Source organism: Hemitrygon akajei, unplaced genomic scaffold (assembly GCF_048418815.1).
Source record: "Hemitrygon akajei unplaced genomic scaffold, sHemAka1.3 Scf000058, whole genome shotgun sequence".
NCBI classification, from domain to species: Eukaryota; Metazoa; Chordata; class Chondrichthyes; order Myliobatiformes; family Dasyatidae; genus Hemitrygon; species Hemitrygon akajei.
In genome coordinates, this window is record NW_027331944.1 from 2,554,179 (window position 1) to 2,626,267 (window position 72,089).

The window sequence follows — 72,089 nt, forward strand, 5'->3', positions numbered from 1 at the left end:
ATGTTCTGACATGGACAAAGCCGTGGCCGATTGGCAGGAGGCGAAGAGTAGTATTAAAGGCAGCCTTTTCTAGCTGGCTGCCGGTGACGAGTTGTGTTCCACAGGGGTCTGTGCTGAAACCGATACCGTTTACGTTATATGTCAATGACTGGGATGAGGGCATTGATGGCTTTGTTGCAAAGTTGCCGACAATTTGAGGACAGGTGGAGGGACATGAAGCAGAGAAGCTAAGAAATGAGGAGGTTTTTTTGTTAGCCTGAGGGTCGTGGATTTATGTGATTCGTTGCCACATACATCTGCGGTGGCCGAATCATTGAGGGTTTTTAAGGAGAAGATTGACAGGTATTTAATTAGTCAGAGTATCAAGGGATATGGGGGGGAAAACCCGGAAATTGGAACTAGACTGGAGAATAGTTTAGCTCATGGTGGAGTAGTGGAGCAGGTTCGATGGGCAGAATGGCCTACTTCCGCTCCTCTGGCTTGTGTGATCTTGTGTGTGTGATGGTCCTGGTAGGATACTATGCTGCATTCTAGAGACTCTGCACACATCGGCCATTATGTGCCGGTGGTGGAGGAAGGGAACCTGCACGTTGCAATTGCATTCGTTTGTTTTGTAGCAATCTGCCACGCCACACTGTCGGCTAACAATAGATAAGAGAGAAACAGGAAACTGCGGTAATTAATTTCTTCATAGTTCTTCAGCAGTTTAATTGAACTAGAAATACTCTCAAAACAACCCATTTTCTCCTCCATCGATCACTTCCCCGCCTTCCAGGTCATGGGGAATAAAATACAGACAGTTTCACACATCGATGGAAATAATAGCTTGTTTTTCCATCCTGGCTGGAGCTTGTACTGAGTATAATACTCACACCGCACCCAGGACCCTGCCACCCCACTCTCAAGCATTGAATCAGTTCCGTGGGAATGTAATGGATATTGAACTATAGGCCACACAATTCATCCCCCAGCAAGTTTCACATGCACGTTTATGCCAGACATAAACACACGCTCGAGCGCGCGCGCGCGCGCACACACACACACACACACACACACACACACACACACACACACACACACACACACACACACACACACACACACACACACACACCCCGGATGTTGGGATTGAACCCGGTACACGGGAGTTGCACGGCAGACGTCCCACCCACGTGGTCACTGTGACCATTCTTGCAAATATATAATTTCGACCGTGTTGTTAACCCGATGGATTAAATACATTCAGCGACCTGGTTTGCCGCACATGAAAGATGCCAGTTGAAACTCCTCCGGGATCGCTGTAAATTTCGAATCCGCTTCTTAAATAATCCGAAAGTTGTTCGTACAAACGCCCAGCGCCCTGCAGGAGGATCAAACACACTATGCTGGAGGAACTCGGCAGGTCCAGCATCACCGATGGACGATCACCGCTGTGGGGCGACACCCTTCACCAGCACTAGAAAGGATGGGGAAAAGATACCAGAACAAGAATGTGGAGTGAGAGGAAGTCGGGCAGACTGAAAGGCCCGTCATGGTGACGTCAGCGGTGACCGGGTTGTTGTTCAAACCTTGCTCGCGAGCAGTGCCTGAATCTAGTCCGGCCCCCGTGAAGCAGCAGGGTCACCAGCACGGGGCCCTGCAGGCAATTACAGAGAGTGCGGGAGGAAACAGGGGAACGGGCTGAAAATAATCTTCATTCAGAATAAGAATGTTTTACAGGGTAAACCGTGCAATGCCTCCTTCATCTTTCATGATGGGAGTGGGTGGCGGTGAAGACTACCGTCTCTCCACAGAGTCCAAAATTTAACGGGGGCAAAAGTGATATATAATCGCCTTTTTCCTATGAACTGGCAGGCGCTGTGGGCTCTGGGGGTGACATCCTGTCCCTGGATGATTAACCGCATCATTTGCTGGACCGTTCACACTCTGTGCATCAGATACCAATCTTGCTCTCCCCCCAACCACCCCCTCCCCCACCACAGCCGATCTTCTTCACCTTCCTTTGTCCTGATTACCCCTAATTTTGGCAGTCGGATCTTTACAGAGATAGGAAGGGGGTGAATATGTTGGTTGGGGTCTCAGAGAGGGTCTGGAATCTCAGAGACGGAGACAGTACCCATCCAAGCGGGTGCACGGAACGCACTGCCAGCGACGGTGATGGAGTCAGATACACTAGGATATTTTAAGACACTCTTTGGTAGGTTCACGGATCACAGAGAAATAGAGGGCGATGCGGTAGGGAAATTCTCGGCAGTTTCTAGAGTAGGTCACCTGGTCGGCTCAGTATTGTGGGCCGAAAGGCCTGTGGTGCGCTGGAGATTTCTCTGTCTATGTCCTCTGTTTTGTGTTGTTTCCTCAGTTTACAACGCTCTCCAGTTGTTTTATTTCCATAGTGACCGACAAGAATATATTGACTGTTCACAGTTGTGAAACAGAGTTCAGACTGGACAGACACAGACTGATGAAGAGATTTGGGGGTGGAGTTTGAAAATTGTTTGGAACCGGAGCGTTCTGGAGCATTGGAGAGGGCGCCGAGGAAGTTCACCAGGATGCTGCCTCGATCAGAGGACCGTGTGCGTTGAAGAGAGTTCGGTTAATCCTGTGTTATCCTCTCCGGGGTGTTGGAAGCCGCCCGGATATCGCTCACGGGTTCCCAGCCGAGGGTCCATGGGCGCCTCGGTTAATGACAGAGATCTATGCAGTAAAACAGAAACTCAGGAATCGCTGGCAAAGTCACGATTGGGGAAGTTGCTCGCAAAGTGCTGTCAGGCAGACAGTTGCCGGCTTCGGACCCCACCAGTGTGAAGGCACGGGAGACGGTTTTCCGAGCGGGGCTTCTCCTTCTCTTTTCTGCCCTTCGGCCTCAGAGCAGGAGATGATGGGTGGGGAGTGAGAGTTCAGGAGGGGCTAGTGGAATAACCCTGGTGAGTAAAGATGATGCAGTTCTGTTAACGTTGAACACATCGGCCACTGGGTGTCGCTGGTGGAGGAAGGGAACTACAGCAGAGTCGAACTCGACACTGTCTGCGAACAACAGGTAAGAGAGAAAAGGGAAACTGTGTTAATGACTTCCTCATAGTTCCTCAGCAGTTCAATTAAACAATAAACAATACAAACAGAACCCAGTTTCTGATACTTCTCTCCCTCTCCTCCACAGGCCAGTTCATGGTGAACAAAATACAGGCTGATTTAAACAACGAAGTAAATAAGAGTTTATTTTTCCATCGGGACCTGAGGCTGTACTAATTATAGGATTCACTCCACATCCAGGCCTTCTCAACACACTCAAGCGCTGAATCAGATCCAGGAGACTGTAATGATACTAAACCACAGGACACACAACCCATCCCCCACAGTGCCCTCTAACCCGCTCTTCACACACACACATACACACACACACACACAGACATATCTCGGGAGGTACTCGGGAGCTGTCGGGCATCGGCCCCACCCATGGGTGCACTGTGACCGATGTTGCAGAAGCGACAAACTCCAACATGTTGTCGCTTCTGAAGGATTGAATACTGTCAGGGACCCGGGTGGCTGGCAACAATTCGGTGATGCGGGTTCAAACTCCTCAGCATTCCTTGTAAATTATCGAACATATCTCTTTAAATAATCTGAGAGTTGCTTTCACACGCCCAGCAGTTACACACACACATAATTCTCGAGGGATTCAACAAGTCTTGCAGAATACATGGAAGGACAGAGTTGCAGTCCAAAGCCCTTCACCAAGACTGGAAAAGAAATGACAAGAAACCAGCACAGGAATGTTGGGGGAGGGAAAGCGGGTCAAACTGAAACGCCAGTAATCGCGTCTTCAGCAGTAACTAGACTCTTGTTCAAATCCAGCTGACGTGCAGTTTACAAATCTAGTTTCTGCTCCGCGGATCAACAGGGTCCCAATACTGGCTCCAGCAGCCAGAAGAGCGCCAGAGACATTGCAGATGTTCCGGAAAGCGGCTGGGGAAAGGTAATGTCCAGTTTGGGTGTGTTAAAGTACACGTGGAACACTGCCTACCGTCTGGGTGGGAGAACCAGCTGATGGTTTGGGTCCTGGTACCTTCATTCGGGATCTCGGATCCGAAACGCAGACTGCGTCTCTCTCCACCGCTGCTGCCTGAACCTGCGTGTCCTTACAGTAATTTGTCCCCATTCCAGGAAGAAATGACACTCGGACACAAAGCACTGACAGGAGATCAGAGACCAAAGTGTTCTGCTGTGGCGCAGCTACAAAGTCCCGTGTTCAATCTCTTTCTCTCCGTTCTCTCTCCCTATCACTGGACGCTAATAAAGGGTTAATTGTGTTGCCGTGGATCTGATTTCGGCAGCTGCAGTCGGCTCCAGCCTTTGTTGTAAATTAATTTGGTTCTGAGCAAACTGGTATTGTGTAACCAACACTCCCCGAGTTCAATTCAACGAGCCCTTAATTATCTGGAAAACAATGGAAAAGCATCTCGATAAATGTCAGACTATGACATACTTAATCCTGTTTTGTCAGATCAGAGACTTGTTTTGTACCTACAGTGTCCAGGACATCTGATGTCGGATGCACACATGGAGACAACAACGCAAGCGCTGGCGATGTTGGAAGTATCAAAAAGAAAAAGGAAATCCCGGAATACACTCAGGCTGTCGAGCAGCCTCCGTGGATATGGAACGGTTAAGATTTCAAGTCGAAGATGCTCTGTCAGAACTGCTGCACGAGTCCCGTCGGCCCCATTTCCCTCTCACTCCGGTGAAGGTTCAATTAATACTTCATTGTTTCCCCACCTCCCAGTCCTGCATTGCAATGTCGACTTCTGTTTTCCCTTTCACAGATGTTTCCCGACCTGCTCACTGTCTCCATCAGATTCTGTTTCTGCCCCTTAATGTTATGTGAATTATATCCCGTGTAACTGGCTCCAAGATTAATTCCTTCAATATGCACAGCGGCTGTATTTTATTCACAAAGGGGTTGTTTCCTTAACTTCGTGAAATCAGGTTTGAACTGCTCGGGGATCTGTATTCTGAGAAACGCATCTACTTCTCAAAACGTCAGGAGTTTCAGTCGACAATACGTCGTGACGTCAACTGAAGCCGCTACTGTGAAGAACGGCTTTGAGCGATCCTGCTTACAGGCCTGGGCACAGTATGTCCCTCGGGTACCGAAGCAGATAAGCCGACATGGCTCTCCGTAATTTTAACCGAATAGTTCCACCAGCTCTTTAGTTCCCCATGCTCTGGGAAACATGAAATATTCTTCGCCATAGGGTTAAATGAAGATATTAAATTTCCGGCAAATTGACTTCTAAATAAATCACTCCAGACCTTCCATGAAGTTGGTTCTGAGCAAACTGGCATTGTGTAACCAACACTCCCCGAGCTCAATTCAACGAACACTCAATTGTACCGAAAACAATGGAAATGCATCTCGCGAATGTCAACCTTTGACGTGCTTCATCCTGTTTCGTCAGGTCACAGGACATGAAACAGTATTGGGAACTGACTGGACAGGACAAGTTAATTTCAGACTTGAGACAGTATTTTGAAAACCGAACCCTGCAGCTGAATCCTGATGTTGTCTGGCCCATCTACAACAGAAATAGAGATTGTATGCTGTTTCTGTGATCGGTGATATTGAATGTAAATTAATGTAATGAGCAACCTGCGTACCTACAATTAACTTGCAGGTAGATCTCTGCACTGACGCTGTTGCAATGAATATTGACAGTACGTCTATAATTTCCTGTGTCATTTCTGTTCAGACGGGTTATGTTCAGACTAGGTGTTTCTGAAAATCGAGATATTGATGTTAGATGTCTTCTAATGATGTTTTACCTAAATTGCGCCCTTAACGTCACAGGTGTATACAACTTTATCGTTTTTTTATCTGAGAGTGTAATAGTTGATGTTTACATTGACACGAGACACGGGCTCTGCCAATAGAACTGAAAGAGGAATGGAATCACTCCTTTCTACTGCAGTCCAATCACATCAGCTGGGTTCGGTAGACCCAATTTGTATCCTGTCCACCATATTAGCCTGAATGGCAAACGAATTGGAGTTTATAAAAAGGAGTTCCCGGATATAATTCTACGGAATCATGGAGAGGATACGTTTCATTTTGTCCGCCTCTTTTTTTCACTGCCGACTTAATTTAGTTTGCATAAGATTGGTTCGTTCAGTTTGTGCAGTGGCTGAATTTCATTCACAAAGGGATCGATTCCTTAACGTCGTGAAGTCACGTCGGCGCTGCACGAAGTTCTGAACTCTGAGAAAGAGATCTGCTTCTGAAAACTTCAAGAGCTTCATTTCACAGTCAGCGGCGATTCCAAATGAAGCTGCCGGTGTGAAGAGAAGCGAAGGGAAATCCTGCTCACAAGCATGGGCACAGAATGTCCCTCTGTGACAGAGGCAGATAAACCGGCACGGTTCTCCATTATTTTAAATTAAGAGTTAAAATGTTTTGGCAAGCATGGGACGTTATTCGCGGTAGACTTAAATGAACATCTGTGGAAATTTGACATAAATAAATCCCGGAACTTGACTTACAATTAAAAAGCCCTGAAGGACCTCTAGAATATCTGTTACTCTGCTCCACCTTCCCTATCCCTGATAAACAGTTTTTTCTTTAATATGACGAATAAAGTAGATAGAATAGAGCTGCAAAATAAAATTGCTCAGAAGTTGAAGCGGTGGTTGGAAGTCGAATATTGACGGAAACTTTCACTTGCCCTGTACTGTAATCTTTTCAGAAAAGCCGCTGTGTTTCATGGTTACTTTGATCTCAATCTGCCAAGTATAATTTCTACGGTCAACGTTGTTCACCGACTCGGTGGGGTTGGCCTGGCCTGTCTGCACATAGGTTATCCCATTGCGCCATTTATTGGCAGCAGTGGGAACTGACTGGGCAGAACAAGATAATTTCAGGCTTGTAACGACATCTGTAACAGGTGGACCCTGAAGCTGAATCATGAAGTTGTCTGGTCCATCTTCAAAGGAAATCGATACGGTATGCTGTTTCTGTAATCAGTAATACTGAAGGCAATTTGATGTAATGAGCCATCTGCAAACTTACAGTTAACATGCAGGTAGATCTCAGCTCTGTAACTACTGAACTCATTGTTTATCGTACATTTATATTTTCCTGTGTCATTTCTGTGAACACGGGTTATGTTCAGATTAGAATTTTCTGAATACTGAGACCTCCTTTCATTATCCTGAATGGGTTTGTTATCATTTGTCCATGCTCGTCTTTGAAGAATTCTCTTGTTCGTCACAAGTGACTTCAACTTTTTTTCGATGACCGACGGCTCTGCTCCTGCACTGTCCTGCTCTATGTGTGACATTAAATTGTTTTCACCCGAGGGAGAGTCACGAGCAAAGTGACGTAATCATCAGATAAATGTTCGGCCTTTGAGAAACCAGCGGTCCATGCGCCAGTAATCAGCAGAGGATCAGAGGTGGAGAGGGTCAGTAACTTTAAATTTCTGGGTACGACTCTCTCCGAGAACCAGTCCTGGAGCCCCCGTATAAATATCATTGCGAGGAAAGCACGCCAACACTTTCAAACCCGCAGGAGCCTGCCGAGTTTCGGCATCTCATCAAGTACCTCGGCAAACCACTGCAGAGATGTCGAGTGAAGCGTAATGACGGCCTGCAGTAAGATATCGTCTGGGAAGAAGAGGCACGACTGCACACTGTGATAACTGACGCCGGTGGCAATACAGTGACGGCCGTACTTCCATTGGCAAAGTTGAAAGAGCAACAGCACAGAAAGGAGGCGGCACAGTGTCACCACAAGGGGGCAGTGTCGGAATGCGGAGACGAGGTCAGAATGGGAGCAATGGTCACACGGTCCCTGAGCCGCTCAAACCTTGCAGTCTGATCTCGCACCTCGTCTCCTTCTGTCTCCAGTTTACGGATCAATCGAGGCATTACAGGATATGCCGAGGAGACAGGTGCATGGGGTTGAGTGAGAACTGGGATCAGCCATGATAGAACGGCGGAGCAGACTCGATAGGGCTGAGTGGCCTAATTCTGCTCCTATGTCTGATAGTCTTAGACTGCGAGTGTCTTACACAGTGAAGATTGACACAAGATACTTATTACATTCGGCCGCGATTTCTTTGCTCTATTACTAACTCGTCAGCATCATCTTCCAGTGGTACAATATCAACTCTTGCCTCTCTTTTACTCTTTATATATCTGAACAACTTTTGATACCTGATATTTTTGGCTCACTTACCTTAATTTTTCATCATGTCTCTCCTGTGTGTGTGTGTTTTTTTTTGTTGTCTCCTGTTGGTTATGTAAAAGATTTCCAATCCTCTCACTTCCCACTGCTTTCTTTCAATATTACGTGACCCCGCTTTTGCTTTTATCAAAAACAGGAGAGAATCTGTGGATGCTGGAAATCCAAGCAACACATACACAAAATGCTGGAGTAAGCTAGGAGGCCAGGCAGCATATATGGGAAATAGTAAACAGTCGACGTTTCGGGCCGAGACCCTTCATCAGGACTGGGAACAAAGAAGATGAGACGTCAGAGGAAGTGTGGGGGTTGGAGGGATGGAAGACGTGGTAGGTGATGGGTGAAACTGGGAGAGGGGGAGCAGTGAAGGAAAAATCTTCTTTGGATTTTATTTCCTTAACGATTCTCGAAGGATCATTGCCAATGCCTCCACATCACTTCAGCCACCTCTTTCAGATCTCTGGGGTGTATACCATCTGGTCCTGGTGACCTATTTACCTTCAGACCATCTCTCTTTCCCAAAGGACCTTCTCCCGTGTAACATAACTTTACACATTCTGACCACTGACATCTGGGACTTCCATATTCATGCCAGTGTCTTCGAGAGATAAGAGTGATGTACAAGACTTATTCAGTTCATCTGCCATCACCTTGCACCCCCACCCCATTACTACCTGTCCAGCATCATTTTTCAGTGGTCCGATATCCACTTCAGCCTCTCTTTTACAATATATGTACCTGAAGAAAAATTTGGTATCCTCTTTAATATTGCGGGCTAGCTCATCTATGTATTCCATCTTTTCCTTCTTAATTATTTTGGTTGCATTCTGTTTGTTTTTAAAAGCTTCCCATTTATCTAACTTCCAAATAACTTTTGCTCTGTGCCCTCTCCTTGGTTTTTACGTTGTCTTTGGTTTCTCTTATCAGCCACGGTTTTGTCACCTTACCTTTAGAATACTATTTGCTCTTTGTGATGTGTATATACCCTGTGCCTTCCGAATTGCTCCCAGAAATTCCAGTCATTGCTATTCTGTTTTCATCCCTGCCCGTGTTCTTTTCAAATCAATTTTGTCCAATTCTTCTCTCTTGCTCTCAAATTACACATCTGACTTTAATGTCAGGGTAACATTAATGTCACCTTCTCTAATGTCAGGGTGAATTTGATCATATTAAGAGCACTTCGCCCGAAGGGTTCCTTGAACTCGTGACCTAATTAATTAATTAATCATTCACCAAAATCTTGCTTTAAAATACAAACTCATAAATGCCCTCCATTACTTCATAAAGGCACCATAAATTCAAGCCTGATCCAGTTTTAGAGTCAAAATATTACAATTTATATGATAAACTCCAAGTAAATGGCAGGATACTTGGTAGTGTGGAGGAGCAGAGGGATCAGGGGATACATGTCCACAGATCCCTGAAAGTTGCCTCACAGGTAGATAGGGTAGTTGAGAAAGCTTATGGGGTGTTAGCTTTCATAAGTCGAGGGATAGAGTTTAAGAGACGCAATGTAATGATGCAGCTCTATAAAACTCTAGTTAGGCCACAGTTGGAGTACTGTGTCCAGTTCTGGTCGCCTCAGTATAGGAAGGATGTGGAAGCATTGGAAAGGGTACAGAGGAGATTTACCAGGATGCTGCCTGGTTTAGAGAGTATGGATTATGATCAGAGATTAAGGGAGCTAGGGCTTTACTCTTTGGAGAGAAGGAGGATGAGAGGAGACATGGTAGAGATGTACAAGATATTAAGAGGAATAGACAGAGTGGACAGCCAGCGCCTCTTCCCCAGGGCACCACTGCTCAGTACAAGAGGATATGGCTTTATGGTAAGGGGAGGGAAGTTCAAGGGGGATATTAGAGGAAGGTTTTTCACTCAGAGAGTGGTTGGTGCGTGGAATGCACCGCCCGAGTCAGTGGTGGAGGCAGATATACTAGTGAAATTTAAGAGACTACTAGACAGGCATATGGAGGAATTTAAGGTGGGAGGCTATATGGGAGGCAGGGTTTGAGGGTCAGCACAACATTGTGGGCCGAAGGGCCTGTAATGTGCTGTACTATTCTATATGTTTTATAATCAATGCATTATTTCAGATAGGACAATCCATAATAACCATTCAGATATAATATTACAGGATAAACAAGCAGGAACAACTCCCCCAATAGATAAAACCATTCCAAACACACATACGTTCCTCAACCAGTGGAGCACCTCACCACAGGCATTGTTTGTGTCATCAGTCAGACATCCGAAATATTTTCTCTGTCAATCAGCTTCCAAATGTTGCTACTCTGTCATTCGTTGCCACGCCCCGCTGCTGATTCCCTTCTCCTCATCGTACGTTCTTACCCCGACCATCGTCCAGAGCCCCAAACTCTGCCCTGTGCAGACCCGCCTCTGGTTTCTGACCCTGCTCCGTTGAACATCCAACGGATGGTTTCCCATTCTGCTTTCAGTCTTTAGAGGACAGCGGTGCTTTCAACAACACTTTAGAAGCAGGGAAAACGACCCATAATCTGGAAATGAGCCGTGAATAAGGAGGGTAACTCCCAAATTCATTCTTCCTCAGCCCAGAGATTTCAGGGGCGAAGAACATCTCAGACAGAGCTGCAGTCAGCTCAATTTCTTCAGTCTGCAGAGAATTCAGGGAAACCTCTTCATCCACAGGATGGTGACGGTTTGGAACCCATCACCACAGGGAGAGCGAGAGGGGAACAACAGGGGAGGATTTAAAAGGACTGTCCTGGAACAGAATCACTGGCAGGGGCCAGCCGGCCTGAGTTGACCCTCTACTGTGCACTAGGTGTGTTAAAAGTACCGGAGACAGAGATTAAAATAGAACTGATTTACTTGTCTCAGATCCAGAATATTAAACTCCAGTCCCATTAAAGGTGAATATGCAGCAGAAGAAACTCCTCCCATGCCCAGTGACCAGGGTGCAGACCTGGGTGTGGTGAGCAGCAGCAATAATTGCAGAGTTCAGCACCGACAGTCACTCTCGAAATTGCATTCAGCAACGGTGATGGACAAATATCCAGCATGCAGCTCATTGAAACTTTCTCCCCAGTGTGAACCCGGTAGTCTGTCACAAGTATAACAATGTTTAGGTTACGACTAGAGAAAACAGGGATTTGGAGTGCGGGTGTATCCAATGAGAGAAATGTTCCTTCTTCTGAGTCTGGAAGAGAGATTTTCATGGTTTTTTGCTGGGGAGAGATGAGAAGACACGAATGGAGAGAGTGGGCTCTTTTTCTTTTTTTGTTGTTGTCTTTACTAACCCTGTAGTCAAAGTAAGAATCATAAATCTCAATTGTTTAATCACATATTGTGTACTGTTTGTAATTTCAGGGTACTGATTTGTAACAGGGGACACATCACACAGCATCCACCCAAAAGAGATTTCTTAAGTTTGGCCGGGCTGGGGGGAGGGCCAAATTAAGCTATATTAAGCTGCTAGCTGAAGTGAGAGTTACATACGCTTAGATTACTTAGTGAATCACTTCCCACATTCACCGCAGGTGAACGGCCACTCCCCAGTGTGAACTCGCTGATTTGGCTGAGAGAAACTTTTCCCAAAGACTGACCAGTTGATCGGCCTCTACTCGGTGTGAACTCGCTGGTGTCTCTGTAGTTGAGATGACCGAGTGAATCCCTTCCCACAGTCTGAGCAGCTGAATGGCCACTTCCCAGTGTGAACTGACTTGTGTACCAGTTGTTCGTGTGACAGAATGAATCCCTTCCCACAGTCTGAGCACGTGAATGGCCTCTCACCAGTGTGAACTGACTGGTGTATCAGTAGATCAGATGACCGAGCGAATCCCCTCCCACATTCACAGCAGGTGAACGGCCTCTCCCCAGTGTGAACTCGCTGGTGTGCCAGCAGATCACATGACCGAATGAATCCCTTCCCACAGTCTGAGCAAATGAATGGCCATACTCCAGTGTGAACTGACTGATGTGCCAATAGGGAGGATGATCGAGTGAATCCTTTCGCGCACACTGAGCAGGTGAACGGCCACTCCCCAGTGTGAACTGACTGGTGTGCCAATAGGGAGGATGATTGAGTGAATCCCTTCCCACAGTCTGAGCAGGTGTATGGCCTCTCTCCAGTGTGAACTCGCTGATGTTCCTTCAGTTTAGATGACTGAATGAATCCCTTCCCACAGTCGGAGCAGGTGAACGGCCGCTCCCCGGTGTGAACTCGCTGGTGTGCCATTCGGTCAGATATGGCCTAGTGAATCCTTCCCGACAATTTCAGCAGATGACCAGCCTCTGCCCAATGTGAACTAACTGGTGTGCCCACAGCTGGAAAGATCGTCTGAATCCCTTCTCACACACAGAACAAGTGAATAGCCTTGTCCCAGTGTGAACTTGCTGACGTACCTTTAGTTGAGATTAACGAGTGATTCCATTCCCAGTCTGAACAGGTGAATGTTACCTGTGTAAAATAACGGGCGTGCCAGTCGGTCAGATGATAGAGTGAATCCCTTCCCACAGTCTGAGCAGGAAGGATGATTGAGGGAATCCCTTGCTCCACTTCTTAAATATCTGGACAGAGACAGCAAAACTGGTGTGTTTTGTTTGAATTCCCATAGCCAATTTCCTTGTCATTTTTAACCTGTAAAAAGATTTACAAAATCCATCAATGGGTGTAGGACAACATTTCAGATGAGATCACATTAGTTACCAAGGTGTGATCTGGCATCACACTGTTACAGTGAGGTTCAACCCAAGTTGCAGAAAGAAACCATCTTGTAACTGGGCACATGGTTGGTGTCTGGAATGACCATCAAATTCTCTGATACTCTTCCAGTCTCTATAAGAATGGAGCATTTCTGGCATCTCCAATCTGTGAATTGGCTCAGTTTGACTCTCTCCATTGGGGTTATTCCCTGTTCCCACTGAGCTGCATGGGAACCTGGCCCCACAGGAACTGAAACACTCTCACACAAATACCCTTTGTTGACGTGCAGCTGGGATTTTCTTTTATGTACTGTTAACTTAAAGTGCCACAGTTTTAATGCCATGTAAATATTTCCTACCCAGATGTATGGTTGGTCTGCACAGCTGTTAAAATGAATTAGAGTGAATATTAGTATTGTTAAAGATTCTTGTCACAGTCATAGAAAGATTCAGACACATTGGCCCATCTAGTTGGTGCCAAGCTATTTACGCTTTCCACTCCCATACCCCTACCATCCAGGTACCTATACCGACCTCTAACATGTTGCAATCGTGCAACCACAACATGGCCTCTGGTTGTGGTCCCACCCCATCTCAGTGGAAAAACCCAGCTTGCATTTACCCCATCTATGTCCCTCAAAACTGTGGTATACCTCCATCAGATCTCCCCTCACTCTTCTACTTTCCAAGGAATAAAGTCCAGTCCAGTTCAATGTTTCCTTCTAACCCAAGTCCTCCAGACCTGACAACATCCTTGTGAATTTTCTCTGAACTCTTTCAACCTCTTTTACATCTTTCCTGTAGGTTGGTGACCAAAACTGCACACAATACTCCAAATTAGGCTTCACCAATGTCGTGTACAATGTCAACATAACATCCGTCTATTGTTGACAGTACTTGAGTTTATGAAGGCCAATGGGCCAAAATCTTTCTCTCTGTACCTTTTGAACTGTGACACCACTTTCAGTGAAATAGAGACCTGTATTCCCCGATCCTTTCCTCTACAAGACACCTCAGTGCCCAACCAGTCACTGTGTAAGAGCTACCCTGGTAGGTCCTACCAAAGTGCAACACCTCACACTTGTCTGCATTAAATTCCATTTTCCATTTCTCAAGCCATCTTTCCAGCTGGTCCAGTTCGCACTGCAAGCCATGATAGCCTGCTCACAGTCCGCTAAACTCCCAGACTTGGTGTGATCCACGTATTTGCTGATTCAGCTAACCACAGTATCATCCAGATTACTGATATAGATGACAAACAACAACAGATCCCACACTGATCCCTATGGCACACCACTAGTCACAGGCCTCCGGTCAGATAGGCGACCATCTGCAACCACACTCTGGCTTCTCCCAAAGACAGTGTCTCATCCAATTTACTATCTCATCTTGAAGGCTGAGTGACTGAACCTTCTTGACCAACCTCCAATGTGAGACTTTGCCAAGTGTCTTGCTAAAGTCCATGTAGACAACATCAGCAGCCTTGCTTTCATCCACTTCCCTGACAACTTCCTCGAGAGACTCTATAAGATTGGTTAGACATGACCTACCATGCACAAAGCTATGCTATCTATCCTTAATCAGTCCACATCTATCCAAAAACTTGTATATCCAGTTCCTGCACTTACATTCCATTAACGTTCCCACCACTGATGACAAGCTCACCAATGTACAATTTTTTAGTTTAAGTTTAGAGGCTTTCTTGAACAGCAGAACAACATTGGCTGTCCTCCAATCCTCCAGTCCCTCACCTGTCACTAAGGATGATTTAAATATCTGTGCTTGGGCTCTGACAATTTCTGCAATTCCAGAGTCCCAGGGAACAACTTGTCAGGCCCTGGGGATTGATCCACGCCAATTTGCCTTAAGACAGCAAACACCTCCACCTCTGTAATCTGTACAGGGTCCATGAAGTTGATGCTGCTTTGCCTCACTTCTGCAGACTCTGTGTCCATCTCCTGAGGAAATCCGGATGTAAAACTACTATTTAAAACCTCCCCCATCTACTTTGTCTCCCGTATAGATTACCATTCTGATCACTCAGAGTGGGCATGTTTCTGCAGTTGCTGGAAAAAGAGGAATGCAAACACACACAATGCTGGAGGAACTCTGCAGTTCAGGCGGCAACTAAGCAGAGGAGTACACAGTCCAGGCATGCTGAAGGGGCTCGGCTAAAATGCTGTCTATTTATTCCTCTCCACATTTGCTGCCTGATCTGCTGATTACAGGCAATATTTTGTAGAAATTAATTTTGTTGAAATTTGTTTTTTCAATTAACCAGTTTCCAAATGTTTCTCATCTTTTATTCATAGCCAGATCCTGCTGGTCTGATTCCTCTTCCCTCCTCCTGCTCAAAACCTCCAGACGCCATCTTTTTCTGGAGCCCCAAAGCCCCGACTGCTGCTGGCAACTCTTTGGATTCTGACTCTGCTCCATCGAAGATTCATTCGCTAGTCTGCTGTCAGACTTGAGAGATGCATTGCAAAAACGCAGCTGTCTGAGGCCTAGTCCTTTGAAATGAGTGAAAATAGTTTAAGGTGCTTGAAATGGTAGAGGCAGATACAATAGGGTCTGTTAAGAGAATCTTAAGAGAATTCATGGAACTTAGAAAATTAGAGGGCTCTGCGGTAGGGTAATTCTAGGCAGCTTCTAGAGTAGGGTACATGGTCGGCACAACATTGTGGGCCGAAGGGCCTGTAATTTGCTGCAGATTTCTATGATTCTATGAAATTCAAGGGAATTCTGTTCTCCCACAGAGTAGTGACTATTTGCAACAGGGAGTGTGAGAGATAAACGGCGGAGATACACTTTAAAATACTGATATGGAACAGAAACATGGGCTGGGACCAGATGGATTGAGTGGCCTCTCGAGTGTACATTGTGAGCGTAGTAGAGAGTGAGCGTAATATTAAACAGCAGTCTAGTTTAAGGCTAACATCAGCAGAACAGACTCCTCCAAAGCTCAGTGACCAGGGTTCAGTCCTGGGTGCGATGAGCAGCCGCAAGAACTGTAGAATCCGACAATAACAGTCCCTCATGAACCTGCAGCTGCCTTCAGTGACCGTGAAGGTTAAACATTTAACACAGAGCTGATTTGAACTTCCTCCCTGATGTGAATTTGCTGGTGTTGCAACATCTGGGATGACTGAGTAAAACTCTCTGCTCACTCCGGACAGAAATGTGGCCTCTATTTATTGTGAACTCATCGGAGCATCACAAGGTGGGTTAACTGAATGAGTCCCTTTGCTCACACGGTGCAGGTGAACGGCCGCCTCCCAGTGCGGAGCTGTTGGTGTATCGGCGATGACCGATTGAATCCCTTCCAAAATGAGAGCCAGTGAATGACGTCACACTGCTATCAACGCCATGGCATATTTCAGGCTTTTTCACTTATTGATTTCAGCGTGCTGTGTGTGTCGGAATGCCTGTATCTATTCAGTAAATCTAATTTGCATGTTTATCCTGTGATATTATATCCGGACAGGATCATGTATCGCCCTATCTCTAATAACGGGTCGGTAGCAATGCAACTGTTTGACTCCGACTCTAAAACTGGATCAGGCTTGTATTGATTGTCATCGATAGTATCTTTCATGATCGTCTCTTAAAGCAGGACTTTGGTGAATGACGCTTGCCACTTGATGGCGCCTCTGTAAGCAATCAAACGGCATGTTCTGCTTTAGAGCCCCGAGAGAGGCACAACACTTCGTCTTGAGTTTGTGACTCTTTTAATGTGCATTTTTGTTATTTCTGTGTCAACCGCCTGGTCCTGTGTTGACACAAGGAACCACGCAGTTTCTGGCAAGAGGTCTCCAGCTTTGATCCTGACGTTGGACGCTTTCCTCCTTTGCTCACATCGTGGGGATCCCATCCATGGACGATTATGCTCACCTATTGGCTAAATCCTTCTTCTATAGCAGTGTTTCCCAGCCTATTTTAGCCCCAGTGCCGCGAGTCAAGGCGAAATGCCGAGCACCCTCGTTGCTAATCCCCAACGACGTCTGTTAGGTTGGTAAGGTCGGATGAGATCGCCAAGTGTCAGACCCGTTGTGACGATGGATGCTCAAGGCCTGCAGTGCGATGCTTCTTCCTGTGTCCCAGTGCCACATCCTTTTTGGAAGTACCTGCTCTACTAACGGTCGATCAGGTCTGTTGCCACAAGTTAGAGGCAGCTTATTGCCCCACCAAGAATCTCGAATGCCCCCCACCCCCGGCGAGTGCTATTTGCTCCTAAAGCCATCTTAGGACACGTAACTGCCCCCAGAGGGAATCACTGTTCCATTGTGATAATTCCTTCATCTTTCTGGGTTGAGCTTTCATTTCAGTTCAGAACGGCACACGCTCACAGCATGTTGAATCCTGCTTTTGTTGATGCAAATACATCCTTAGAAGAGTTAGAGTGGGACAGAGGAAACGCAACTCCCTCAACACTGAGTGTGTGCAGCTCCCTCAACATCTTGCTCCTCCCTCTCTCCATAGTGCGCTCACCAGATCTGTCACTCCCTTTCTCCCTATCGCCCACCCTCCTCTCAATCCTCAGCACACATTCCTCTCAGCTTCTCTCCTCTCACTCTCCTCCTCTCCGCTCTTATCTTAATAAACCCTCTCCCACTTCCTCACCTCCCTCTCTTACTCTGCTCACCCCAACTTCCTCTCACTCCCACTTCCCTTCTCCACATTATGTCTACACACCACACCCCACCCCGCCTTTACAGACTGACCCTGAACCTCGGCCCATGTTCACTCCATGATAGCACCTTTCAATGTGCGACGGTGACATCGACAGGATAAGTAGCCTTGGTGACATCGGAACATACTGCCGTTTGGAGTTGGATGAAGCAGAGGAGGGAGAGAAAGAGACAGAGAAATAGAGGAAGAGGGAGGAGGAGAGAAGGGGAAGTGGGAGAGGGGGAGGGAGAGATAGACAGAGTGGGGGAGAGAGAGGAGAGAGAAAAGAGGAGAAAAGAGGAAGAGACAGGGATCGAAAAGGGCCACTCCTTTTAAATGGAGACACGTGGAATTTTCTAAAATTCTAAATCTGCCATGTAAGTTCCTTTAGGATCAATGAAGTGTCTATCTATCTGAGTGTAGGCGGGTAGCTGGGTACATTTGAGCTGGAGATACAGGGGGATGGGCACAGAAGCATAGATCAGACACGGCCATGCTGAATAAACATTATATCATAAGACTTCCTCCTCATCTGAATTGATTTCCCTGTAGTCTGAGGATGTACCCCTGGACCTGGGCTCCGCATTATGTGAAACATCCTCTCCATATCGGCTTTACAGTATTCGGGAAACACGCCTCACCCCAACTCCACACCCCGCCCATAATTCTAAACTCCAGCGGGAACAGCACAGAGACATCAAATACCATGAGCTGGTGTCTTGTTCAGCAGCTTCAGGTGCAGCACCTTGTTCAAAACCATCTGAAAATCCAAACAAACAACACCCACCTCCTTTCGTATTTCAACAAAGAATTCCAACAGATCTGTCTGGGAAGATTTCTCCTGAGGCCGACTTTGGCCGTACAGGGGAGGATTTGAAAGTACTGTCGTGGAACAGAATCACTGGCAGGGGCCAGCCGGCCTGAGTTGACTCTACTGTGCACTAGGTGTGTTAAAAATTCACTAAGTACCGGAGACAGAGTTTAAAATAGAACTGATTTACTTGTCTCAGATCCAGAATATTAAACTCCAGTCCCATTAAAGGTGAATATGCAGCAGAAGAAACTCCTCCCATGCCCAGTGACCAGGGTGCAGACCTGGGTGTGGTGAGCAGCAGCAATAATTGCAGAGTTCAGCACCGACAGTCACTCTCGAAATTGCATTCAGCAACGGTGATGGACAAATATCCAGCATGCAGCTCATTGAAACTTTCTCCCCAGTGTGAACCCGGTAGTCTGTCACAAGTATAACAATGTTTAGGTTACGACTAGAGAAAACAGGGATTTGGAGTGCGGGTCTATCCAATGAGAGAAATGTTCCTTCTTCTGAGTCTGGAAGAGAGATTTTCATGGTGTTTTGCTGGGGAGAGATGAGAAGACGCGAATGGAGAGAGTGGGCTCTTTTTCTTTCTTTTTGTTGCCTTTACTAACCCTATAGTCAAAGTAAGAATTATAAATCTCAATTGTTTAATCACATATTGTGTACTGTTTGTAATTTCAGGGTACTGATTTGAAACAGGGGACACATCACACAGCATCCACCCAAAAGAGATTTCTTAAGTTTGGCCGGGCTGGGGGGGCCAAATTAAGCTATATTAAGCTGCTAGCTGAAGCGAGAGTTACATACGCTTAGATTACTTAGTGAATCACTTCCCACATTCACTGCAGGTGAACGGCCACTCCCCAGTGTGAACTCGCTGATGCACATTTTGGTTGATTTGGCTGACAGAAACTTTTCCCAAAGACTGACCAGTTGATCGGCCTCTACTCAGTGTGAACTCGCTGGTGTCTCTGTAGTTGAGATGACCGAGTGAATCCCTTCCCACAGTCTGAGCAGGTGAACGGCCACTCCCCAGTGTGAACTCGCTGATGTAACTTCAGAATAGATGACTGAGTGAATCCCTTCCCACGGTCTGAGCAGGTGAACGGCCACTCCCCAGTGTGAACTCGCTGATGTAACTTCAGAATAGATGACTGAGTGAATCCCTTCCCACAGTCTGAGCAGCTGAACGGCCACTCCCCAGTGTGAACTGACTTGTGTACCAGTAGTTTGTGTGACAGAATGAATCCCTTCCCACAGTCTGAGCATGTGAATGGCCTCTCACCAGTGTGAACTCTCTGATGTCCTTTCAGATTAGATAAGCAAGTGAATCCCTTCCCAGAGTCTGAGCAGGTGAACAGCCTCTCTCCAGTGTGAACTCGCTGATGTACCTTCAGTTGGGATGACAAAGTGAATCCCTTCCCACAGTCTGAGCAGGTGAAAGGCCTCTCTCCAGTGTGAACTCTCTGATGTACCTTCAGTTGGGATGATTGAGAGAATCCCTTCCCACAGTCTGAGCAGGTGAACAGCCACTCCCCAGTGTGAACTGACTTGTGTACCAGTTGTTCGTGTGACAGAATGAATCCCGTCCCACAGTCTGAGCACGTGAATGGCCTCTCACCAGTGTGAACTCTCTGATGTCCTTTCAGATTAGATAAGCAAGTGAATCCCTTCCTACAGTCTGAGCAGGTGAACAGCCTCTCTCCAGTGTGAACTCGCTGGTGTACCTTCAGAATAGATGACTGAGTGAATCCCTTCCCACAGTCTGAGCAGGCGATCGGCCTCTCTCCAGTGTGAACTCGCTGATGTACCTTCAGTTGGGATGACTGAGAGAATCCCTTCCCACAGTCGGAGCAGGTGAATGGCCTCTCCCCAGTGTGAACTCGGTGATGTACCTTCAGTTTTGATAACTGAGTGAATCCTTTCCCACAGTCTGAGCAGATGAACGGCCAAACCCCAGTGTGAACTCGGAGATGTACCTTCAGTTGGGATGACAAACTGAATCCCTTCCCACAGTCTGAGCAGGTGAACGGCCTCTCTCCAGTGTGAACTGACTTGTGTACCAGCAGTTCGGATGACCGAGTGAATCCCTTCCCGCAGTCTGAGCAGATGAACGGCCTCTCCCCACTGTGAAATTGCTGATGTTCCTTCAGTTTAGATGACTGAGTGAATCCCTTCCCACAGTTTGAGCAGGTGAATGGCATCTCCCCAGTGTGAACTCGCTGATGTATCTTCAGTTTATCTGAGCAAGTGAATCCCTTCCCACAGTTTGAGCAGGTGAATGGCCTCTCCCCAGTGTGAACTCACTGATGTATCTTCAGTTTATCTGAGCAAGTGAATCCCTTCCCACAGTCTGAGCAGGTGAAAGGCCTCTCCCCAGTGTGAAATTGCTGATGTATCTTCAGTTTATCTGAGCAAGTGAATCCTTTCCCACAGTCTGAGCAGGTGAATGGCCTCTCTCCAGTGTGAACTGACTTGTGTACCAGCAGTTCGGATGACCGAGTGAATCCCTTCCCGCAGTCTGAGCAGATGAACGGCCTCTCCCCACTGTGAAATTGCTGATGTTCCTTCAGTTTAGATGACTGAGTGAATCCCTTCCCACAGTTTGAGCAGGTGAATGGCCTCTCCCCAGTGTGAACTCGCTGATGTATCTTCAGTTTATCTGAGCAAGTGAATCCCTTCCCACAGTTTGAGCAGGTGAATGGCCTCTCCCCAGTGTGAACTCACTGATGTATCTTCAGTTTATCTGAGCAAGTGAATCCCTTCCCACAGTCTGAGCAGGTGAAAGGCCTCTCCCCAGTGTGAAATTGCTGATGTATCTTCAGTTTATCTGAGCAAGTGAATCCCTTCCCACAGTCTGAGCAGGTGAATGGCCGCTCCCCAGTGTGAACTCGCTGGTGAGCCATTAGATCAGATGACCGAGTGAATCCTTCTCCACAAATTCAGCAAATGACCAGCCTCTGCCCAGTGAACTGACTGGTGTGTCCACAGGTGGGAAGACCAACTGAATCCCTTCTCACACACAGAACAGGTGAATGGCCTTGTCCCAGTGTGAACTTGCTGATGTCCCTTCAGTTGAAATGTCCAACTGAATCCATTCCCACAGTCTGAGCAGATGAATGGGTTCCCCCCCTTGTTTAAAATGACAGGCATGGCAGTCAGTCAGATGATAGAGTGAATCCCTCCCCACAGTCTGAACAGGAAGGATGATCGAGTGAATCCCTTGCTCCACTTCTTAAATATCTGGACAGAGACAGCAAAACTGGCGTGTTGTGTTCGAGATTCCCGTAGACAAATCCCTTGTCATTTTTAACCTGTAAAAAGACTTACAGAATCAATCAATGGGTGTAGGACAACATTTCAGATGAGATCACTTGAGTTGTCACGGTATGATCTGACAACACAGTGAAGTTCAACCCAAGTTGGAGAGAGAAATCATCTTCTAATTGGGCACAGCGCTGGCATCTGGAATGACCCTCAAACTCTCTGATGCTCTTCCTGTGTCTATAAGAATGGGGCATTTCTGCCATATCCAATCTGTGACCTGGCTCAGTTTGACTCTCTCCATTGGTATTATTCCCTGTTCCCACTGAGCTGCATGGTTTCCTGTTCCCACAGTAACTGAAACACTCTCACACAAAAAGCCAGCAATGCATTCCATGCACCCACCATCCTCTGTGTAAAAAAATTACCCCTGACATCCCCTCAGTATCAATTTTCATGCACCTTAAACTCTGCTCTCTTGTGTTAGCCATTTCAGCCCTGGGAAAATAACCTCTGGCTATGCACACGATCAATGCCCCTCATCATCTTATACAACTAAAAAAGCTCTTAACATAAACAAGGACATTTTACACATTATACGTGATTGAGTTCATGTGCACTCGCACACAACCTATGTAGCAGGCCTGTAACGGGTAATGAAGGATTTTCTCACCAGAGCTTTTGTACATTGTCCATATGTGGTTTGCTTGCTAAACTACGCTTTAAAAAGTCAGATTTCCAAATATCACTCCACTTCTTCCCACTTGCAAATTCTCCAGCAACTTTTGCATCGCCACAATACACACAGGTAACAGCAGTTTCTATATTGGACATAAATATTTCCCCTGAACCCACCTGAGGAATTGAGGATGGAACCTATGTAACCTCTGGCTAAAAGAATAATTGGGACTGAATAGGAATTTTGAACTGAAGTGAACTCCGTTTTCAGCATTTAGCTAAGACAGGCTCATAACCAGTTCTCTGTGGCTTGCAGAGAGACACACTGAGAGCCGATGACATTGTACTCTCATTAGCTGATAACATTATACACTGTACTCTTGTTTGAGTAAGTGGAGGAGGACTCACTGATAAGGACAGGAATGAACTTCTGTTTGTAATTAAATCAGGGGCTTGCAAAGGGAATAACTGACAAGGACTGGACTGTACATCCATCTGTAATTAAAACCTTGATTTAGTGAACTCTCAATTCTAAGTAATTAAGTTTTGCACCAACAGACTTGGGTGTACCAGTTCAAACAACATATTGCAATTGTAATGTATGGGCTTACTATGTACAGGTATACGGCTGTAACCTGACTAAGTCAGTCCACTTGTCAGATGGTGGCAGTGCTTACATGCCTTCCCTTTGACAACTGGGTCTCAAACCCCTGCAGGAGAATGCGCAATAAACTGTGGTGATGATAAGAAACTGGACTCCCGAGTTTTAATTATATTCAACTTTTAACATTTGTCACCACGAACACGATCCCAATACAGGGAGTGCCAAGCAGACGGGCTGAGCAAGTGGCTGGACCACTCTGGGGACTGCGGAGAGTGACCGGGTGCCCAGTAGGTATTTTACCTTTTGTCACTCTCCGTTAGTTCATTTGGAGGTACGGTCCCTCGCCCAAGGCTGATTGCTTAGCTTGACGGGATCAGGAAAGAATCTGTCGAGAGGCTCGTATAAGGCAAAATTTTGCTAAGTGGGCAGGAGGCGGTACCAGGTAAATTTTACTAAGTGGGCAGGAGGCTTACATGCCAGGTAATTTCATTAATTGAGCAGGAGGTGCCAGCCGGGTAAAGTTACCTGATCGATAATTGAGCAGGAGGCTTTGTGCCGGGTAAATGACAAAGAGAACATGGGTCAATTGCAGTCGATTGAGAGTCTTCCAGACAAGGAAAAAGATTTTCAAATGTTGAGTGCAGCGCTGAATAAGAAATTGGGGAACAAAATGTGGCCACGGACGGGGGAGGGTGCAGGAGCCTGGGATATTACATCATGAGAACAAGCAGTAAATTGGATATGGAAAAAGAACTGTGGAAAGAAGTGGAAATTGTTGAAAAGGGAATGGAAGGAAAAGCAGATATGAAGTGGAACAGTATATTATTAGCAAGTTGGAGGAATAATGCATGTGACAACAGGATAGAGGTATGTAATGCAAAGGTTGGGAGATGCTAAAAGTGAAGTGTGAATGGGTGGATGGATGCCGAAAATGAGAGCAGGAAGAACAACGTAAGCAAACCAAGGCCGGCCCAGATAGGAGAGAAGGGCAGGAACGTCAGACAGACATACTTTATTGACCCCGAGGGAAATTGGGTTTCGTTACATACTGATAGGGAAACAAGGGATCCCAAACCCATGTCTGTCATACCGACCCTGTTTGAGGACAGTGACCGTGATGAGGAGTGGGCACCCACCGTACCTCTCCTACCTTACCAGGGGCCAAGTTCACCCAGTGATCCCAAACCCCAACGGTGTCCACTCGGGTAAAACAGCGGGACGGGGGGGGTGTCACTTTACCATGTGATCCTGAAAGGGAATACAGAGGTTTATTCCGAGACAGGGAGGGAAGAATCCAATAAAACCCCAGTTAATGGCTCCACAAAGACAATTCCCACCTGAATGCTGCCCAATCCACGAGCAGGAGGAGGGACAGCCCTCAGTGATTCCTGTGTCTGCACCCCGGAAGCCTCAAGAAACGATAATGATCATGAATCAGGCCCCAGATAGAAAAGAAAACCCAGCAGTGTGTCCGCAATACAAAAATGTTTAACGCAACTCCACGAGATTTATTCAGTCTCTGCTGCATGATTCTCTCAGCTGCTGAGGGGAGGAAATGGAAGGCAGATTTGAGATACCAAACCTATCAGGAGTTACAGGCAGGAAAACATAATGAGAATGAACAGACAGACCAGATTATTCAAGCCTTGGAAAGGGCCCTCCAGCAACCTGTAAACATCACTAAAGTAGTTGAATGCAAACCTAACCCTGGGGAATCGGGACCAGACTATTGGGAGTGATTTGTGGCCTGCTATGGCACTTTCGCAGGAGACCAAGCCTTTAATAATGGGAATCTGTCCCCCCAGTTTAATGCCCTACTGTTCTATCGCTTACCAATATAGATAGCCAACAGGATTAAAAATAATATGGATTGGCCTGACAATGACCGAAATGGAATACGTTGAGCTTTGACATATCATTGCGACCCGACTTTCGAATCCCGATCGACCCTGAAGGGAACTAATATTAAAGGAGAATATGTTCAGTGGAAAGAAGGATGCGAGCGGGCTATATCTGGGGATCAGAAATGGGAACAGAAGAACAGAAAGCTGCCACGGGACAGGTGGGGAAAACAACCCGTTTAGAAATGGACAAGCAAGGATGCTTCCTACTGTGATTTCCACCCCTCAGGAAGAGCCCAATGAATTATTGCAAGTTGCTGGAATTCCAATTCCGTTTATGATTGATATGGGGGCAACCACAACCACTCTCGATCAGGAAACAGTATCAGAAAAGGGATTCCAGCTATCAGACGCTACAATCACTGTGTCTGGCTTTGAAGGCATAGGATGTACGTATTCACATAACCAGCCACTGCAAGTGGAATTCCAGGGGAACCAGTGTGAGGTTTCATTCACAGTCACCACCAGTCGGGGGTGTAATCTAGCAGGGAGAGACTTGCTCTGTCTGTTGGAAGTCGAGATCCTCTGCAGAGACAATGGTATCACCCTGCAACTAGCGAACAACCGACAGCTTCCCCAATTTCTGCACCCCCCCCCCCCCCAGTGGTGGGCACTTAATCCGGACTCCACTGAGTCTGAACCCCTTCTGCCAGCGGCCGACTCTCATGTGACTCTGTACTTTGACCCTACGGGGTGCTCAACTGAGGAAAGCCATATTTACGCAGCCCTCGAGGGACAGAAGTTCCCATTCACGGTGATTGGACAGGTTAAAGGAAGAGAGGGCAGTTCATTACTGTCTGAAGTTCTGGATTTCCTTTGGCGACAGACAGGACTGGTGGCTGCCCATACCAGCATCAGGGTTTGCCCTGGGTTCCCTGCCTACACCCTGACAAAACAAGCCTCCAGCACGAAAGAAGACTGGCAAGATTTCCTGTGGGCCAACTCCGATACTGGAAGGAGTCGGAAGTGAAGACGGGACATCTAGTAAAACTCTCTTTTAATATTGACAAAACCCAAGATGTTGCACCACATCTCTGGGCAATTTCAGGCCATGAAGTCGGCCGCACCAACTGCCCCCTGTCTGGATCACAGTGAAAGAAGGGCAGACTCTCCCATCCATTCTGCAATACCCCCTCAAGCCTGAGGCAACTTTTTACGAGGATGGAAGCTCTTTTGTGGATCCATCAGGAAAACGATATTCTGACTATGCGATAGAGACGGACAGTGAAGTAATTGAGCAGGCCTCTTTTGAAGCAGCTGTCTCCGCCCAGAAGGCTGAGCTGTTTGCTCTGACTCATGTCTGTATCCCAGCAACAGACAGAAATGGGAACGTTCACACAGACTCCCGTTATGCGTTTGGAATGGTACATGACTACAGGGCTCTCTGGGAACACGGGGATTCCTGACTTCCTCTGGCCACCCCATTAGTAATGCCACCTTTGTAAACAACTTACTCACCGCTCTACAGCTACCTCGAGTTTCGGCTATTACTAAGTGTGCAGCCCACGTCCGCATGTCTAACCTGGTCACTACGGGCAATGCTTTAGCAGATGAGACAGCGAAAAGTGCGGCACAATCCTCGGTAGTTGTAGTCCGCTCGGGTTCCCGTCAAGCAATCCTCCATGACTCAAGCAGAACGGGTTTGCCAGACATGAGGGAGGTGCGTACTTTTCAGGGGGACGTCTCTGAGGATGAGCGCAAACTGTGGTCCCAGATGGGATGCCAGAAAGACCCCGACCTAGGTTTTTGGATCACCCAGTGGGACAGGTTTGTGTTCCTACACAGTTTTTACCAACATTGGTCAATTATGTACATAACTGTACACACTTGGAAAAGGAGGGAATGGTTGGTAACCTGTACCCTGCACACCGGGTACGACTCCCTTGACAGGTGAAACCTTTTCGTGTCTACAAGTTGATTTCATTGAATTGCCTCGAGTACATTGCTATAGATACTGCTTAGTTATTATGGACGTGTTTAGTAGATGGGTTGAAGCTTTTCCAACTACCATTAATACTGCTGACTGTTGTGAAGGTATTATTACGGGAAATAATTCCCAGTTACGGCCTGCCAGAGATGCTGAGCTCTGACAATGGCCCACACTTTGTGGTGAAAGCAAACGAAGGGGTACGTAACGAACTAGCTATCAAGCAACAATTCCACTGTGTACACCACTCACGGACCAGCGGTATGGTGGAAAGAGCCAATGCAACTCTGAAGAGTAAACTGGCCAGACTAACAGTGGAGACTGGACTCACTTGGTTGAAGGTCCGACCATTAGCCCGATTCCACATGAGGGTTACCCCACAGGGGAAAACAGGGTTGTCACCAGCTGAAATCATTTCTGGACGCCCCATGAGGACACCCTGGGAACAAAGTCTCAGGATTAAAGGCTAAATGAATAAGAATAAGGAACCTTGGTTCTCGAGGGAACACTGATAAAGAAAAAGAGAGATGTATGACACGTATAAGAAACAGGGAGCAAATAAGGTACTAGAGGAGTATAAAGAGAGTAAGAAAATACTTAAGAAAGAAATCAGGAGGGCTAAAAGAAGACATGAGGTTGCTTTGGCAGTCAGGGTGAAGGATAATCCAAAGAGCTACATCAGGTATGTTAAGAGCAAAAGGATAGTAAGGGATAAAATTGGTCCTCTTGAAGATCAGAGTGGTCGGCTATGTATGGAACCGAAAGAAATGGGGGAGATCTTAAATGGTTTTTTTGCGTCTGTATTTACTAAGGAAACTGGCATGGAGTCAATGGAAATAAGGCAAACAAGTATTGAGGTCATGGAACCTATACAGATAGAAGAGGAGGAGGTGCTTGCTATCTTGAGGCGAGTAGATAAATATCCAGGACCTGACGGGGTATTCTCTCAGACCTTGAAGGAGACTAGTGTTGAAATTGCAGGGGCCCTGGCAGATATATTTAAATGTCGTTATCTACGGGTGAGGTGCCAGAGATTTGGAGGATAGCTCATGGTGTTCCGTTGTTTAAAGCAGGCTCTAAAAGTAATTCTCGAAATTATAGGCTGGTACGTTTGATGTCGGTAGTGGGTAAAATATTGGAGGAGTACTAAGAGACAGGATCGACAATTATTTAGACAGACAGGGTCTTATTAGGGAGAGTCAACATGGCTTTGTGTGTGGTAGGTCATATTTAACAAATATATTAGAGTGTTTTGAGGAGGTTACAAGGAAAGTGGATGAAAGCAAGGCAGTGGATGTTGTCTACATGGACTTCAGTAAGGCCTATGACAAAGTCCCGCATGGGAGGTTAGGTAGGAAGATTCAGTCGCTAGGTATAGATGGTAAGGTAGTAAATTGGATTAGACATTGGCTCAATGGGAGAAGCCAGAGATTGGTAGTGGAGGATTGTTTCTCTGAGTGGAGGCCTGTGACTAGTGGTGTGCCACAGGGATCAGTGCTGGGTCCATTGTTATTTGTCATCTATCTCAATGATCTGGATAATAATTTGGTAAATTGGATCAGCAAATTTGCTGATGATACAAAGATCGGAGGTATAGTGGACAGTGAGGAAGGTTTTCAAAGCTTACAAAGGGATCTGGACCAGCTAGAAAAATGGGCTGAAAAATGGCAAATGGAGTTTAATACAGACAAGTGTGAGGTACTGCACTTCAGAAGGAAAAACCAATGTAGAACAGATAAGGTAAATGGTGGGGCACTGAGGAGTGCAGTAGAAGAGGGATCTAGGAATACTGATACAAAATTCCCTAAAAGTGGCGTCACGGGTCGATAGGGTAGTAAAGAGAGCTTTTGGTACATTGGCCTTTATGAATCAAAGTATTGAGTATAAGAATTGGAATGTTATGGTGAGGTTGTATCAGGCATTGGTGAGGCTGAATTTGGAGTATCATGTGCAGCTCTGGTCACCGAATTACAGGAAGGATATTAATAAGGTTGAAAGAGTGCAGAGAAGGTTTACGAGGATGTTGCCGGGACTTGAGAAACTGAGTAACAGAGAAAGGTTGAATAGTTTAGGACTTTATTCCTTGGAGCGTAGAAGAATGAGCGGAGACTTCATAGAGGTATATAAAATTATGATGGGTATAGACAGAGTGAATGCAAGCAGGCTTTATCCACTGAGGCTAGGGGAGAAAAAAACCAGAGGACATGGGTTAAGGGTGAAGGGCAAAAAGTTTAAAGGGAACATGGGGGGGGGGGGCTTCTTCACAACTGGTTCTGACAGAGGCATAACTGGTTCTTCTGGGCACATTCTGTCTCACTCCCAACTATTCCCTACCTTCCTTTGTGCAGGTACGTAATGTCTAAAGGACCAGTGTTTGAGTAAACGAGACTCACCAAACTTTCTCCTGACTGAATCAATGGAAACCCTGAGTCAGATGGGTTCTCTCTAGTTGGTGCTCTCAGTCCTCGGGCTGGTTCACTTGTTGCTGTTCCCTCGTCTTCAGTCGTGGTTTTTCTTCCAATAAATCTCTCACTGCAGGTCTAACTCTAACATGAAAGATAATGAAGCACGTTAACATTACAAAGGAGGACCAAACATTTCTGCTTAATGTTACTAGGAACAAAACTCACTGAAATTTAAACGTTGAAGGCAAATATAATGATCTCAGTGAACAATCTTTTATTGTCCCTCATATGTCACAAAACAATATGGGATAAGAAGGAGCCATCATTCAGTCATGGTAAGACATAAGACAAAGGAACAGAATTAGATGATTTGATCCATCTGGTCTGCCACACCACTCAACCAGGGCTGATTTTTATTCCAACACCATATTCCTGCCTTCCTCCTGTAACCCTGAAGCTACTTAGCAATCATGAAAATATTAATCTCTGTCATAAATATACCCAAATGGCAGCCTCAATCAGACTCCGTGGCAACAAATTCCATAGATCAGACATATTTTGGCAAAAAAAAAAATTCTCAACTGAATTTTAACAGGCAGCATCTTTATTCTGAGACTGTGTTGTCAGATCACAGACTCTGTCTAATGGAAACATCCTCTCCATGTCCACTGTATCCAGGCTTTTCAGTATTCGGTAAGTTTACTTAACCATACATCCCTCCACCACCCCCACCGTTCCTCTGAACTCCATCGAGCACAGGTCCAGAACCATCAAATGCTCCTCATACATAACGCCGATCATTCCTGAGATTATTCATGTACACCTTGTTAACAACAACTGTACTGAACACATTTCCAGGAATAACAGACAAATTGGTACCAGGATAATTTAAAGGGAAACGTTGTGCTTTCTTTACTGTTCTACTATCACATGTGTTGGCGCGTGGCCAAGTGGTTAAGGCGTTGGTCTAGTGATCTGAAGGTTGCTAGTTCGAGCCTTGGCAGAGGCTGCGTGTGTGTCCTTGACGACACCGGTGCCAAGCTGTATGGGTCCTAATGGGTCCTTCCCTTGGACAACATCGGTGGCATGGAGAGGGGAGACTTGCAGAGACTCTAATGGAGGCCTACAAACTATCACAGCCATTTTCATTTCCAGGTTAAAACAGGTCCATTTCATGAAATATAAACCAAGAAATAAAAAGAAACTGGAAGTACCAGAAACACTCAGCAGGTAAGGAACAGCTTACAATACAATTCAATTAATAACATTTCATCAGATTGAGTTCAAACATTTTCAGTTTTTAGTGCAGATCTCCAGCACAGCTGCCTGATTTCCACTATGTGACAGTGGGGGGGTGGGATTTCCAAACACAGTTTGAACACCAGACTCAGGGTCTATTTCTACTGTTGTAAACACGGAACAGCCCATTTACTCACAGCCTCTCCCTGTGAGGATGAAATGGGAACTCATCCTCTCCTCAGATTGGCAGTCATTGCTTCCAAAGGAACTGCAGAAACAAACATCTGATCCCAGACCAGAAATACTCGATCAACACCTCACAAGCCCAAACAGCTCAATCCCGGGTCCACTTTACCTGGATCAAAAACCGTGATCTCCCAGGACCCAACCTCACAGACTCACACAGCTGAATCTGCCACTCACCGACCCTAAGAGTCTCACACATCGTCCCCACATCTCACACTGGGTAGTGCAATCTAAGATTTCACCACAACCAATGTCCAGCTGCTCAAAATTTCTGCTTCATTGAAGGATCTGTATCTTACAGCCCCATTTGTAGAAGCTCAAACCAAAGTCAAAGCCAAAACACCAATAATTCCATTTGCCTGGATTGCCGATCACAGGATTAGAGCCCAAGCACCAACTCTCCCAGTACTCTTTGCTGCCAGTAAAATGCTGCAGTGTGTCAGCCCGTCACTGTTCATAAACTAGCACCTCCACACCAATGCACAACAGAACTGGGACCTGATGACCCTCCGACATTCCAACTAACAATAACCGATTCTGGAAATGACTCAGCGAGGCCGAAGGTACAAAAGAACACTTCACAATGAAGACAAGGGTTGGAAGAAAGTTTGCTGATATATAACATTGAGGAGGTGGGATACAAGGCGGACTGAGGATGACCCAGATGGTTGATGTATATCACTGAAGCGGGGTTGGGGAGTGTGAGGAGACTGGACAGAGGTTGAACAAGATGAGCAGATGGAACCAGGTGGGAGAAGGGATCAAGGATGATCACTGATGGTCCTCCAGCAACACATAGGTATTGAATGAATAGTACATACTATTGTACAAAAGATTCTAAAATGACAGAATTAGCAAAAATAACAAGAACTTTGCCAGATATACTTTGACCCTCACCAAAATTTTTATCAACACAACATAGAAAGTTTCCCATCCGGACACTTCACGTTTTGCATGGTAACTACTTTGCCTGTGACTGCGAGGAACTGCAGAGACCTTTGGATCCAGATCAGCACATCACAGAAACCATCCTCCCCGCTAGACTTCCCAGTCCCTCGGTAAAGCAGGCAGTGAAATCAAAGATCCCCACAACCTGGGACGTTCTCCTTTATCACCCACCCCAGTCCGGGAGAAGACACAACAGCCCTAAAGCTCCAGGACAAATGTGAGGGGCCTCAGGAAGCGAGGCGAGTTGGGGGAAGTTAACGGGACTCCATGGCCAACAACAGATTTCCCAACACAACATGGAGGATGCATGACCACCAATCTGGAGATTGTGAACATGCACAAAGAGATCGTTACATCTGCGGTTAAATGGGAGGGACAAATGGGATCACGTGACCGGTGGGGTCTAACACCCCAGGCATAGTCTCCAGCTTCCCAGCACTCTGTGGAAATAAACAAACTTGCCCCTCACATCTCCTCTCACCTTAAATGTGTCAGACATTTCAAACCCCAGGTAAAACATAACGTCTGTCCACTCTACCTATTCCTCTCGTAATCTTGTAAACGTCCGTCCAGTCTCACCCTGGCCTGCGCCGCTCTGGAGAAAACAACACAAGTTTGTCCAGCCTCTCGTTATAGCTCATGCCCTCTAATCCAGGCAGGGTCCTGGTAAACCTCTTCTGCGCCCTCTCCAAAGCCCCAACATCCTTCCGAGAATGGGGGCGACCAGAACTGTATGAAAAACTCCAGATGAGGGCTAACAAGTTTTACAAAGCTGCAACACAACAACATGACTTTTGAACTAATTCATCTAATAAAGACAACCACGCCATTTGCCTTCTTAACCACCCGATCAATCTGTGCAGTCTCTTTCAGGGAGCGATGAACTTGGAGTCTAAGATCCCTCTGATCATCGACACTGTTCAGGGTTTTGCATTTAACACTGTACTGTCTCATACATTCAGGGGTGCAGTGCTACCAGAGCTCACCGGAGAGCCGCTCCGACACCTCTGTAAAAAAGTCAAAATAAACAAGCACGGAATTTAACAGCGGCCGCATATTAAATAGAGGGAATTTTACCGAAGCGGGGGTTGGGAAGAGGGGGGTGTTGGCTGGTGGGGAAAAATACCACTAATAACATTAGGATATTTGATCGTTTTTGGTGAAATCCTGGAGCTGTGACTGTTTTTTATTTAGGTATTTGTGAAATTCCTTCTCGCTCGACCCGTTGTCCTAGGAAGCTGGGAAATACCTGCACAGGAGTGCGAGCATTTTTCCGCTCTTTCCAATGGGTACCATTGGATTCCAGGAAAGAGCTATATTAAGCAAGGAATGAACATAGAAACCCAAGTTTAAAAGTCGAAAACAATGAAAGAAAAATTCACTGCTCGCTCATCTTCTTCCTGATTTTGATCAAATACACAAGCTAATCATCCAAAATCTTCTTATACACCTGGATAAATTTAGTTTTGTTTTACAAGCTAAATGGAAAAAAAACATTTCTGGGCTATAAGCTAGTTTTATGTCATTTCAACTATCATTAATAGCGAATCAACCCCTTGGCCTCGCTCCACCAATTGTAGCTGATGGGAAAGAGGCTCTTTTTCTCTTTGTGTTGATAGGAAAAAGAGTAATTTAGTGAGGCAATGAACGAGATGAAATGCATTTCCAAAACTCCCAAATGGTTGCTGTCCTCCCCTGTTAACAATTGTCACCTGCAAACTACGATATTTTCTATTTGTATAAATGCGATAATAATTCATGTAAAGATTCAAGCTTCTTTAACTTTTTATATATTTAAAGACTAAACAGAATCTGTAAAGATCGAACCATGTAACACCCGACGTGTGAGAATATTGTGAGTATCGACACTCACAGGTACACTTCCCGTCCAACCATTTCTGCGAGAGAAACGGTACGAGGCAGAGTTGCCAACCTACCACTTTTGAGACTAATATTCAGCAATATTCCTGGCTTTAGCAATAGTTCATCAGACGTTCTTTTTTTCATACTTGATTACTTGGTTCCAATTTAGGTGGCTAAAAGTGTAAAAAAAATGAATTGCTTTATTTCTGTTATTTTTATACCTCTGAGGAACACTGCGAAGCGCTGCGGGCCCTGCCGTCTGCTCCGACTCAGTCGTATTAGTAAGGCTACATCTGTGGTGGTCCGTGGATTACTCGCTAATCCTAAAGTAAATTTTTCTCACTAACAACCCTTTGGCTTCTAAGCAAAGTTATTTTACTTGCTTGATAATTATATTTTATGATAATCAGTTAAGTGCAACCGTGCAATACTTTGTCATATTATTAAATAAAGTATTATATGTTTAATTGTACCAGTTATACACTGAACTGTAGTGAGAGGCTGTAATCTTGTTAATGTCTTAGCTATCACTATATTTCTGTGGAGCTCTGGAATTCACATATTTCTTTCATCTTGGTTTACTGCTTGACATTATAAGAAGCCCTATATATGTCACACCCAATTTGTGTACCTGCTCATTACACGAATGGGGCAAGGAAGTTGCCCAGTACATGAAATGAACAGGTAGACAAATTGGGTGTCACACACGAGAGGTGATTGATAACTTCGTGGCCTAAGGTGGAACGAGTCAATTTTACACAACCGAGCAATTTTCAATTATCTGAAACAGAAATACCGCAAAAGTTATTAATTTCAAACTGTGAGAGCTGAAGCCATAAATTAAGATGTGCGTTTCTGAAAGAGGTTGGGGGGGTCGGTGCAGTAAACAAATGTGATTTAATTATGTCTGATAAGCAGGAATGCAGAAGCCCTGACGAGATTAATTGCTTGTGGAATCATTGAAGTCCTGAGATATGGACTATTGTTTTACAGAAATGTGTAAAAAAACAACTCCAAATATGGAATGGGATAAGACTATGTACCTCCCGAGTCAGGGAGGGGAGGAGTAAGGAAGAAGGATAAAACCTGTTGCCCTGTAAGGTTCGGGGTTCCCTTCTCTGAGGGAGCCCAGCTCTGCAGAACTGTTAATAAACTTTGTTTCCTTGAATTTGTCTTGAAGCCATTATTCGGGAGCGTGGCTCGTTTCTGACAAAACTTTATGCATAATCACTCAAAGAGTTGAACCACGTGCAGGTACCGAGAGTTGTATAACTTTAAGCCTTCTAACTTAGGCCACGAACTTATCAACCAACCCCCCCGCCCCCCGTTACAGCTCCGGCACCTAAAAAATTGCCACTGCATCCCTGCTCCAGCCGTCCGGCAGAGCTCGGGCCCGGCCCTTTCCCAATGATGCAACCGACCCACATTTACACAATTCCGGGATCAGCCCCGACTCACATCCGCTCGAATCGGAGAACCGCCAACAGCTGCAGAGAGCACTGCGCATGCGTATAGCAGACGTTTCTCCGCAGCGCCACCCGTGGCCGGAGGTCCATGCAGCGCCACCAGTCTCTGGAGGTCCATGCAGCGCCACCAGTCTCTGGAGGTCCATGCAGCGCCACTAGTGGCTGGAGGCGGGAGGGACAACGGAGAGGCAAATCTCAAACACCACAAAGTCTGCAGATGCTGGAAATTCAGAGCAACACAAACAAAATGCTGGCGGAACTCAGCAGGCCGGGCAGCCTCTATCGAAAAGAGTTTCAGTTGAACCCTCCTTCAGGACTGAGATGGGATGGGAGAAATATCTGAATAAAATCGGGGCGGGTGAGGAAATGTCTCGCTGGAAGGTGATAAGTGAAGCCAGGTTGGTGGGAAAGCTCAAGAGCAGAAGAAAATAGAGTCTAATAGGAGAGGGGAGTGGAAAATAGGAGAAAGATATGGAGCAGTGGACCCAGAGAGAAGTGATACGCAGGTGAGAGGACGTGAAAAGTCAGAGAGGAAGAGAGGGAGTGGGAGGGAGGGGTGTGAGGGAAATTTGTTCACCGGAAAGAGAAAACGATCTTCATGCCATCAGATTGTGGGGGTGGGGGTACATACACGGAATATGAGGTGCTGATCCTGGACCCTGAAGGTAGCCTCATCTTGGCACAAGAGGAGGAGATGGGTTGACACGTCGGAACAAGAATGGGAATCGGAATGAAAATGTTTGGACACCGGGAACTCCCGCTCGGAGTGGATAGTTCAAAGTTTAATTTATTATAAAGCAGGTATCCATAAACAACTCTGAGTTTTTTTTGTTCTTCTCCGGAGAACCACGAAACAAAGAAAGAGCATGAAAGTCGCTCAGGGAGAAAAATCAAACTCCCACCCCACCCCCCGCATAAAACAGAACGTCATCCTGATCATCAACCCCCAAACCCACCCCTCCAGACAAAAGGGAACTATAATATTGATGCCCCCCAAAAAAAACAACCCTACCCCGCATAACTGCGGAGGAGCCGGTGTCACCAGTGTCGAGGCGGCCGCATCGGGAGCAGCGGACACAACGCGCGACCCCGGAAGATTCACAGGTGAAGTGTCGCCTCACCTGGAAGGATGTTTGGACAACGGAGAGAGTTCGGCCGTCCGGCCCTTTCACTGTGACACCCCGAACTCCACATCAAATCCGTCCAAACGAATCTGGGTGAACTTTAATGACCAATAAATATAATTCCTCTCAGCGATCAGCTGTCTGAGTGATCCCCTGACTCTGAGAGGAAGGGGTATCTATGGTCCACACTGTCAGGGTGTTGAGTTTACCAGGAGACAAAGACTGCGGGGACGAGAGGTTTTCTGTTGACTAATACACTGTGTGGGGACCCCGCTGGCAATTCTGGTGTTGTGACCCGAATCGAGACAAACACCACGCTGCCCACTCCACCAACAACACGGCACAGCCGGACACATAACAGGGGACTTTACATCCCACAACACTGGATTCAGTGATGAAACCCGTGATTAATGTTGTTGTCCCACTGAAAGGTCCATTAAATGCCAGCGCTCTCCCATAGGTGACGTCATACAGCTCCTCTCCCCACACGCCTGACGTCACACACGGGCTCCCAAAACCGGGATCTGCCCTCACGTGCGCGGTGAAAGGAGTCGGAAGTGAAGACGGGACATCTAGTAAAACTCTCTTTTAATATTGACAAAACCCAAGATGTTGCACCACATCTCTGGGCAATTTCAGGCCATGAAGTCGGCCGCACCAACTGCCCCCTGTCTGGATCACAGTGAAAGAAGGACAGACTCTCCCATCCATTCTGCAATACCCCCTCAAGCCTGAGGCAACTTTTTACGAGGATGGAAGCTCTTTTGTGGATCGAGCAGGAAAACGATATTCTGACTATGCGATCGTGACGGACAGTGAAGTAATTGAGCAGGCCTCGTTTGAAGCAGCTGTCTCCGCCCAGAAGGCTGAGTTGTTTGCTCTGACTCGTGTCTGTATCCCAGCAACAGACAGAAATGGGAACGTTCACACAGACTCCCGTTATGCGTTTGGAATGGTACATGACTACCGGGCTCTCTGGGAACACGGGGATTCCTGACTTCCTCTGGCCACCCCATTAGTAATGCCACCTTTGTAAACAACTTACTCACTGCTCTACAGCTACCTCGAGTTTCGGCTATTATTAAGTGTGCAGCCCACGTCCGCATGTCTAACCTGGTCACTACGGGCAATGCTTTAGCAGATGAGACAGCGAAAAGTGCGGCACAATCCTCGGTAGTTGTCGTCCGCTCGGGTTCCCGTCAAGCAATCCTCCATGACTCAAGCAGGACGGGTTTGCCAGACATGCGGGAGGTACGTACTTTTCAGGGGGACGTCTCTGAGGATGAGCGCAAACTGTGGTCCCAGATGGGATGCCAGAAAGACCCCGACCTAGGTTTTTGGATCACCCAGTGGGACAGGTTTGTGTTCCTACACAGTTTTTACCAACATTGGTCAATTATGTACATAACTGTACACACTTGGAAAAGGAGGGAATGGTTGGTAACCTGTACCCTGCACACCGGGTACGACTCCCTTGACAGGTGAAACTTTTTCGTGTCTACAAGTTGATTTCATTGAATTGCCTCGAGTACATTGCTATAGATACTAAGCAGTATCTGACAATGGCCCACACTTTGTGGTGAAAGCAAACGAAGGGGTACGTAACGAACTAGCTATCAAGCAACAATTCCACTGTGTACACCACCCACGGGCCGCCGGTATAGTGGAAAGAGCCAATGCAACTCTGAAGAGTAAACTGGCCAGACTAACAGCGGAGACTGGATTCACTTGGTTGAAGGTCCGACCATTAGCCTGATTCCACATGAGGGTTACCCCACAGGGGAAAACAGGGTTGTCACCAGCTGAAATCATTTCTGGACGCCCCATGACGACACCCTGGGAACAAAGTCTCAGGATTAAAGGCTAACTGAATAAGAATAAGAATAAGGAACCTTGGTTCTCGAGGGAACTCTGATAAAGAAAAAGAGAGATGTATGACATGTATAAGAAACAGGGAGCAAATAAGGTACTAGAGGAGTATAAAAAGAGTAAGAAAATACTTAAGAAAGAAATCAGGAGGGCTAAAAGAAGACATGAGGTTGCTTTGGCAGTCAGGGTGAAGGATAATCCAAAGAGCTACATCAGGTATGTTAAGAGCAAAAGGATAGTAAGGGATAAAATTGGTCCTCTTGAAGATCAGAGTGGTCGGCTATGTATGGAACCGAAAGAAATGGGGGAGATCTTAAATGTTTTTTTTGCGTCTGTATTTACTAAGGAAACTGGCATGGAGTCAATGGAAATAAGGCAAACAAGTATTGAGGTCATGGAACCAATACAGATAGAAGAGGAGGAGGTGCTTGCTATCTTGAGGCGAGTAGATAAATATCCAGGACCTGACAGGGTATTCCCTCAGACCTTGAAGGAGACTAGTGTTGAAATTGCAGGGGCCCTGGCAGATATATTTAAATGTCGTTATCTACGGGTGAGGTGCCAGAGATTTGGAGGATAGCTCATGATGTTCCGTTGTTTAAAGCAGGCTCTAAAAGTAATTCTCGAAATTATAGGCTGGTAAGTTTGATGTCAGTAGTGGGTAAAATATTGCAGGAGTACTAAGAGACAGGATCGACAATTATTTAGATAGACAGGGTCTTATTAGGGAGAGTCAACATGGCTTTGTGTGTGGTAGGTCATGTTTAACAAATATATTAGAGTGTTTTGAGGAGGTTACAAGGAAAATGGATGAAAGCAAGGCAGTGGATGTCGTCTACATGGACTTCAGTAAGGCCTTTGACAAAGTCCCGCATGGGAGGTTAGTTAGGAAGATTCAGTCGCTAGGTATAGATGGTAAGGTAGTAAATTGGATTAGACATTAGCTCAATGGGAGAAGCCAGAGAGTGGTAGTGGAGGATTGTTTCTCTGAGTGGAGGCCTGTGACTAGTGGTGTGCCACGGGGATCAGTGCTGGGTCCATTGTTATTTGTCATCTATATCAATGATCTGGATAATAATTTGGTAAATTGGATCAGCAAATTTGCTGATGATACAAAGATCGGAGGTATAGTGGACAGTGAGGAAGGTTTTCAAAGCTTGCAAAGGGATCTGGACCAGCTGGAAAAATGGGCTGAAAAATGGCAAATGGAGTTTAATACAGACAAGTGTGAGGTATTGCACTTCAGAAGGAAAAACCAATGTAGAACAGATAAGGTAAATGGTGGGGCACTGAGGAGTGCAGTAGAAGAGGGATCTAGGAATACTGATACAAAATTCCCTAAAAGTGGCGTCACGGGTAGATAGGGTAGTAAAGAGAGCTTTTGGTACATTGGTCTTTATGAATCAAAGTATTGAGTATAAGAATTGGAATGTTATGGTGAGGTTGTATAAGACATTGGTGAGGCCAAATTTGGAGTATCATGTGCAGCTCTGGTCACCGAATTACAGGAAGGATATTAATAAGGTTGAAAGAGTGCAGAGAAGGTTTACGAGGATGTTGCCGGGACTTGAGAAACTGAGTTACAGAGAAAGGTTGAATAGTTTAGGACTTTATTCCTTGGAGCGTAGAACAATGAGCGGAGACTTCAAAGAGGTATATAAAATTATGATGGGTATAGATAGAGTGAATGCAAGCAGGCTTTATCCACTGAGGCTAGGGGAGAAAAAAACCAGAGGACACGGGTTAAGGTTGAAGGGCAAAAAGTTTAAAGGGAACATTGGGGGGGGCTTCTTCACAACTGGTTCTGACAGAGGCATAACTGGTTCTTCTGGGCAAATTCTGTCTCACTCCCAACTATTCCCTACCTTCCTTTGTGCAGGTACGTAATGTCTAAAGGACCAGTGTTTGAGTAAACGAGACTCACCAAACTTTCTCCTGACTGAATCAATAGAAACCCTGAGTCAGATGGGTTCTCTCCAGTTGGTGCTCTCAGTCCTCGGGCTGGTTCACTTGTTGCTGTTCCCTCGTCTTCAGTCGTGGTTTTTCTTCCAATAAATCTCTCACTGCAGGTCTAACTTTAACATGAAAGATAATGAAGCACATTAACATTACAAAGGAGGACCAAACATTTCTGCTTAATGTTACTAGGAACAAAACTCACTGAAATTTAAACATTGAAGGCAAATATAATGATCTCAGTGAACAATCTTTTATTGTCCCTCATACGTCACAAAACGATATGGGATAAGAAGGAGCCATCATTCAGTCATGGTAAGACATAAGACAAAGGAACAGAATTAGATGATTCGATCCATCTGGTCTGCCACGCCACTCAACCAGGGCTGATTTTTATTCCAACACCATATTCCTGCCTTCCTCCTGTAACCCTGAAGCTACTTAGCAATCATGAATATATTAATCTCTGTCATAAATATACCCAAATGGCAGCCTCAATCAGACTCCGCGGCAACAAATTCCATAGATCAGACATATTTTGGCAAAAAAAAATTTCTCAACTGAATTTTAACAGGCAGCATCTTTATTGAGACTGTGCTGTCAGATCACAGACTCTGTCTAATGGAAACATCCTCTCCATGTCCACTGTATACAGGCTTTTCAGCATTCGGTAAGTTTACTTAACCATACATCCCTCCACCACCCCCACAGTCCCTCTGAACTCCATCGAGCACAGGTCCAGAACCATCAAATGCTCCGCATACATAACGCCGATCATTCCTGAGATTATTCATGTAAACCTTGTTAGCAACAACTGTACTGAACACATTTCCAGGAATAACAGACAAATTGGTACCAGGACAATTTAAAGGGAAACGTTGTGCTTTCTTCAGTGTTCTACAATCACATGTGCTGGCGCGTGGCCAAGTGGTTAAGGCGTTGGTCTAGTGATCTGAAGGTTGCTAGTTCGAGCCTTGGCAGAGGCTGCCTGTGTGTCCTTGAGCGACGACACCAGTGCCAAGCTGTATGGGTCCTAATGCCCTTCCCTTGGACAACATCAGTGGCATGGAGAGGGGAGACTTGCAGAGACTCTAACGGAGGCCTACAAACTATCACAGCCATTTTCATTTCCAGGTTAAAACAGGTCCATTTCAGGAAATATAAACCAAGAAATAAAAAGAAACTGGAATTACCAGAAACACTCAGCAGGTAAGGAACAGCTTACAATACAATTCAATTAATAACATTTCATCAGATTGAGTTCAAACATTTTCAGTTTTTAGAGCAGATCTCCAGCACAGCTGCCTGATTTCCACTATGTGACAGTGGAGCGGGGGGGATTTCCAAACACAGTTTGAACACCAGACTCAGGGTCTATTTCTACTGTTGTAAACACGGAACAGCCATTTACTCACAGCCTCTCCCTGTGAGGATGAAATGGGAACTCATCCTCTCCTCAGATTGGCAGTCATTGCTTCCAAAGGAACTCCAGAAACAAACATCTGATCCCAGACCAGAAATACTCGATCAACACCTCACAAGCCCAAACAGCTCAATCCCGGGTCCACTTTACCTGGATCAAAAACCGTGATCTCCCAGGACCCAACCTCACAGACTCACACAGCTGAATCTGCCACTCACCGACCCTAAGAGTCTCACACATCGTCCCCACATCTCACACTGGGTAGTGCAATCTAAGATTTCACCACAACCAATGTCCAGCTGCTCAAAATTTCTGCTTCAGTGCAGGATCTGTATCTTACAGCCCCATCTGTAGAAGCTCAAACCAAAGTCAAAGCCAAAACACCAATAGTTCCATTTGCCTGGATTGCCGATCACAGGATTAGAGCCCAAGCACCAACTCTCCCAGTACTCTTTGCTGCCAGTAAAATGCTGCAGTGTGTCAGCCCGTCACTGTTCATAAACCAGCACCTCCACACCAATGCACAACAGAACTGGGACCTGATGACCCTCCGACATTCCAACTAACAATAACCGATTCTGGAAATGACTCAGCGAGGCCAAAGGTACAGAAGAACACTTCACAATGAAGACAAGGGTTGGAAGAAAGTTTGCTGATATATAACATTGAGGAGGTGGGATACAAGGCTGACTGAGGATGACCCAGATGGTTGATGTATATAACTGAAACGGGGGGGGGGGGGGTGCGAGGAGACTGGACAGAGGTTGAAAAAGATGAGCAGATGGAACCAGTGGGAGAAGGGATAAAGGACGATCACTGATGGTCCTCCAGCAACACATAGGTACTGAATGAATAGTACATACTATTGTACAAAAGACTCTAAAATGACAGAATTAGCAAAAATAACAAGAACTTTGCCAGATATACTTTGACGCTCACCAAAATTTTTATCAACACAACATAGAAAGTTTCCCATCCGGACACTTCACGTTTTGCATGGTAACTACTCTGCCCGTGACTGCGAGGAACTGCACAGACCTTTGGATCCAGATCAGCACATCACAGAAACCATCCTCCCCCCTAGACTTCCCAGTCCCTCGGTAAAGCAGGCAGTGAAATCAAAGATCCCCACAACCTGGGACGTTCTCCTTTCTCACCCACCCCAGTCCGGGAGAAGACACAACAGCCATAAAGCTCCAGGACAAATGTGAGGAGCCTCAGGAAGCGAAGCGAGTTGGGGGAAGTTAACGGGACTCAGTGGCCAACATCAGATTTCCCAACACAACATGGAGGATGCATGACCACCCACCTGGAGATTGTGAACATGCACAAAGAGATCGTTACATCTGCGGTTAAATGGGAGGGGCAAATGGGATCACGTGACCGGTGGGGTCTAACACCCCAGGCATAGTCTCCAGCTTCCCAGCACTCTGTGGAAATAAACAAACTTGCCCCTCACATCTCCTCTCACCTTAAACGTGTCAGACATTTCAAACCCCAGGTAAAACATAACATCTGTCCACTCTACCTATTCCTCTCGTAATCTTGTAAACGTCCGTCCAGCCTCACCCCAGCCTGCGCCGCTCTGGAGAAAACAACACAAGTTTGTCCAGCCTCTCATTATAGCTCATGCCCTCTAATCCAGGCAGGGTCCTGGTAAACCTCTTCTGCGCCCTCTCCAAAGCCCCGACATCCTTCCGAGAATGGGGGCGACCGGAACTGTATGAAACACTCCAGATGAGGGCTAACAAGTTTTACAAAGCTGCAACACAACTTCATGACTTTTGAACTAATTCAACTAATAAAGACAACCACGCCATTTGCCTTTTTCCATTTTTCCGCTCTTTCCAATGGGTACCATTGGATTCCAGGAAGGAGCTATATTAAGCAAGGAATGAACATAGAAACCCAAGTTTAAAAGTTGAAAACAATAAAAGAAAAATTCACTGCTCGCTCATCTTCTTCCTGATTTTGATCAAATACACAAGCTAATCATCCAAACTCCTCTTCTACACCTGGATAAATTTAGTTTTGTTTTACAAGCTAAATGGAAGAAAAGCATTTCTGGGCTATAAGCTAGTTTTACGTCATTTCAACTATCATTAATAGCGGATCAACCCCTTGGCCTCGCTCCACCAATTGTAGCTGATGGGAAAGAGGCTCTTTTTCTCTTTGTGTTGATAGGAAAAAGAGTAATTTAGTGAGGCAATGAACGAGATGAAATGCATTTCCAAAACTCCCAAATGGTTGCTGTCCTCCCGTTAACATTTGTCACTTGCAAACTACGATATTTTCTATTTGTATAAATGCGATAATAATTCATGTAAAGATTCAAGCTTCTTTAACTTTTTATATATTTAAAGACTAAACAGAATCTGTAAAGATCGAACCACGTAACACCCGACGTGTGAGAATATTGTGAGTATCGACACTCACAGGTACACTTCCCGTCCAACCATTTCTGTGAGAGAAACGGTACGAGGCAGAGTTGCCAACCTACCACCTTTGAGACTAATATTCAGCAATATTCCTGGCTTTAGCAATAGTTCGTCAGACGTTCTTTTTTCATACTTGATTACTTGGTTCCAATTTAGGTGGCTAAAAGTGTAAAAAAAAATGAATTGCTTTATTTCTGTTATTTATATACCTCTGAGGAACACTGCTAAGCGCTGCGGGCCCTGCCGTCTGCTCCGACTCAGTCGTATTAGTAAGGCTGCATCTGTGGTGGTCTGTGGATTACTCGCTAATCCTAAAGCAAATTTTTCTCACTAACAACCCTTTGGCTTCTAAGCAAACAAAGTTATTTTACTTGCTTGATAATTATATTTTATGATAATCAGTTAAGTGCAACCGTGCAATACTTTGTCATATTATTAAATTAAGTATTATATGTTTAATTGTACCAGTTATACACTGAAATGTAGTGAGAGGCTGTAATCTTGTTAATGTCTTAGCTAGCACTACATTTCTGTGGAGCTCTGGAATTCACATATTTCTTTCATCATGGTTTACTGCTTGACATTATAAGAAGCCCTATATATGTCACACCCAATTTGTGTACCTGCTCATTACACGAATGGGGCAAGGAAGTTGCCCAGTACATGAAATGAACAGGTAGACAAATTGGGTGTCACACACAAGGGGTGATTGATAACTTCGTGGCCTAAGGTGGAACGAGTCAATTTTACAAAAACGAGCAATTTTCAATTATCTGAAACAGAAATACCGCAAAAGTTATTAATTTCAAACTTTATGCATAATCACTCAAAGAGTTGAACCACGTGCAGGTACCGAGAGTTGTATAACTTTAAGCCTGCTAACTTAGGCCACGAACTTATCAACCAACCTCCCACCCCCCGTACAGCTCCGGCACCTAAAAAATTGCCACTGCACCCCTGCTCCAGCCGTCCGGCAGAGCTCGGGCCCGGCCCTTTCCCAATGATGCAACCGACCCACATTTACACAATTTCGGGATCAGCCCCGACTCACCCCCGCTTGAATCGGAGAACCGGCCAACAGCTGCAGAGAGCAATGCGCATGCGTATAGCAGACGTTTCTCCGCAGCGCCACCTGTGGCCAGAGGTCCATACAGCGCCACCAGTCGCTGGAGGTCCATGCAGCGCCCCCAGTCTCAGGAGGTCCATGCAGCGCCACTAGTGGCTGGAGGCGGGAGGGACAACGGAGAGGTAAATCACAAACACCACAAAGTCTGCAGATGCTGGAAATTCAGAGCAAAACAAACAAAATGCTGGCGGAACTCAGCAGGCCGGGTAGCATCTATCGAAAAGAGTTTCAGTTGAACCCTCCTTCAGGACTGAGATGGGATGGGAGAAATATCTGAATAAAATCGGGGCGGGTGAGGAAATGGCTCGCTGGAAGGTGATAAGTGAAGCCAGGTTGGTGGGAAAGCTCAAGAGCAGAAGAAAATAGAGTCTAATAGGAGAGGGGAGTGGAGAATAGGAGAAAGATATGGAGCAGTGGACCCAGAGAGAAGTGATACGCAGGTGAGAGGACGTGAAAAGTCAGAGAGGAAGAGAGGGAGTGGGAGGGAGGGGTGTGAGGGAAATTTGTTCACCGGAAGGAGAAATCGATATTCATGCCATCAGGTTGTGGGGGTGGGGGTACGTACACGGAATATGAGGTGCTGATCCTGGACCCTGAAGGTAGCTTCATCTTGGCACAAGAGGGGGCGATGGGTTGACACGTCGGAACGAGAATGGGAATCGGAATGAAAATGTTTGGACACCGGGAACTCCCGCTCGGAGCGGATAGTTCAAAGTTTAATTTATTATAAAGCAGGTATCCATAAACAACTCTGAGTTTTTTTGTTCTTCTCCGGAGAAACACGAAACAAAGAAAGAGCATGAAAGTCGCTCACGGAGAAAAATCAAACTCCCACCCCACCCCCCGCATAAAACAGAACGTCATCCTGATCATCAACCCCCAAACCCACCCCTCCAGACAAAAGGAAACTATAATATTGATGCCTCCCGCAAAAAAAAACAACCCTACCCCACATAACTGCGGAGGAGCCAGTGTCACCAGTGTCGAGGCGGCCGCATCGGGAGCAGCGGACACAACAGGCGACCTCGGAAGATTCACAGGTGAAGTGTCGCCTCACCTGGAAGGATGTTTGGACAACGGAGAGAGTTCGGCCGTCCGGCCCTTTCACTGTGACACCCCGAACTCCACATCAAATCCGTCCAAACGAATCTGGGTGAACTTTAATGACCAATAAATATAATTCCTCTCAGCGATCAGCTGTCTGAGTGATCCCCTAACTCTGAGAGGAAGGGGTATCTATGGTCCACACTGTCAGGGAGTTGAGTTTACCAGGAGACAAAGACTGTAGGGACGGGAGGTTTTCTGTTGACTAATACACTGTGTGGGGACCCCGCTGGCAATTCTGGTGTTGTGACCTGAATCGAGACAAACACCACGCTGCCCACTCCACCAACAACACGGCACAGCCGGACACATAACAGGGGACTTTACATCCCACAACACTGGATTCAGTGATGAAACCCGTCATTAATGTTGTTGTCCCACTGAAAGGTCCATTAAATGCCAGCGCTCTCCCACAGGTGACGTCACACAGCTCCTCCCCCCAGGCGCCTGACGTCACACAGGGCTCCCGAAACCGGGATCTGCCCTTACGTGCGCGGCGTCTTACGTCACCCACGCGCTGCTGCGCTCGAGCTTTATCGGTTGAACGGCTGGGCTAATAACCACGTGACCAGCCCCTCCCGCACCGCTGTCGACAGAGGATTCAGGAGCTGCGCTATTCCCATTGGTGCGAAGCGATGTCAATCACCGGTTACAACCAGTCGCGGAGGCGGACAGGCCGAGTGGGCGTTACCCCGCCGAGTCCGTCTCCCGCTCGGAGAAAAGCTGAAAGGAAATGTCCGCTTTCTGATTTATTTCCATTTCCCTCCGAGGGAAGTTGGGGCGTTTGTGAAGCGTCTCCCGCGGCCGGAGCCCGATGTGTCGCCGAGAGGTAGGAGGAGACCGCTCGGCCCGTCGGTGTGATGCCGGCTCCCCGGGGAGGGGGGATTTTATTGAGAGGGTGAAGATGGTGAGAGAGCGGGCGGACAGGATGTTTGTCCCGGGGGGGACAGGAGGGGCTCATCTGTGGAAATGTCTGAGCCCACGGTGGTGTCGAGCGGAGGGATTCACCACCTTGGGGGGCAAACACCGGCAGACTGTTGCCCTGCAAGCGGGGCCGATGGTCCGGGCAGAGTGACAATTATTTGTGTTTTGTTGGGATTGTACCTGGAATATGGTGTAAAATCCCGATCCCCACACTAACACGGGTTATACAGACCAAAGGACAAACTGCCCGAGGGTCCCGGCAGAGTGACAATTATTTGTGTTTTGTTGGGATTGTACCTGGAATATGGTGTAAAATCCCGATCCCCACACTAACACGGGTTATACAGACCAAAGGACAAACTGCCGGAGGGTCGGGGCAGAGTGACAATTATTTGTGTTTTGTTGGGATTGTACCTGGAATATGGTGTAAAATCCCGATCCCCACACTAACACGGGTTATACAGACCAAAGGACAAACTGCCGGAGGGTCGGGGCAGAGTGACAATTATTTGTGTTTTGTTGTGATTGTACCTGGAATATGGTGTAAAATCCCGATCCCCACACTAACACGGGTTATACAGACCAAAGGACAAACTGCCCGAGGGTCCCGGCAGAGTGACAATTATTTGTGTTTTGTTGAGATTGTACCTGGAATATGGTGTAAAATCCCGATCCCCACACTAACACGGGTTATACAGACCAAAGGACAAACTGCCGGATGGTCGGGGCAGAGTGACAATTATTTGTGTTTTTTTGGGACTGTACCTGGAATATGGTGTAAAATCCCGATCCCCACACTAACACGGGTTATACAGACCAAAGGACAAACTGCCGGAGGGTCGGGGCAGAGTGACAATTATTTGTGTTTTGTTGGGATTGTACCTGGAATATGGTGTAAAATCCCGATCCCCACACTAACACGGGTTACACAGACCAAAGGACAAACTGCCGGAGGGTCGGGGCAGAGTGACATTTATTTGTGTTTTGTTGGGATTGTACCTGGAATATGGTGTAAAATCCCGATCCCCACACTAACACGGGTTATACAGACCAAAGGACAAACTGCCGGAGGGTCGGGGCAGAGTGACAATTATTTGTGTTTTGTTGGGATTGTACCTGGAATATGGTGTAAAATCCCGATCCCCACACTAACACGGGTTATACAGACCAAAGGACAAACGGCCGGAGGGTCGGGGCCGAGTGACAATTATTTGTGTTTTGTTGAGATTGTACCTGGAATATGATGTAAAATCCCGATCCCCACACTAACACGGGTTATACAGACCAAAGGACAAACTGCCGGAGGGTCGGGGCAGAGTGACAATTATTTGTGTTTTGTTGGGATTGTACCTGGAATATGGTGTAAAATCCCGATCCCCACACTAACACGGGTTATACAGACCAAAGGAGAAACTGCCGGAGGGTCCGGGCAGAGTGACAATTATTTGTGTTTTGTTGGGATTGTACCTGGAATATGGTGTAAAATCCCGATCCCCACACTAACACGGGTTATACAGACCAAAGGACAAACTGCCGGAGGGTCGGGGCAGAGAGACAATTATTTGTGTTTTGTTGGGATTGTACCTGGAATATGGTGTAAAATCCCGATCCCCACACTAACACGGGTTATACAGACCAAAGGACAAACTGCCGGAGGGTCGGGGCAGGGTGACAATTATTTGTGTTTTGTTGGGATTGTACCTGGAATATGGTGTAAAATCCCGATCCCCACACTAACACGGGTTATACAGACCAAAGGACAAACTGCCGGAGGGTCGGGGCAGGGTGACAATTATTTGTGTTTTGTTGGGATTGTACCTGGAATATGGTGTAAAATCCCGATCCCCACACTAACACAGGTTATACAGACCAAAGGACAAACTGCCGGAGGGTCCGGGCAGAGTGACAATTATTTGTGTTTTGTTGGGATTGTACCTGGAATATGGTGTAAAATCCCGATCCCCACACTAACACGGGTTATACAGACCAAAGGACAAACTGCCGGAGGGTCCGGGCAGAGTGACAATTATTTGTGTTTTGTTGGGATTGTACCTGGAATATGGTGTAAAATCCCGATCCCCACACTAACACGGGTTATACAGACCAAAGGACAAACTGCCGGAGGGTCCGGGCAGAGTGACAATTATTTGTGTTTTGTTGAGATTGTACCTGGAATATGGTGTAAAATCCCGATCCCCACACTAACACGGGTTATACAGACCAAAGGACAAACTGCCGGAGGGTCGGGGCAGAGTGACAATTATTTGTGTTTCGTTGGGATTGTACCTGGAATATGGTGTAAAATCCCGATCCCCACACTAACACGGGTTATACAGACCAAAGGACAAACTGCCGGAGGGTCGGGGCAGAGTGACAATTATTTGTGTTTTGTTGGGATTGTACCTGGAATATGGTGTGAAATCCCGATCCCCACACTAACACGGGTTATACAGACCAAAGGACAAACTGCCGGAGGGTCGGGGCAGAGTGACAATTATTTGTGTTTTGTTGGGATTGTACCTGGAATATGGTGTAAAATCCCGATCCCCACACTAACACGGGTTATACAGACCAAAGGACAAACTGCCGGAAGGTCGGGGCAGAGTGACAATTATTTGTGTTTTGTTGGGATTGTACCTGGAATATGGTGTAAAATCCCGATCCCCACACTAACACGGGTTATACAGACCAAAGGACAAACTGCCGGAGGGTCGGGCAGCATCTATGGAGGGAAATGGACCGTCAACATGTCGGGCCGAGACCCTCCCTCTGGACTGAGAGTGACGGGAAATAGTCCGAGGAAAGAGGTGAGGGGTGGGGATGGGGCAAGAGCTGGGGAGTGAGAGGTGGATCCAGGTGAGGGGGGAGGTTGGCAGGTGGAAATCGTGACAGGGGTGGGAGGTGAGTGGTTGGGGCCACACGGGGCTGCAGAAGATGGAAATTAATTCCACAGAGAATGAACAAAGAGAGTATTTGTTATAGAGAGTGCGATGAAGATTCACCAGACTGATCCCTGGAGTGGTGGGGTCATCATATGGAGAAAGATCAAATGCGATAACCCTTTCATTTAGAGAATCGGGGACTGAGGGGTGAACGCATTGAGATTCACTACATCATTACCGGCTGAACCAGGGATCCCAGTCTCTGAAAAAAGGAGTGGACGGTCCGGGACTGAGATGAGGGGAAATGCCTCCACTCCGAGGGTGTTGAATGTCTGTAAATCCCCACCACAGAGGGCGGTGAGGACTCGGTGATCGTCCCCACGTAAAACAGAGGCCGGCAGATGTGTGGAGACCGAAGGGATGGAGGAAATGAGGATCGGGCAGAAACATGTGGCCGAGATGGGAGAGCAGCCGCCATCTTGTTGATAGTTAGAGGGGCTGAATGGTCTCCTCCTGCTGTTTCTCACTTGATGTTTCAGTGTTCCTGTCCAGTGAGGCAGGAGGAATGTGAATAGAAATTAGTGTTTATAAACATAGACTGATTTACATGAAACCTGCACAATTCTGTTCTGGATCTAAAATGTCAGTCGGATCGGAATGGGATTCGAACCCGTAACAGTGACCCAGGGAGGTGGAGGGATGCGACGGGAATATACGGAGGGAAAATGTTAAACGTGTAACCGGTGTAAACATGGAATAATGCGGGAGATGCGGTGGGGAGGTCGGGCAGCGTGTGAGGGGCGAGGAGTGGAGTCACCGGGTCACGTGGGGGACCCTCCACCCGTCACGTGATCCCGTTTTACCGCGGATCCGCAGCATCTGTAGCACCCACAAAATGCCGGCGGAACATGGCAGGCCAGGCAGCATCTACAGGGAGAAGCTCTGTCGACGTTTCGGGCCGAGACCCTTCGTCAGGACTAACTGAAAGGAAATATAGTAAGAGATTTGAAAGTACGAGGGGAGGGGAAAATGCGAAATGATAGGAGAAGACCAGAGGGGGTGGGGTGAAGCTAAGAGCTATAAGGTGATTGGCAAAAGGGATACAGAGCTGGAGAAGGGAAAGGATCATGGGACGGGAGGCCTCGGGAGAAAGAAAGAGGGAGGGGGGCACCAGAGGGAGATGGAGAACGGGTAGAGTGACGGGCAGAAAGAGAGAAAAGAAGGAGGAGGGTGGGAAAAAAAACTAAATATATCAGGGATGGGGTAAGAAGGGGAGGAGGGTCATTAACTGAAGTTAGAGAAGTCAATGTTCATGCCATCAGGTTGGAGGCTACCCAGACGGTATATAAGGTATTGTTCCTCCAACCTGAGTGTGGCTTCATCTTGACAGTAGGGGAGGCTATGGATAAACATATCAGAATGGGAATGGGACGTGGAATTAAAATGTGTGGCCTCTGGGAGATCCTGCTTTCTCTGGCAGACCGAGCGTAGGTGTTCAGCGAAATGGTCTCCCAGTCTGCGTCGGGTCTCACCAAAGGCCACACCGGGAGCACCGGACGCAGTATACCACACCAGCCGACTCACAGGTGAAGTGTCGCCTCACCTGGAAGGACTGTCTGGGGCCCTGAATGGTGGGGAGGAAGGAAGTGTAAGGGCAGGTGTAGCACTTGTTCTGCTTACAAGGATAAGTGCCAGGAGGGAGATCGGTGGGGAGGGATGGGGGGACAAGGGAGTCGCATAGGGAGCGATCCCTGCGGAAAGCAGAAAGGGAATGTGGAGGGAAAGATGTGCTTGGTAGTGGGATCCCGTCGGAGGTGGCGGAAGTTACGGAGAATTATACGTTGGACCCGGAGGCTGGTGGGGTGGTAGATGAGGACAAGGGGAACCCTATCCCGAGTCGGGGGGTGGGCAGATGGGGTGAGGGCAGATGTGCGGGAAATGGGAGAGATGCGTTTCAGAGCAGAGGTGATGACAGACAGACAGACTTTATTGACCCCGAGGGAAACTGGGTTTCGTTGCAGACGCACCAACAAGAATAGTGAAGAAATATTGCAATATAAAACCATAAATAATCAAATAATAATAAGTTAATCATGCCCAGTGGAAATAAGTCCAGGGCCCGCCTATTGGCTGAGGGTGTCTGACACTCTGAGCGAGGAGTTGTAAAGTTTGATGGCCACAGGTAGGAATGACTTCCTATGACGCTCAGTGTTACATCTCGGTGGAATGAGTCTCTGGCTGAATGTAATCCTGTACATTATGGAGTGGATGGGAGTCATTGTCCAAGATGGCATGCAACTTGGACAGCATCCTCTTTTCCGACACCACCGTCAGAGCCCCTTTGTTAAAAAAGGAAGACATCTCCTTCGTCCTGGAATGAAAAGCCTCATCCTGAGAGCAGATGCGGTGGAGATGGAGGAATTGTGAGAAGGGGACAGCATTTTTGCAAGAGACAGGGTGGGAAGAATAATAGTCCAGGTAGCTGTGAGAGTCTGTCAGCTTATAGTAGATATCAGTAGATAAGCCGTCTCCAGAGATGGAGACAGAAAGATCAAGAAAGGGGAGGGAGGTGTCGGAAATGGACCAGGTAAATTTGAGGGCAGGGTGAAAGTTAATGAAGTCAACGATCTCAGCATGCGTGCAGGAGGCAGACCCAATGCAGTCGTCGATGTAGCGAAGGAAAAGAGGGGGATGGATACCCGTATAGACTTGGAACATGGACGGTTCCACATAACCAACAAAAAGGCAGGCATAATTGGGACCCATGCGGGTGCCCATGGCTACCCCCTTGGTTTGGAGGAAGTGGGAGGAGAGAAAGGATAAATTATTGAGAGTAAGAACTAATTCCGCTAGAGAGAGGAGAGTGGTTGCAGAGGGGAATTGTTTAGGACTGGAATCCAAAAAGAAGCGGAGAGCTTTGAGACCTTCCTGGTCGGGGGTGGAGGTATATAGGGACTGGACGTCCATGGAGAAAATAAGGCGGTGGGGGCGAGGGAACTTAAAATCATTGAAAAAATTCAAAGTGTGAGAAGTGTCACGAACATAGGTGGGAAGGGATTGAGCACGGCGGGGGGGGAGATAAGACAGTATCAAGGTATGCAGAAATGAGTTCGGTGGATATATATCCGCCCACTTACCTGGTGACGCGCATGCTCGGTGGGGCAGGAGCAATCTGAGACAATGGGTCCACCTGGACAGGCAGGTTCAAGGTATCAAGGTATGCAGAAGTGAGTTCTGTGTGGCAGGAGCAATCTGAGACAATGGGTCCACCTGGACAGTCAGGTTCAAGGTATCCACTACTTCTGGTAGGCTTTTTCTGTACATTGGTGTTTCCATTCTAGGTCTTGATGCAACCAGTCAATATACTCTTCACCTCACATCTATTGGAGTTTTTCAAAGTTTTAGATACCAAATCTTTGCAAACTTCTAAGGAAGTGGAGGCATTTCTTTGTACTTTGTAATGGCACTGCATGCTATGCTGGACCCAGAACAGATCCTCTGAAATGATAACACTAAGGAATTTGAAGTTGCTGACCCTCTTCACCTCTGATCCTCCAATGAGGACAGGCTCTTGGACATCGGTTTCCTCAGCTCCCTGGTCTTGCTGACGTTGAATGAGAGTTGTTGTTGTGGGCACCAGTCAGCTGTGTCTAATCTCCCTCCTATATGCTGCTTTGCCCAAGGACAGTGGTGTCATCAGCAAACTTAAATCTGGCGTTGAAGCTTTGCTTGGCCTCCCAGTATAAAGTGAGTAGGGCAGGGAACTAATCATACATCCTTGAGGTGCACCAGTGTTGATGGTGATTGCGGAGGAGATGTTGCCAATCTGAACTGACTAGGGTCTGCATGTGAGGAAATTGAGGATTCGATTCAAGTCAAGTCAACTTTTATTGTCATTTCAACCATAACTGCTGGTACAGTGCATAGTAAAAATGAGACAACGTTTTTCAGGACCATGGTTGACATGACACAGTACAAAAAACTAGACTGAACTACGTAAATAAAAAAACACAGAGAAAGCTATACTAGACTACAGACCTACACTGGACTGCATAAAGTGCACAGAAACAGTACCGGCATTACAGTAAATAATAAACAGTTGCACAAGTAGGTGTTGAGGCCTAGGTCTTGAAGCAAATTGATTTGTTTTGAGGGGTTAATAGTATTGAATGCAAAACTGTAGTAAGTGAAGAGCTAATGAAATGACTTCTGTTATGGACCTGTGGTGGTGAAGGGTAAATTAGAATGGATCTAAGTCACTGCTCAGGTAGCGATTGGTATGGTTGGTCACCAACCTCTCAGAACACTTTTTCTGAGTGTTTTCTGGGGTCAAAAAGGACAGGGAGGGAGGGAATTGAAGTTGGGGACAACACTTCCAATGAGGGAAAATATCATAGCTACATAAAGGGAGAGCGACTCGAGGCATCATCTACAGAGTCTGTGTGGGTAACAGAACCAGGAATGGAGCAATCATCCTTTTGCAAGTGTTCCATAGGTCCCCCAGTAGACACTAAGGAGCAGGTTGGTAGGCAAATTTTAGAAAGATATAAAATTAACAGGGAAAAGTCGTGGGAGAAATCAGATTCCCTCATTTTGATTGGCACTTCTGTTGTAAGAGATGTAGGAGGGGCAGAATTTGTTGGGTATGCCCAGGAAAGTGTTGTGATATGTGGACAGGCCAACTAGAGGAGAGGCCATACTGGATCTAGACTAGGCAGTGAACCTGGTCAGGTGACGACTCTCTTGATGGGTGAGGATTTCAGGAGTGATCACAGCTCTGTGACCTTTAGCTGGCCTTGGACAAGAATAGGAGCAGACAGTATGGGAAAGTATTTCATGGGGGAGGGCGCTGAGCAGGCTACGGTCAATTATGGAAAACCCTGAACATCCTCTACATAGCACCATCCAGAGACAGAGAAGCAGTTTCAGTGACAGGTTACTATCGATGCAATGCTCCTCAGACAGGATGAAGAGGTCAATACTCCCCAATGCCATTAGGCTTTACAATTCAACTGCCAGGACTTAAGAACTTTTTTAAAAGCTATTATTAATGCTTTTTGAGTTAGTGATTTAGATGCATATCATATTATTACTGAGTTAAGTATTGTATGTAATTAGTTTTTGCTACAACAAGTGTATGGGACATTGGAAAAAATGTTGAATTTCCACATGGGGATGAATAAAGTATCTATCTATCTATCTATCTATCTATCTATCTATCTATCTATCTATCTATCTATCTATCTATCTATCTATCTATCTATCTATCTATCTACAATGGTATTAAGCAGGTACTTGAGAGCATAAATTGAGAACAGATGTTCTCAAGCAAATGTATATTGAAAATCTGAATATTTTTTAGAGAGCACTTGCGTAGGGTTCTAGATAGGTTTGTCCTTATGAGGCAGGTAAAGGATGATAAGATGAAAGAATCATGGTTGACAAGAGAAATGGAGCATTTAGTCAAGGAAGAAGGAAGAGTACTTGAGGTTTAGAAAACAAAGATCAGCTAAGGTAGCTAAGAAGGAGCTCAAGAAGTGATTTAACAGTGCTAGGAGGGGACTTGAAGGCTTAGGATTAAGGAAAGACTTCAGCTCGAAAGAGGCGTTGGCTCTGGGTAAGCTTCTGTTAAGGTTCCCTTTTTCCCCCTCACTGTACATAGTGTAGTAAATGGCTGTTGTGTGTTCCTGTTAGGTGTTGGAGTCCTGAGAGACTCGATCTCCCAAGGAGCTACTTCTGCATGAAGTGCATCCAGCTGCAGCTCCTTGAAGACCATGCTAGGGATCTGGAACAGCAGCTGGATGACTTGCTTGTATGGGAGAGTGAGAAGATAATCGATCAGATTTGCAGGGAAGTAGTCATTCCAAAGTTGCAGAAGGCAAGTAGTTGGGTGACTATCAGGAGAAATGGAAAAGTGAATAGGCAGTTAGCGCCGAGCACCCCTGTGGCCATTCCTCTCAATGAGTAACACACTTTGGATACTGTTGTGGGGTATGACCTCCAAGGGAAATGCCACAGAAACCAGACTGCTAGCACTGAGCATAGATCTGTGGTGCAGAAGGGAAAGAGGGAGAAGAGAGGAGTGGTGGTGACGTGGGAGAGTGTCAGTAGTCAGGAGAATAGGCAAGAGATTCTCTGAGCGTGAACGGGACACCGTAATGGTACGTTGCCTCCCAGGTGCCAGAGTCAGGGATGACTCACATTGCGTCATTTGGAAAGGGAGGGAGAGCAGCCAGATGTCTCGGTATTTATAGGTACCAATGACGTAGGAAGGAAAAGCAAAGAGGTCCTGAAAAGAGAATTTAGAGAGCTAGGTGAAAAGCTGAGAGGCAGGACTTCCAGGGTAGTAATTTCTGAATTGCTGCCTGTGCCACGTGCCAGCGAGCATAGAAACTGGATGATTTGCCAGATAAATTCATGGCTGAGAAGCTGGTTCAGGGGGCAGGGTTAAGATTCTTGGATCATTGGGATCTATTCTGGGGGAGGTATGACCTGTACAAAAGTGACGGGTTGCACCTGGTCATGCACTTTGGTAGAGGAAATAAATGTGCAGAGTGTTTTCTAAATGGGGAGAAAATCCAACCATCTGAGATGCAAAGGGATTTGGGAGTCCTTGTACAGAGCACCCTAAAGGTTAACTTGCAGGTCGTCGGTGGTGAGAAAGGCAAATGCAATGTTAGCATTCATTTCAATAGGTCTAGAACATGAGCAGGGATGTGATGCTGAAGCTTTATAAGGCACTGATGAGGCCTCATCTTGAGTAATATGAACAGTTTTGGGCTCATTTAAGAAAAGATGTACTGGCATTAGAGAAGTTCAGAGGAGGTTCACAAAGGTGATTCCAGGAATGAAGGGGTTATTGTACAAGGAACGTTTGATGGCTCTGGGTCTGTACTTGCTGGAATTTAGAAGGGTGGGGGGGGGGGAGATCTCATTGAATGTTGAAAGACCTTGACAGAGTAGATGTGGAAAGGATGTTTACAATGATGGAGTCAAGGACAAGAGGACGCAGCCTCAGGATAGCTGGGGATCCATTTAAAACCGAGATTCAGAGAAATTTCTTTAGCCAGAGGGTGGTGAATTTGTGGAACTTATTACCACAAGCAGCTGTGGAGGCCAGGTTGTTGGGTGTACAAGGCATCAAATGTTACGGGGAGAAGGCTGGGGAGTGGGGCTGAGTAGGGGAGAAATAAAAGGATCAGCCAGGATTGAATGGCGGAGCAGGCTCGATGGGCCATATAGCTTAATTCTACACCCGTGTCTTATGGTAAAACCCCATGTTTTACAAGTATATGAAAAAGAGGATGGCTAGAGTGACAGCAGGACTGATCAGGGAAGAGCGAAGAAACATGCCTGGAGTCAGAGGAGTTGGGGGAGGTCATTAAGTATTTTGCTTCAGTGAGGGGAATCTTGATAAATGTGAAGTCAGTGAGGAACAGTTCAATGTGCTGGAACATATGAAGGTTTAGAAAGAAGATGTCTTGGAACTTTTAAAAAATATATATCAGGGTAGGTAAGTCTCTGGGGCTGGATAGATTGTACCACAAGTTACTATGGGAGTGAAAGAGGAGATTCATATCACTGGCAGTGATCTTTGCATCCTCGGCCACTGGCGTAGTACTAGAAGTTGTACCAGAGGGTGGCAAATGTTTCCTTTTCTTCAGGAAAGGTAATAAGGATTACCCTGGGAATTGCAGACCAGTGAGACTTGCGTCAGTACTGGGCAAACTAATGGGGGGAGGATTCTTAGAGACAGGATTTGTGAGCATTTGGAGGAGGACAGGCTGATTAGGGATAATCAGCATAGTTTTGAGTGAAGCAGGTTGGAAATCACGAGCTTGATTTACTGCTTTGTGGAAGTTACAAACTGAAGATGGGGCAGTAATTGTGCATATGGATTTCAGTAAGGCATTCAATAAGCTTTCCAATGTTAGGTCAGAAGATCAGTAGGCATGGGATCCAGGGAAGCTTTGCATGTATGCAGAATTAGCTTGCCCATGGAAGACAGAGGATGGTAATACACGGAGTGTATTCTGCCTGGAGGTCTGTGACTAGAGGCCTTCCACAGGGATCTATTCTGGGACTCCAGCTCTTTTGTAATCTTTATAAACAACTTGGATGTCAAAGTTGAAGGGTGGGTTAGTAAGTTTGATAACAAGGGTTGATAATGTTGTAGATGGTGTAGAAGCTCGTCATAAAGTACAATGGGCACTGATAGGATGTACAGATGGGCTGAGAGATGGCAGGTGGAATTGAAGCTGGAATTCATCCTTGCCAAGTGTGAAGTGATACAAAGTTGAATCTGTATTACCAGGATTCTTGAGAGCGTAGAGGAAAGAAGGATCTGGTGGTCCGCATCTTTCGATCCCTTCAAGTTGCCACAGAAGTTGATGAGGTTAATAAGGAGGCATATGGTGTGTTGGCCTTCATCAGCCGGGTGATTTGAGTTCAAGAGCCGTGACGCTGCAGCTCTGTAAAACTATTTAGACTTCACTTGGAGTCTTGTGTTCAGACCCGTCACCTTATCATTAGAAGGATGTGGAAGCCTTAAGGGAGGATGCAGAGGAGATTTACCAGGATGCTGCCTGGATTGGAGCATGTCTAATGAGGAAAGGTTTGGTGAGCTAAGGCTTTTCTGTATGGAGCGAAGGAGGATGAAATGCAATTTGATAGGTGTGTAAGATAAAGGGCATAGATAGTGGACAGCCAGCGCCTTTTTTAATTTAACACGGTGCTCAGTGCACAGAACACACTGCTGAGGATGATGATGGAGGCTGATACATTCAGGACATTTAAGACATTCATGTGCATAGGCACATGGATAAAAGAAAACTGGAGTGCTATGTGAGAAAGAAGGGTTAGATTGATCTTGGATTGGGTTAAAAGGATTGCGTAACATTGCGGCCTGTACTGTGCTGTATTGATCTACGTTCCAATACTTTCAATTCAAGAGCTAACAGTATTTGCTTGAAGGCCTGAAAGAAGAATTAAAAATCTGGTTTTTTTTTTTTAATTGTTTATAGCAGAAGCTTCTTTGTTAAGGATAGTTCCTTTTAGAAAGCAGTTTTACAGATAGTCAACAGTTCCTGGTGCCAGCAATGAGTATCCCTTTCTTAGGGAAAAAACATACTCCAATGTGTGCAGATATACTTTTCTCTCCCAGAATGGTAGTGGGATTGATTTACAAGCCATAAGGTTAATGTTCAATTGAATAGTTTTTGAGTGCTGTATTGTACGTCTCAATTTGGCACAACTATAATTTTAAAGGCAAGAATCAGTAGAAAGAAGGTTGCTGCTTTTTTTTCTTATCTGAGCAATGTGATTTTCTTTACAGGCAGAGACGATGTCAATGGAGGACTTGGTGAAAACGCTTATGGTCGGAAGTCGCTGGGACAAGAGCTGAGGGTTAACAATGTGACCACTGATGTAAGCAGCATTCAGCGTGGGAGTCGTGCTTTAGCTACAAAGGAGATGAGGAAATCACAGGGTAAGCTGACTATCCAGATAAACATTAATTTTGCCTAGAAAGGTATTCTGTAAAGCATCCTTAGTGCTGCAGAAAGTTAAAGGCTGAAGGGTCTCGACCTGAAGCATCGACTGTCTGTTTCCCTCTCTGATGTTAATTGACCCACTGAATTCCTCCAGCATTTTCCGTGTTGCAAGGAGAATTGGAGTTAATGTCCATGTCCTTTGTCAAAACTATGAAACAGAGTAAGCAAGTTAGATTTCAGTAACAGAGGTTAAGAGGATTGAGCAAACAAAATGATAATCTGTTTGAATCAGATCACATCTGGACCAACTGTTACATTCCAAGGACTAGTTTCGTAGAGTGGAACATTGATTCCTTTGTATACAGAAGACTTTCAGGGTGATGTGTTTGACAATGGAAGAGGTGGGTGAGCTACTCAGATGGAAGAGTCTAAACACGTGGATGGTGGAACAAGTCCATTCAGGGGTGATGCCCAATGGCACTTATTTACATAAAGAATAATAGAAGTCATGTCACCAGCCTCATTGAAAGGAATCAAAATTGATACATTTTCTCTAATTCTGTCAAATTGAGTTGGGGATGGCGGGGGGGGGGTAACACTGGGGTTGAAAGCACAGGGCAGCCATGGATCTGCAGCTTTGTTCCGAGTCCCCACCCACTTACCCGGTGACGCGCTGACGACATCGCGCATGCTCAGTCCGGGAAGGGCGGTGTTGTTTTTCGTTCTTTGTTGAAGCGGGATCGGGAGGGGGTCCTCACCCTTGCCCCTTGGGGCGGGAAGCCGGGGACGGATCATTCTCTGCGGGGCGACACCAAGATTTTCCTTTCGGTGAGTATTGAAGCAGGTCCGGAGCGGGGAGGTCTCATGTTAGGCCGTGAAACCCATTAACATGGACTACTTGACAGATAGACCTCAGTATGTGCGGTTGGGAGACTGTAGGTCTGACACGGTGGTCAGCAGCACAGGAGCGCCGCAGGGGACCGTGCTCTCTCCGGTCCTGTTAACCCTGTACACATCAGACTTCCAATACAACTCGGAGTCCTGCCATGTGCAGAAGTTCGCTGATGACACGGCCATCGTGGGGTGTGTCAGGAATGGACAGGAGGAGGAGTATAGGAAGCTGATACAGGACTTTGTGATATGGTGCAACTCAAACTACCTGCGTCTCAATATCACCAAGACCAAGGAGATGGTGGTGACTTTAGGAGACCTAGGCCTCATATGGAGCCAGTGATCATTAATGGAGAATGTGTGGAGCAGGTTAAGACCTACAAGTATCTGGGAGTGCAGTTAGACGAGAAGCTAGACTGGACTGCCAACACAGATGCCTTGTGCAGGAGGGCACAGAGTCGACTGTACTTCCTTAGAAGGTTGGCGTCATTCAATGTTTGTAGTGAGATGCTGAAGATGTTCTATAGGTCAGTTGTGGAGAGCGCCCTCTTCTTTGTGGTGGCGTGTTGGGGAGGCAGCATTAAGAAGAGGGACGCCTCACGTCTTAATAAGCTGGTAAGGAAGGCGGGCTCTGTCGTGGGCAAAGTACTGGAGAGTATAACATCGGTAGCAGAGCGAAGGGCGCTGAGTAGGCTACAGTCAATCATGGAAAACCCTGAACATTCTCTACATAACACCATCCAGAGACAGAGAAGCAGTTTCAGCGACAGGTTGCTATCGATGCAATGCTCCTCAGACAGGATGAAGAGATCAATACTCCCCAATGCCTTTCGGCTTTACAATTCAACCGCCAGGAGTAGGATATGTTAAAGTGCCGGGATTAGGACTCAATGTATTAAGTAAACTACTTAAGAACTTTTAAAAAGCTATTTATTAATGCTTTTTGAGAGGGTGATTTTAGATGCATATCATATGTTTACTGTTAAGTATTTTTATGTAATTAGTTTTGCTACAATAAGTGTATGGGACATTGGAAAAAAATGTTGAATTTCCCCATGGGGATGAATAAAGTATCTATCTATCTATCTGGTGGAGATGAGATCTTGGGCTCCTAGACTCTGCTTGTCCGACCTCCCTCAGCCTGGAGCTGAGACGCTACTGTGTCAGTGTGAGGAGCTCCGACCCACTGTTGCAGTGCACAGGGTGTGGAGGGCAACAGAAACCTCAAATAAAACTCGAGTCCGACACAAGTCAGGAAGATACAGTGGTTTATTGATTTTTAATGAGAAATATCAATGAAACAATGTGTGAGCTGCTAACGTGCGGGAATAAATAATCTGCTCAGAGTCACACACAATTAACTGACCGGCGACAAGGAGTGACCTTGAATCTCACACCGGTTGAATAATCAGTCCGGTTTCACACCGTCACTCTGCATCGGGGAACCGATGATTATAAAATCACACTTCAGGGCCGTGTCCGGGATCGCTGCAGATCCAGGGTCACTGCCGAGGGATTTGTCCATTTAACATCATTATATCGGCCAGGCTGCCGAATGCACCGTCCTCAGCAAAGGGGGCAAAAGGATTCTCTCCCGGGATCATCCCCCCACCCCCCCGGGACACCGGTGTCCCAGACTGAGCCCCGGACCCCCGGGCTCTTCCTGTCCGGGTCATTCCCCGGGGTGTCACGTGGGGAATCTCGAACACGCACATCCGGCGGAAGCTGCCCCGCCGGACTGCAGGCGGAAACACGTCACTGCGGGACTGCTTCCAGCGACGCACACAGCGCGAGGCCCGAGCCGGTTCCGTTAAAACCGTTGGGAATCAGCCCCGGCGCGCGGCCGTTAAAGGTAAGGGCGGGAGTTAAAGGGGAGGGCGGGGAGTCGGCCAAATGTCCCCATCCCGCGGGCGGGGATGTTCACACATTCAGATGTTCAGATCTCCACCATCAGTCCGGGTCTGGGTTCCTGCAGAGATCTCAGTTCGTTCCTCCCGGTCTCACTGAACGGATTCAACCCCAGCCTGAAACAGATGGGAGAATAAAGATGAAATAAACGGAGAAAGGTTGAAACTGAAATAAAACGGCCAAGTTTTTTTAATTCCATTAATTTCACCTTTATTTCATGGTGAAGAAATGCACTTAGAACTCTCAAGGAATCCTCAGAAATCGTGGAACCAGAAATTAAGGAAAACATTTAAGTGATCCTTTCTGTATAGTCTGTTTAGAAAAGTTTGGTGCTCGTTTTATAAACAGATGACACAAAACTCCAGTCTTGCGCAGTGTCTCGAAACTGTTAATCACAGGGTAATATATGCACGGCACAACCACGGCTCACAGAACTGAAACTAGTGGATACGTTTCCTTTAGAAGTAACACTATGTATCGGCAGCCCAATATTCCGTTCACATACCTCTTCAGAGGTAAAACCTCCTCTGAACTCCGGGATCCTGCCTTGCCTGAACTCTAAGCCTCTCCTGGAACCCCAGAATCGCCTTGAACGCCATGTCCCTCACGCACACCACAGTCCCCACATCTTGTCTATCGTTTAGTTGTTCCCATCCTGTTCCTATTACTTCAGTGTCTGCGTCCTGCACTTGTGTCCAGCTGCCTGTCCCCTTATGACATTGATGACTTCATCAATGCTGTTTCAGATCACTGTAAACAGATTGGTTCTCCAGGACAAGTCCCTGTTAATGAGAGGAAATCAGCATGATTAGCAGATTTTTTTTTAATCAAAAGCATTTTGTGGATGAAGAGAACTGCAAGAATATTGAAGAGTATCTGCGCTCATTTAATAAATTATGTCTGAAAGTAACACGGAACAGACGGACCATGATGAGCAGAGGGTTGGAGACAGACAGACATGATCCCTAAGCGGAAGGGCGCGTAATCCTTTGCTTCCCTTCCGTCAAGAAGATCAGAGTGCTATTTGCAAATTTCCAGCCCACAAAAACAATTCCATAGTAATCTGTAGCTTGGAATACCAGAACTATTCCCTCTACTATCTCTTCAGCGGCCCATTTCAGAATGCTGGGGTGCAGTTAATCCCGGTGATTTCTCCTCCTTCAGCCCTTCCAGCTTGCCTTGCATCTTCTCCTTATTATAGTGCCTGCAACCACTCCGGTGCCCTGACACTGTCATACTGATGGTCTGCTCCGCAGTAAAGACTGACACATGATACTTCATGAGTTCATCCACCATTTCTTTGTCCCCTACCGTTGCCTCTTTGACTTCATTTTCGCTATCGAACTTCTCACTTCAGGTTGTGCTTCTTACTGTGTGAAGTGGAACAATTACTTCAAAAAGGGATTGACGTTAATATAGCCCTTACCATATAAGTGGAACTTCCGTCTTCTTCATTGTTCCTTGCGTCCTGAAAAGAGAAATTGAAGATTTCTATTGTGACGTTTAACCCAGTGCTCAACAATTGTATTCTATCTCTCCACATGAAAACCCCGAGGGTATCAATTTTTACATTCTTTCCTGCTTGGAGCAATATTATATAGGAACGTTCCCGAATGACATTAAATCATTCGTAATCACTCAGCAATAAGGGTAGCATGATGCATGTTACTTGACCAGGATCTTGTCTTCAAAACCATTCACCTTGAGGGATAAGTCTGGATCAGAATGTGTCCGTGACAGATTGGGGAAATGGAGTTGGTTTTTGCATCAGACTGGAATTATGGATTCTGTGGAAACCGCAAATAACTCTATTGATGAAAATCTGCAGGTACTGGAAATCCGCAGCAAAACACACAAAATGCCGGAGTAACCCAGCATTTCAGGTTGCATTAATGGAAATGAACAAAGAGTCGACATTTTGGGCCGACACCCTTCCACTGGACTGGAAGGGAGCAGAAAGGCGACAGAATATCAAAGTTGGGGAGAGGAAGATTGTCCATGTGGAAGGTGAGAGGTGGGCCTGGAGAGTGAGGAAGGGAAAGAGCTGAGGAAATAGAAAATCGATTACAGAGGAGACTGGACCATGGGAGAAATGGAAGATGGAGAGGCACCAGGGGAAGTTAATGGACATGTGCAGAGAAGAGAAATCAGTCTGGAGAGTAGAATAGAAGAAGAGGGAAGTGAACAAAGATGCCGGTAGGAAAAGGTCGATATTCATGTCATCTGGTTTGGATCTGCTTTGAGGTGTTGCTCCTCAGTTACCGGGGAGATCATCCCTGATCTAAATAAATGTCCAATCAGAGCCGAAGGGCCCGGTAACATTACCTCTGTTCTTATCTTCCCTTTGCTAAACAGTGACTGAGATCATGAGCATAATACAAACACCCAACCTGTTCATTGCTTGTGACATTTTCATAGATTTGCGATGCGTTCACGGTATCTGTACCCCAGGTGCCTGTAGGAACAAAACGGATATGTCACAACAGTGAACAGTATCAGGGGCCGTTGTTGAAACAGCAAACACAAATCCGGGCCCCAAACAAAATGCCAGCGATAGTGTGAGCTGCATTCCCTCCAGTTGCCAGAAACAGGTAATCCCTTGTATAGAGGGCCGGTAACTGAGGGCTGATATTGATCAGTTCACTGAGCTACCATTCCATCTCTCCCCGGATATTGTAATCTTCAGTTCACAAATTCAAATTTTAACTGGGAAACCCAACCATAGGCCGAGATTTTTAACAATCCCTCCATTTTCCGTGCACGATGAACTCTCATATTTAAACGCAATGTTTAGATTTCCATGGGCTCAGTATTAGAACAGTCGAAACGGAGTTCACTCACTCCTTTTTCCGGAATTGATGCTCGTGTCGTTTTGGGATCGTGGCGGATCTCTGATCCTGAATAAACAGAAACAAAGGTTAACACATGAAATCGGCAGGAAGTGACTTTCCTGCACTGGTACACCGAATGAGAACGGCTCCTGTAATTCCATTGGATACTCTTGTTATTCCTTGATACTGTTCTGGTTATCAGATACCCGATTCCAGCCTCACTGGATCTCAACAACAGTGCCCATAACGGGTTATGGTTCAGCAGGGAGAAGTGTTCTGCTCATTCGGATCTCCGTTTTCCAGGAGAAAGTGGCGCATGCATCATTGAACCGAACGGAAACCGCTTTCCGACAGAAGTTTAAATTTCAAGAAAACATCGTCTGCATGAAAGCTTAATGCTAATTCTGACCACCAGCGGCCCCTGATCTGTGGGATAATTCCAGAATTGCTCATCAATTTTAGCTCCTACTTCGGAAAAGAGGTTTAAAACAATGCAAACAGGTGGAGACCGAGCGGTCCCCATTTTTCTTAATAAACAGACGCGGATTGAGCAACTGCTCCACTGTGACTGAAAATGATTGTTATCGACAGGGTGATATTCACTCACAGGTCCATTATCTCACGGAAAGGACATCAGTGCCTGTTGGGGATCTTCACTAACGCACCATTCTTGGTCCATTCCTGAGCCTTGCACAGGTACCGTCACCAGATATTTATCCATTTCCCTCCTAACGGCCGCATCTGATCCGCCTTCAGGAGATCTGCAAACAACGCGTCCCATGTTCGGACAACGCGCTACTCGAAAACTAACCTTTCAACTTGACCTGCAATGCCTGCCTTTTCATTCCGTGTCTGTGACCTTTAACCCTGGGCTCACTGATGCGGGAGAGCAACTTCAAACTCTCATACCAACTCTGATGTTTATGCGTTTCACTATAAACTCCACACAAACTGCCTTCCAGGAAACGATGGACTCCCAAACGCACAATCTATCCCTGAACCCACTATCCGCTTTTGTATATTTCTCCCAGACCATTTCTGAATCTTTACTCTGTCTCCTGTCACATAGTGACGGGACATGAAATGTAAACTTTCAACACGGCTCATTGTTCAGTTCCTGTTATGCACGCATTTCTGACTCCGATAATCGCTGCCTCGGTAATAAATCCTAGGAAACTTTGCGCCGTGTGAAGCACTTCCTCATTCTTCATCCCCGCATCCAAAAGTTCATGTTCCCCCGCAAATAATTCCCGACTCGCCACATTCCCCCAGCTCCAGCTTGTGTAATTTGCTTCATTCACCTGTCGCATCGTATATTCACTTTAATTCCTCCAATATCCCACCTGTAAAAAAAATTCTACCGCACCATTTAAAAGTAGAGGCGATATTCGGAGAAATCATGTATTTACCTGCCAGCTTTCCTCACGATCAACCATCCACTGACTCCGCCGATCAAGCACACGCCTAGTAAACCAAGTACAACGCCCACAATTGAGCCAGAGCCGAGGGTAGAATTCTCATCTGTTTTTAGTGCTAACACACAAAGCAAATAGATATATCTTTCATTCCGAGAACACGTCTTTATCAGTGGCAAATTCAATTTCACAACAACTTGAATGGGTCAGTTTAGAGTTGTATAATGTGTCACAAGGATTATTCCCGGAATGAAAGGGTTAACATACGAGGAACGTTTAATTGCTCTGGGTGTGTACTCGTTTGAATTTAAAAGGATTGTGGACGGGGTATCTCATTGAAACTTTCCGTATGTTGAAAGGTCCAGACAGAGTAGATTATTAAAGATGAGGTCTCAGGGTACTTGGGGGCACATGATAAAATAGGCTGCAGTTAGCCTGCTTCCCTCAGGGGGAAATCTTGCCAGACAAATCATAGGGATTCTTTGCAGAAATAACAGACAGGATAGACGAAGGATAACCGGTTGATGTTATGTTCTGGAATTTTCTGAAGGCCATGACATGGGGCCACACATGAGGCTGTTTTACAAGCTGCGTGTTAAAGGTCTTACAGGAAAGATTCAGCATGGGTAAAGTAATGGCCGATTGGCGAAAGCCAAAGCGTGAGCTTTCTCTGCCTGTCTGCCAGTGACCAGTGGTGTTCCACCGTGGTCCGTGTTGGGGCCGATTATTTTCCTGTTACATGTCAATGAATTAGACGATGGAATTGATTGCACTCTTGTAAAGTTTGCAGACGAAATGAATACACTTGGAGGGCCATTTCGCATTGAGGAATTAGAGAGGCCACATAAGGACTGAGACGTATTAGGGGAATGGGCAAAGAAATGGCAGGGGGAGTACAATGCATTAGACGGAAACATAGAAAACCTACAGCATAATACAGGCCCTTCGGCCCACAAGTTGTGCCGGACATGTCCCGACCTAAGAAATTACTAGTGCTCCCCATAGCCCTCTATTTTTCCAGCTCCATGTCCTTATTCAAAAGTCTCTTAAAAGACACCATCGTATCCGACACCACCACAATTGCCTGCAGCCCATTCCACGCACTCACCGCTCTCTGAGTAAAAAAAATAATCCCTGACATCTCCTCTGTAACGACTCCCCAGCGCTTTAAACCTGTGTCCTCTTCTGGCAACCATTTGAGGAAAGAGAAGCAGAATAAAGGGTGTCAAGGTAGTAAGGTAGAAGGGCTGAAATGTGTGTACTTCAATGCAAGAAGCATCAGGAACAAAGGCGATGAACTGAGAGTTTGGATACATACATGGAATTATGATGTAGTGGCCATTACGGAGACTTGGCTGGCACCAGGGCAGGAATGGATTCTCAATATTCCTGGATTTCAGTGCATTCAAACGGATAGAGGGGGGGGGGGGGGAGTGGAGGAGGGGTGGCATTACTGGTGATCGATACTATTACAGCTACAGAAAGGGTGGGTAATGTAGCAGGATCCTCTTTTGAGTCAGTATGGGTGGAAGTCGGGAACAGGAAGGGAGCAATTACTCTACTAGGGGTATTCTATAGGCCCCCTGGTAGCAGCAGAGATACCGAGGAGCAGATTGGGAGGCAGAGTTTGGAAAGGTGCAAAAATAACAGGGTTCTTACCATGGGTGACTTTAACTTCCCTAATATTGACTGGCACTTGATTAGTTCCAAGGGTTTAGATGGGGCAGAATTTGTTAAGTGTGTCCAGGACGGATTCCTGTCACAGTATGTTGACAGGCCGACTAGGGGGAAATGCCATACTAGATCCAGTATTAGGTAACGAACCGGGTCAGGTTACAGATCTGTCAGTGGGTGAGCATCTGGGGGACAGTGATCACCGTTCCCTGGCCTTTAGCATTATTATGGAAAAGGATTTAATCAGAAAGGACAGGAAAACGTTTAATTGGAGAAGGGCAAATTATGAGGCTATAAGGTTAGAACTTGCAGGTGTGAATTGGGATGATGTTATTGCAGGGAAATGTACTATGGACATGTGGTCGATGTTTAAGAATCTCTTGCAGGATGTTAGGGATAAATTTTTCCCAGTGAGGAAAATAAAGAATGGTAGGGTGAAAGAACCATGGGTGACAAGTGAGCAGGAATATCTAGTCAGGTGGAAGAAGGCAGCATACATGAGGATTAGGAAGCAAGGATCAGATGGGTCTATTGAGGAATATAGGGTACCAAAAAAGGAGTTTAAGAAATGGCCGAGAAGAGCAAGAAGGGGGCATGAGAAGGCCTTTGCGAGTAGGGTAAAGGAAAATCATAAGGCATTCTTCAATTATGTGAAGAACAAAAGGATGACAGGAGTGAAGGTAGGACCGATTAGAGATAAAAGTGGGAAAATATGCCTGGAGCCTGTGGAAGTGAGCGAGGCCCTCAATGAATACTTCTCTTTGGTATTCAGCAATGAGAGGGAAATTGATGACGGTGAGGACAATATGAGTAGATGGATGTTCTGGAGCATGTTGATATTAAGGGAGATGAGGTGTTGGAGTTGTTAAAATACTTTACGACGGCTAAGTCCCCGGTGCCTGACGGAATATTCCCTGGGCTTCTCTGCGAGGCGAGGGAAGAGATTTCTGAGGCTCTGGCTAGGATCTTTATATCCTCGTTGTCCACGGGAATGGTACCGGCGGATTGGAGAGTGGCGAATGTTGTCCCCTTGTTCAAAGAAGGTAGTATGGATAGTCCGGGTAATTATAGATCATTGAGCCTTAGGACTGTGGTGGGAAAGCTGTTGGAAATGATTCTTAGAGATAGGATCTATGGGCATTTAGAGAATCATGGTCTGATCAGGGACAGTCAGCATGGCTTTGTGAAGGGCAGATCGTGCACAAGAAGCCTGATAGGGTTCTTTGAGTAGGGGACCAGGGATATAGATGAGGGTAGTGCAGTTAATGTGATCTACATGGATTTTAGTAAGGCATTTGACAAAGTTCCACACGGTAGGCTTATGAGAAAGTCAGAAGGCAGGGGATCCAGGGAAGTTTGGCCAGGTGGATTCAGAATTGGCTTGCCTGCAGAAGGCAAATGGTCATGGTGGAGGGAGTACATTCAAAATGGAGGGTTCTGACTGGTGGTGTCCCACAAGGATCTGTTCTGGGACCTCTAATTTTTGTGATTTTTATTATCGACCTGGATGTGGTGGTAGAAGGGGTGGTTGGCAAGTTTGCAGACGACACAATGTATGGTTGTGCTGTAGATAGTGTAGAGGATTGTCGAAGATTGCAGAGAGACATTGATAGGATGCTGAAGTGGGCTGAGAAGTGGCAGATGGAGTTCAACCCGGAGAAGTGTGAGGTGGTACACTTTGGAAGGACAAACTCCAAGGCAGAGTACAAAGTAAATGGCAGGATACTTGGTAGTGTGGAGGAGCAGAGGGATCTGGGGGTACATGTCCACAGATCCCTGGAATTTGCCTCACAGGTAGATAGGGTAGTTAAGAAAGCTTATGGGATGTTAGCTTTCATAAGTCGAGGGACAGAGTTTATGAGACGCGATGTAATGATGCAGCTCTATAAAACTCTGGTTAGGTCACACTCGGAGTACTGTGTCCAGTTCTGGTCGCCTCACTGTAGGAAGTATGTGGAAGCATTGAAAGGGTGCAGCGGAGATTTACCGGGATGCTGCCTGGTTTAGTGTGTATGGATTATGATCAAAGATTAATGGAGCCAGGGCTTTACTCTTTGGAAAGAAGGAGGACGAGAGGAAACATGATAGAGGTGTATAAGATATTAAGAGGAATAGACAGAATGGACAGCCAGCGCCTCTTCCGCAGGGCACCACTGCTCAGTAGAAGAGGACATGGCTTTAAGGTAAGGGGAGGGAAGTTCAAGGGGGATATTAGAGGAAGGTTTTTCACTCCGAGAGTGGCTGGTGCGTGGAATGCACTGCCTGAGTCAGTGGTGGAGGCAGATACACTAGTGAAATTTAAGAGACTACTAGACAGGTATATGGAGGAATTTAAGGTGAGGGGTTATAAGGGAGGCAGGGTTTGAGGGTCGGCACAACATTGTGGGCCGAAAAGCCTGTAATGTGCTGTACTATTCTGTGTTCTATGTTCTATGTTCTATTTCACCCCTGGGAAAATGCATCTGTCTATCCACACGATCAATGCCTCTCGTCATCTTATACACCTCTGGCAGGTCACCACTCATCCTCCGACGCTCCAAGGCGAAAAGGCCGTGTTCACTCAACCTACTTTCATAAGGCACGCTCCCCAATCCAGGTACCATCCTTGTAAATCACGTTGTAAATCTTATTTAGATCCTTCTAAAAACCTATGAGGAGAATGGCCAAAGAAATGGCAGGTGGAATACAGTGACGGTTAACGAACGGTCGTGCACTTCGTTTGAATAAATGAGAGATGAATATTCACTAAGTGGAGGAATAATACAAAGTATTGAAGTACATTGAGACATGGGAGTCCTTGTGCAAGATCCAGAAAAGGTTAATGTTCATGTTGATTTTGTGGTCAGGAAGGCAAATACAATGTTAGCATTCATTTCAAGTGGACGAGATTGGAAAAGCAACGATGTATTCTTTTAACTTTTTAAGCACCAGTGAGGTCTCACCCGGAGTACTGTGAGCAGATTTAGGTCATTTTTCTTGGAATGGATGTGTTGGAGTTGAACGGCTTCAAAGGAAATTCACTCATATGAGTCTATCATTGAATGGTTGATGGTTGTCATATGAAGAGCATTTGATGGCTTTGGGTCTGTATTCACAGGAATTCAGAAGAATGAGGGGTGACCTGATAGACAATGGTGAGAGGCCTTGTTAGAGTATATGCGGAGAGGATTCTGGCCTCAGACTAACCATCCTCCTAACTTCTAAAAAATAACACAGATAGAGTGGATGTGGAGAGGATGTTTCCACGGCCTCCCACGCCCTGAGAATAAGGTCTCAGTCTAAACATCCTCCTAACTCCCAAAGTCTTTCAACCGTGTTGACAGGATGTTTCCAATCGTGGGGGAGTCCAGGACCAGATGACACATATAGAGTGGATGTAGAGAGGATGTTTCCTACAGCGGGGGAGTCTGGGACCAGAGGACACAGATAGAGTGGATGTAGAGATGATGTTTCTTATAGTGGGGGAATCTAGGACCAGAGGAACCAGATAGAATGGATGTGGGGAGGATGATTCCTGTGGTGGGAGAGTCAACGTCAAGATGACACAGTTAACAATAGAGAAACCCCGTTTTAGAAGGGAGCTGAAAAGGTATTTCTTCAGAAGTGGTTGTAAATCCGTGGAATTGTTTGCCACAAGCAGGGGTGGAGACCAAGTGTTTATGTATATTTAACGCAGAGGTTGATAGATTTTCTATTGGTCAGGGCTTCAAGGAATACAGGGTGAAGGCGTTGTTAACATTCCTTTCATGTGGACGAGATTGTAAAAGCAATGATGTGACCTTTCAACTGTTTAAGCACCAGTGAGGCCTCACCAGAGTTTTATAAACTTTTAATATTCTATGCTTTCTTTTATATTCTTGTCCTGTTGAAATGAATGCTAGCATCGCATTTCCCTTCCTCACAACAGACTCAACCTCTAAATTAACCTTCAGACAATCCTACACAAAGGACTGCAGAATGCTGTCAATAGTTTGGTCTCCTCACTACAAGAAGGATGTGGAAGCCATCGAAAGGGTGCACAGGAGATTTACAAGGTTGTTGCCTGGGTTAGGGAGCATGGCGTATGAGAATAGGTTGAGTGAACTCGG

At 46.2% G+C, this 72,089-nt stretch overlaps 1 protein-coding gene across 2 annotated transcripts; it reads right to left on the minus strand.

Moving 5' to 3' along the window:
- Nucleotides 1-11,101: 11,101 nt before the first annotated feature.
- On the minus strand, nucleotides 11,102-40,004 carry LOC140721597 (uncharacterized). 2 transcript variants are annotated; one of them, XM_073036409.1, is made up of 3 exons: nucleotides 39,863-40,004; nucleotides 29,172-29,324; nucleotides 11,102-12,854 (listed from the first exon to the last, which is right to left on the minus strand). In XM_073036409.1, exon 3 carries the CDS (start codon nucleotides 12,450-12,452, stop codon nucleotides 11,835-11,837), a length of 618 nt encoding a protein of 205 aa, XP_072892510.1. In that variant the 5' UTR covers nucleotides 12,453-12,854; nucleotides 29,172-29,324; nucleotides 39,863-40,004; the 3' UTR covers nucleotides 11,102-11,834. The 2 variants fall into 2 exon arrangements, with proteins under 2 accessions (XP_072892510.1, XP_072892511.1); XM_073036410.1 differs by lacking the exon at nucleotides 39,863-40,004 and adding an exon at nucleotides 34,938-34,972 and having other exon boundaries at nucleotides 29,172-29,322.
- Nucleotides 40,005-72,089: the final 32,085 nt, after the last annotated feature.

What these genes read in the sequence shown, in the direction of transcription:
- LOC140721597 (XM_073036409.1), bottom strand. Translation starts at nt 12,452, where the DNA reads ATGGCACACCAGCGAGTTCACACCGGGGAGCGGCCGTTCACCTGCTCC.